This window comes from Pinus tabuliformis, chromosome J, assembly GCF_031772625.1.
Source record: "Pinus tabuliformis cultivar Carrire ecotype Pingquan chromosome J, CPIR1, whole genome shotgun sequence".
NCBI classification, from domain to species: domain Eukaryota; kingdom Viridiplantae; phylum Streptophyta; class Pinopsida; order Pinales; family Pinaceae; genus Pinus; species Pinus tabuliformis.
In genome coordinates this window covers 1,439,212,341-1,439,284,429 of record NC_142295.1, presented here as the reverse complement: position 1 = coordinate 1,439,284,429, position 72,089 = coordinate 1,439,212,341, and the positions used below count along the sequence as shown (strand labels likewise).

At 36.9% G+C, this 72,089-nt stretch overlaps 2 protein-coding genes across 3 annotated transcripts; both read left to right on the top strand.

Annotated features, from left to right (window-relative positions):
- Positions 1-34,499: 34,499 nt before the first annotated feature.
- LOC149232770 (aluminum-activated malate transporter 14-like) lies at positions 34,500-38,561 on the top strand. 2 transcript variants are annotated; one of them, XM_089379506.1, is made up of 6 exons: positions 34,503-34,925; positions 35,281-35,421; positions 35,973-36,245; positions 36,719-36,858; positions 37,250-37,393; positions 37,719-38,559. In XM_089379506.1, exons 1-6 carry the CDS (start codon positions 34,631-34,633, stop codon positions 38,499-38,501), a joined length of 1,776 nt encoding a protein of 591 aa, XP_089235632.1. In that variant the 5' UTR covers positions 34,503-34,630; the 3' UTR covers positions 38,502-38,559. The 2 variants fall into 2 exon arrangements, with proteins under 2 accessions (XP_089235633.1, XP_089235632.1); XM_089379507.1 differs by lacking the exon at positions 35,973-36,245 and having other exon boundaries at positions 34,500-34,925; positions 37,719-38,561.
- An 8,582-nt stretch (positions 38,562-47,143) lies between these two features.
- LOC149232769 (aluminum-activated malate transporter 14-like) lies at positions 47,144-51,159 on the top strand. The gene is made up of 6 exons (XM_089376563.1): positions 47,144-47,632; positions 47,989-48,129; positions 48,681-48,953; positions 49,307-49,446; positions 49,839-49,982; positions 50,308-51,159. The coding sequence occupies exons 1-6, from the start codon at positions 47,338-47,340 to the stop codon at positions 51,088-51,090; spliced, it is 1,776 nt and encodes a 591-aa protein (XP_089232689.1). The 5' UTR covers positions 47,144-47,337; the 3' UTR covers positions 51,091-51,159.
- The last annotated feature ends 20,930 nt before the right edge of the window (positions 51,160-72,089 follow it).

The following is a 72,089-nucleotide window of genomic DNA, read 5'->3' as shown; positions in this document are numbered from 1 at the left end:
ACGTTGGCCACTAGTCTTCCAGGTGAAATATACTAGAAAATATGATCAAAAATAATATTTAGACCAGGTCTCTACATTATTTGTGAAATACTAGATCAAGCCTATGCGAATTTACAAAGTTCCAAATGTAAAATCCATATATATATATATATATATATATATATATATATATATATATATATATATAGATATCCTAATGCACATGTCCTAAAAGATGTTAGTGTCATCCTTGGGACTTGTCCTCAAAGATGTTGCAAGGAAATTTTCAACCAGAATTATATTTCCCAATGTCTCTTATTTGAAAACAAATTCAACTTTGACTAACAAATCTCTTCTGCAAGTCCACATTCATTTTTTGTGGAACATCTAATTCAAAACCATATATAAATACATTAAGATAGAGCAATATGAGAACATCATACTGGCTAGTAAAAGGTATTCTCAAACCTACTAAATACCTCTAGTATTAAAAACAATTGGGCTTACATAACTTAATACAGTATCGTAGTTATTCAAGCATTGATGTTGAACTAAAACTAAATTGGGCCTTCTATTCTTGACTTAGCAGGACACAACTTAACCATTCGAAAATGATTTCTTAATGCATGACTATTAACAATTTAACCATATTATTGAAACTACACACAACAACCTTATGATTTAGCCTTAATATTTTCCAACTGCATAAAAAATAAAATCCTAAATTTCCAATGCAAAATAAACATCCCGTGAACCTAATTTACCTAAATTTTGAATGCGGATGGAAGGAGGCACAAAATTCCAATGACAATTACCATCCTTGAAAATTTTCGTGACAAATACACAACTATAAATAAACAGAGTTTCGTAGAAAGGCAAGGAAATAATTTCATGACATCAAAAATTCAAAACAATTCCAAAAAGTAATAAAAATAAATATATACATCTTTTGGTATCTTCAGTGGCGTGTTTGCTCAAACTAGTTCCAATGAAATACAACATAGATTTATTCACAATATGGCTCAATAGTCTTTTCGTGAGTGGCGTGTTTACTCAAACTAGTTCCAATGAAATACAACATAGGTTTATTCATAATATGACTTAATAGTCTTTTCGTGTTCAACTTCGGTTCATCTGTCAAACTAGACATTTAGCAATAACATCAACAAACAAAGCCGCATAGCTAGCATTCCTTGCCGTTTAGTTTAATAAAATATTTTAATGTCATGATGTGTAGTTAATAATTATTTCTATAATATTGAATGATGGCAATTTTTTATATAATGCTCATGTCATTAGAATACAGATTGATATAGTGAGAGTTGTACAAATTGTACACATGTTATTTTTACATATTTTTTTCAAATTATTTTTTTTGTAAATTAAAAAATAAAACCCATAAAAATTGTCTATTCAATATTTTACACTAATGAGAAAATGGATTTTTTGAATTTAATTATAAATCAATTGTGTTTATGGTACATAGTAATTAATATATAATGTTATTTTTCAAATTATTTATGTTTATTGTACATAGTAATTAGTGATATTGTACATAGTAATTGTTAACAAGTACACAAACGTCAATTATTGCCATCATTACACAATAAGAGGGGAGACATTTCAACCAATCATATTTGAGATAAATAGAAATAAATTTTATTTAAAAATAATAAAGTTAAATTTATAATGTTAAACTTAGTTTTTAAATTTTTTTAGTAAAAAAAAAACTAATAACAAGTCAATGGAAAATTCAATAGGTTATATTATGGTATAATAAATAGCCAATTAGATAAAGATAAATGTGAATAAAATTATTTAAAAAACAAAAATTAAAATTACACTTTGTAAAAAAAAATAAAAAATAAAATTGATATGTTTGATTGAATAATAGTTAGTCAATCTAAAACCCAATGCATGGTATCTGCCTAGCTATAGGGATAATAAAAAAACATCAAGATACAACTTCAAATCACTAAAATTTGTTTTTGTTTAATTATTTTCCAGAAAGAGCAATTTTGAAATAATTGCATTAATAAATTTAACTCTATTTTTGTATAACCAGTGTTTTTGTTTTTCTGGTTTTGTTAGCTTTATTAAGTTTACCATGGGATTTTGGATAGAGGGTATATTGTTAAGATTTTAAGTCATCCATTCAATTCCCCGACCCTATTTAAGCGTTATTCTTGAACATGACCATGTTATAACCTCAACAATGCTAACTTTAAAAAATAAAATAAAATTCTAATTTTGATGCATTTATGTTTGGATTCATACTTTTTGTCTGTCTTATCAATTGCATCAAAGAATCACTGTGATGGTCATTAAAAAAAACCATTTATAATAATGAATAGACATGACCATGATGTAACCTCATCAATACCAACTTTAAAACATATAAAATCCTTCTGATTTTGCTACATTTATGTTTTGATTCCTGCTTTTGCTTCACTGTCATGAGCATTAAAAAAAGAGACAACAATCATGATGTTCATTGTATGAGGTGCATGAATGCTGTGCAAGATAGTAATTTATAATTATTAATGTTTCGATCCGGACTATGATACACAGATGGTAACAAATGCCACGACAGATGACAATGGAGCCTTTTGACCATGAAATGTTATAGTTTGGTGTTTTTTTTATTCCTTCTTCATCGTGAATTTTAATTATGCAAAATGTTTTTTTTATAAACATACTTCATATTTCGAAAAAAAAAAAAAAAAAAAAAAATTAATATTTTAACCTAGGTAAATTATATAATTTTAATAAATTTTGATCCGAAAATATACGGAAAGCCAATTCTGTAAATTATATAACTTTGATAAATCCTTATCCGAAAATATACAGAAAGGCAAGGTAGAGACCAGCGACTTGTCTTTTCGATAGTTGAGTTGAGCCTATGCGATTGAAGATTTTGGATTATTATAAATATTAAATAAGTTAGTAAAGGATTTAGTTTATAAAGGAGAGGAATTGTCTGGATGGTTAAAAGTGGTTTGAATTTGGGTAATATTTCAAGAAATCTTGCAGTGGTTGTATTTAAATCATGTTTTTGATGGTGGAAATGGATTGAACAATATCAAAAACCTTTGGGGCACCTAAAATCTTGAAATTTAACAGCTATGGACACCCAAAATTTGTAACCTAAGTCTAAGGCACTCAAAATCTTAAAATTTAACAGTTATAACTTGGATTTACAAAAATCCCTACCAAATTTTCTCAAAATATTGCCTGAATTTCCATGATTAACTTTACCTATAAAACAATAAATAACAAGTAAATGATTATAGATTTTTTGCCCAAGTGAATTTACGATGAATCTACATAAATTATTTCACTGATGTAAATGAATTAATTAAACTTTTGAATATTGACAATGTATAATCAATAGTCTTATATATTGCTTTTCAATTAAAAATAAAACTCTTTTTTCATTAAAAATAAAATGTATTTATTTATTCACTTAACCTATTTTATAGACTTATAATGGTTCAATATTTCTTCTTTTGTTTTATTATTTGAATAAAGTGTAGTTTAATTAATACATATTTTGGTTAAATATTTTTTAATTAATTTTATTTGAAATTTAGTAAATATTTGTTTTAATTGAAAGTTTGAGTTGTATAATCTATTTCAATATTTATATAGATTTTTTGGAATGTTAATTTATTTATATAGTCAAAAATATATAATAAATAAATGATTTTGCGTTGATTCCCCCGCATCGTTGCTACCTTTGCAAGTGCCCCCCTGCGAACCCTCCTCACAGCCATGGCTCCAGAGGGAGGCTCTAAGCCTCCTTCCTCCCTCCCTCCTGAGCTCTTGGCCTTCAAGAAGCTGGTGGGCGACTGTAGTAAGTGCCCAATTTCAACCTCTCAACAAAAGTTCGTCAAGAAGATGGAAGCAATCCCGATCGTCGCTCTTCTAGCTGAAGAACCCTGTCGTGCTGCCCTGAATATCGCAGAAAGAGGAATCATCGGCGAGTTCACTGGGTTATGGCCATCACCAAGAGAAATCGAATTGTGGTGCAACGCAACTGGAGACCATTGGTTTCAAAAGGAATAAAATGCCACTTCGTCGGTAAGGGTTATTTCGTTTTCATTTTTGACTGCATTGAAGATAGGAACCTCATCTTTAGAAATGAGCCATACTCCATGTATCTCCGGGGTTTGTACCTGAACAAATGGACAGCAAACTTTGATCCAACCCAAGATGTGCCCTCAGTTGTTCCTGTCTGGGTGCGTCTCCCTCATTTACCCTTGCATTGTTAGAGTCCGAAGACATTAGAAACCGTCAGAAACACTTGTTGATCTTGGCCAACCATCTAGCCTGCCTGGTGTTCAAATTTAGCTGGTCAAACAAATACCTCTACCTAATGTGATCACTCATAAGTACAAATCTCCTACCAGGAAGATAGTGTCTCCACATATTCAATGTATGTATGATCACTGTTAACATAAAATCATTTTTCGGGTAGTTCTGCTCATGCTCGTTTAGTTTCAAGGACTCATAACATACCACTTGTCCATCCTACATAAGCACTCTACTAAGCCCTCTCTTCCAAGCATCTGTGCATACCACAAACTCTTTGTCTGGATCTACAATCTGTAGTATCGGTGCATGTGTCAACAACTGCTTGGTTTGCTCAAAGCTAGCCTCACACTCCTAAGTCCATTCGAACTTCTTACCTTTCATCTGCAATGATGTGATAGGACAAGAAATTTGTGAGAAATTCTTGATGAACCTCCTATAGTAGCATGCCCACGAAAGATCTCACCTCATCTACATTCTTAGGAGCTACCCACTCCATGATGGCTCTTATCTTTTCTTGATCTACTGCAATCCCTTCCTTGGAGACAACATGTCCCAAGTAGTGTACCTCAATCTGAAAGAAACTACACTTGTTGAGCTTAACATACAACTGATTCTCCCTCAACAACCTCAGCATTGTTGCTACATGCTCAACATTCTCTTCCTCATTTTTAGAATATATTAGTATATCATCAATGAACACAATGACAAACTTATCCAAATATGGACACAACATACTATTCATCAAACACATAAATGTAGTTGGAGCATTAGTTAAGCCAAATGCAACAACAAAAAACTCATAATGCTTGTACCTGGTCTAAAAAGCGGTCTTGTAAATGTCTTCCTCTTTGATGTGTACTTGATGATATCAAGATCTCAAGTCGATCTTAGAGAACTTTGCTACTCCCTTTAGCTAATCGAACAAGTCATCAATCCTCGGCAATGGGTACCTATTCTTGGTGGTCACTTTGTTCAACTTCGTGTAGTCAATGCATAATCTAAGTGTTCTATCTTTCTTATTTACGAACAATATTGGTGCGCCCCATGGTGAAACACTTGGCCTAATGTATCCCTTGTCCAACATTTCCTTCAACTACAACTTTAACTCAAACAACTCAAGTGTGCTCATCCTGTAAGATTTTTTTGATGTTGGAGCTGCCCCTGGCACTCACTCAATAGAAAAGTCTACCTCCCTGTGAGGTGGCAACTCTGTAATTTCCTCAGAAAATACATCCCTGAACTGTTGTAAAACTGGGTATCTTCTCAACACATATATATCCTCAAATTCCTTATCCTTATCACTAGATATGTGCACTAGAAATAGCATACATTGTTTCCTGCGACTACACTTTGCTCGCATAGCTATAACCATCCTAACTAATGTAGCTTTCTTCTTACCCTGTAAGATTCTTGGTTCTCCATTTTCATCAACACACTCAATGGCTTTGTCATAACAGACTACCTTGCTTTTATGAAGATACAACTAGTCCATGCCCAACAACATACTGTATGAACCCAACGGTAATACATTTAAATGTGTTGTGATAGGTATACCATTCAAATCAAATGCACAATCTCTTACCCAATGATGAACTCGTTTCTTTGTACCTGTAGCCAACTACACTAACCAAGACTTTGCATGCAATTCCTTACTCAAACCACACTTATCCACCAATTCAAGACTAACATAGTTATAATTAGATCCAGGGTTAATCAAAATAGAAATAACTTCATCACAAAGCTTACCGTCCATTTCAATGATAGATGCTTGATGCTCTGCATGTTTTTGTTATCCAATGCTGCATAGATACGTGGAATACTCTAACCAACATCTCCAATAGTTTGTGCCTCCTACGCATGATATATCTTAGGCCTCCTCTCTAGTATTGTGGACAATCCTTCCTGTGATGATCTCCTCCACAAGTTCAACACCACATGGGCTCCTTATTCTGCTCCTCTGATCTATGTCCCTATCCTCTATCTGATGCATTAAACCTCTTAGGTGGTGAAACATTCTCCTTATTACATGTGTCATGTGGTCGTACTCGTTTATTGTCCCATTTTCCTTTGTTCTTTGCATTACCTCTCTAGTCAGGGTTAGTCTCATTATGCACTTTGATTATTCATAGTAATGCTTCAGTTTTCGGATGGCCTCCTCTAATGATCTAGGATTGTCAAACTCAATCCTATCTTTCAATGCAAACAGTAATCCATGAACAAATCTCTAAATATTAGTCTTCTCCTCCTTGAGGTAAGGCACATACCTCAACAACTCCAAGATTCTGCTAGTGTACTCATCATCTATCATGGATCCCATCTTTAGCTCATAGAATTCTTTCGCCTTGTCATCAAAGTATCTTTCCGATAAATACTTCTTCTTGAATAGCTGCTCAAACTCACTCTAAGTCAAATATTCCTCATTTATACCTCTAACATTCTTCATGTCATCCTACCAAATGTTTGATTTTCCTTTGAGACTAAATGTAGCCACTCTAGCTTTAATGTTCTCTAAATAGTCATGCAATCTAAAGAACTACTTCATGCCTAGCAACCCTGCCTCTGCATCTTGTGATTTCTTTACCTCTCCATCAAAAGTAGGTGGCTTTGCTTTCTTAAAATCATCTGGGAAATACCCTTTATCACTCCTCCTATAAGGATGATACCGGTGATGATCATAGTGCTTATCTGAATCAGAACTAGAATCATAGATGTGTTTATCCCTTCTCCTATTTGGAGTGTCCAATGATCTTACATCTCTAATTGTGTCATCTCTATCTGATCAGTGACCACCATGTGATCTACTACCATATGCCCCATTAGTTTTATCCTCTTGTTCATGGTTGATTTGAAGCAGTCCTTGTCGCTGCAAATATGACAAGCTCTTAAGTATGACTGTATTTACCTCTGCTAACTTTTCCTGTGCATGTATGATTCTATCATTATCTTCCTTACAACTCCTTATTTCTTCCTTTAAACTTCTTAGAGTCACTGATAAGTCGGATGAGTTCCCCATACCATACTGCTCTTCTGATTCATAGGGAGAGTCTTTGTACTCAACCATCTTGCTAGCCATTTGATATCTTTTCCTGTAAGGTGTATCATGTCAGCTAAACCAATTCACAATAACCAACATACCTTAGCATAGCTCGGGGAGGATACCTTGTCTGCAAGATCAACAAATCAACGTGATACATGTATAACATAATCATGACAACATATAGAAATATAAAACATAAGCGTATGGCCATGCAACCATCATTCTAGCTAGGGTACAATCATCAATGCATGACCTAAACAACAACACACCACAACCTCATGCATGAAAACCACCATCATTACATCACTATACATTTGACTACATGCAAACATGAACATGCATAAGTGATGCATAACCATCCACACATTTACATAAACACGTATGATTAAGCATGAATGAACACTACTTGAAATCAAACCTGCAAGAATGATACATGCAACCAAACATACAAGAATCTAACCAAACGTGCAATAATGTAACCAAGCATACTACAATGATACATGCATACGACATAAATCAACGTGTAACCAGTCATACACTCACAACGATGCATTCCACAATAACACCTCAAATTTCACATGATGACATCACTACAACCATGAACAACATCATGCAAATGCAACAAGCACATGGAATGCAAGGGTGAGAGACACACATGCAACTGGCATGCATGCATGACCGACACATAGCCCATTCAGTCTGAGGGGTGAACCATGATCTGATACCACTTTGTAACACCCTCCTCCTACATCTACCCAAGCAACCGGCCAGCCAGGGTAAACATGTGATGAGAGGCCACTATGGTATGATTCGACCTCCTAAGACATGTTAAGGAAGTGGAGCCGAAGGAAACACGCCATACAAACATTAATTATCAGCTACAGGACCCTCAGGAACCAATCCAATACTTTAGACATCTTGCCTTGGGGTCCCACTGATATTTTAGACAATTTAAGGCTTAGTCGCTCCCATGTTATAAGCATGAGTGTGACCAACAACCCAAAGTCGCTCTCACAGGCTTGCCTCACAGCAACCAGAGACCAAAACTGTCAGTGTTATGCCAACGACTCCGGGATTTGAGCCACTTTTTCAGGTCCAGAGCCGAGGTCACTGCTTGAGAATTGAACCATATCTTCAGATCAGTAAAATAACATGGAAATGACATGTGTAAAGTAAATATTTTTTCAAGACCTTGACTGGACCCCTACTAGCCATGACAGGAATTTCGTCAAACATATTGCAAATGTGTAATCTACATGTGTAATTAATAGTTCTGAGCATAGAAGTCTCATACTTAGCTGAGAATCGTAAAGAAACATTGTTGCCTCAACACATCAACAAACATTCCATCCATTAGTTCATAGATACATTGATTATTCAATTACTAGTAAAAACATGCTGAGAGCCACACATGGCTACTGTCACAAAATACATACATAACCAGCATAATAGCAACAGAAATACTCACGAAAGTATAGCCATGTAGACCACATATATTCCATCAAAATTATCATAGAAATACAAGGAGAAATACCCTTGCATTAATGATGCAAAATCCAAACCCGGTGATCTAATATTCACCCTATGAGTGACATCAGTTAAAGATTTATTAAACAAAAGGTATTACAAACTCATGTGTTGGTGTGTGTTTTGTGTTATTGAAGCAACGGATTGATCAGATTGCCAATACACAGACAATAAAATGGAAAGACAGCAGAGAAATACAGTAAGCAAACACAAAGACATAAGTAATTTTAATAAGGAGTTCACCCTATTCTCTAGGGCTACGTCTTCGGTCTAGCTTTCAGTGGTGGCCTTGTTTTATTGTGCCTTTAAGCAGAGAAATTACAATACAGGGACTCAATGTGAGTTCTCTTGAAGTAGGTTTTGCTTGGCAGGGTGGTTCTTGGATTCCCAAGCCACTGGAGTACACAGACTCTTCTTTTCCTACCAGCTCTATGACATTCTAGTCTACAGTGGAAAGAGCCAAATGTGATGCTCAGTCCGGAAAGATTCCTCTATGGGATGGCTTGAATCTTCAAGCTCTTTGGTGCTCAACTCTGCCTTTGGTTAGCTCGGTCCTCTGTCTCCTTCTGCTCTGCTTTATTGTTCTCTGTGTTCAGTCCTCCTCTCTGGGTTCACTGTTCCACTTCTTCCGTCTCTCGACTTTTGTCTAACTCTCGACTACTCAACTGACTTCTTCTTCCTTTGTTCATGGCTTTAGCCATTCGTCCCCTATTCCTATTCAGTTCCTCTTCCGCCTCTGCCTATTCACCTTCTGCAGCTGCGCTTGGAGTTCCCTGTTCGACATCATCATGAATGCTTAGGGAGTTGCCACTTCTCCTCCTCTAAATGGCGCTAGCATGCTTCGTCGGTTTGTTTCTTCAGTTACGTCGTGGATGCGTTCTTCCTCCACCGTGGTGGTCAAATGGATTCCAAATCCCTTTAAAATGGCGTTTAATTCCTCGTCAATTCCGCTTCCTCCAGGCGCGATCTCAGCCATCCGATCTGAATCCCCCAGATCCAACACCATATGCACGTTTCACGCAGTTGACTTGCTCGACCGTTAGCATGCGATCAACGACAGTTTTCTCTCACCTCCGCCTGCCATGCGCCGATCGATGTATGGAATCGCTCCGCTCTCGTCCAAAACCTCTTACCGTTTAAGGGTGCCCCAATTAATACCGCTGGTTTCCCAGAGCGCGGGTCCCACCTTGTATGATTAGCGCTTTTTCCTTTTCCGCCTGTGGTCCTCCAGTTTCCCTACACGACCGAGTGCTCGGGCTTTTCCTTCACGGCCCTGTTCGCCCAACGATGCACTAATCGCACATCAAAAATCAACTCTTTTTCCCATTCCAGGGCTCCCAAGGGCTACTTTGGCCTCCTGCGCGGTCTCCATGGGCCTCGGTCAGTGCGTTTTGACCGAGGTCCTCGTCATTCCATGTTGGCTGCCATTGCCACTGGTTCAGGGTGTCTTTGATCACCGTTTTGGAATTCTTTAAGGATTTGTTCGACCTGATACAATCATGGTACTTTGACAGTCTTCTATGGATCTAATTCAGATCACGATCGTCCCACTGAAAAAGCTTTTGGACCACCAAAAGTTGGTTTTCAAGCATCGACTAAGTGAGGATACTGTTTCTTCACTTGTCCAATCTCAATCCACTTTGCACTGCTTGGCTTTGAACCTTTGAGCCCAATCCTAAGGTACTCAACATCTCCCCTACGCATCGTCCTCACCTTCCTGTCCAGCACTGTGTCTTCCTGTAACTCATTGAGGTATTCAGGTAGCAGGTCATCAATAGAAGGCAATTGGCTTTGCTCTTCAGGGTCCTCAATCATTGAAGGTTCAAACAATCTCAAGCAATCTGCATTTATGACTGAGTAGATGTGCATATAAGCTGGTAAATCAAGGCGAAAATCATTTTCCCCAATCTTCTCAAGTATCCTAAAAGGTCCATACCTGATAGGATTTAGCTTTTTACCTTCACCTTGCATCCTGTCCTTGCTGATATACAGCCAGACTTGGTCTCCAACTTGAAAACTATGCTCCATCCGATGCTTATCATGCCTAGCCTTGTACTTGGCCTGGCTCTTTTCCAGCTATTCCTGTACTGCCTGATGGATCTCCTGGATCTGTTCAATGAACCTAGTTGCCTTGTCCACATCACTGTGTCCATCAACCATGGTATCTTTACCAAAGACAAAATCCAAAGGAGACCTTGGTGTGAAACCAAAACAGGTCTCAAAAGGAGATCTCTTTGTAGAAGAGTGTTTGGCTTTGTTGTAAGCATGTTGCACATAACATAACAATAACCTCTCAGTAACTGGATCACTGTACTGTTTACTACTTCTGTCTGGTCGTTTGTTTGTGGATGAAAAGTTGTGCTTTTCTTCAACTTGGTGTCCATCAGTTCCCAAATACTCCACCAAAACTTCCCCACAAATCGGGTGTCTCGATCAGATACAATGGAAGTGGGTAATCCAAAATGAACCCATACATGTTCAAAGAACAATTTTGCAGTTTGTTCAGCTGTAATCTGTTTATTACAAGGTATCAAAATACACATCTTGCTGAACCTATCCACAACAACATATAGATAGTCATGACCTTTCCTAGATTTAGGTAGTCCTCGAACAAAATCCATGGAAACACTTTCCCAAGGGTGAGAAGGAACTGGCAATGGAGTGTACAAGCCTAGTTTTCTATTGTTGGGCTTGCTTTTAGCACACATGGCACATCCTCTTACATATCTAGAAATTGTCTCATTCATTTTCAGCCAATAGCAGAATCTTTACAGTTGTGCAACTGTTTAACTTACCCCAAAGTGACCTGATATTAGAGAAGTATGTGCTTCCCTAATTATCTTTATCCTCTCAGTTTGTGGAATGCAGAGTTTCCCACAATGATATAAGTGTCGGTCTTTTATATGATAGTCCAATTCTTCTACTCTTTTGCCTTGACTCAAAGTTGCATATACATATTTAAAATCCATATCCTAAGCATATTGTTCTATGTAGCTCTCATGTAGCACAGAATTATGCATAAGTATGGTAGATGCATTTATAATGGGTCTAGATAACATGTCTGCAACCTTGTTATGTATGCCCTTTTTATATCTGATGACTAAGTGAAACTGTTGTAGAAACCCCATCCATTTGTAATGTCTTGATTGTTGCAACTTAGTTTGGGAGTGTAGATATTGAAGTGGTTGATGATCAGTATGTATTACTGTCTCTTTACCCATTAAATAATGTTTCCACTTTTTCACACTCTGAACTAATGCATACAATTCTTTATCATATGTAGGATAGTTAACTACTGCAGGATTAAAAGTCTCAGAATGATAACATATGGGTTTATTGTGTTGTGTCAACACTGCTCCCATGGCATAGTCACTGGCATCAGTTTGGATCTCAAATGGTCTTTGTAGATCTGGCAGTGCTAGTACAGGTGTTGTACTAATTTTCTCTTCCAAGGTGTCGAAGGTTTTCCGATGTTTGCCTCCCCACTGAAACACCTTATTCAATCTTGTTAAAGCATGTAAAGGAGCTACCATCGAGGAGAAGTTAGAAATGAACTTCCTCCAATATTGTGCTGCTCCTAAGAAGCTTCTCACTTCTGTAGCAGACCTGGGTTTAGGCCAGTTCAAAATGACTGCCACTTTAGAGGGATATATTTTCAATTCACCTCCCCCTACTATATGACCCAAGTAGTTTAGAGATGTTTTGCCAAATTCACATTTTCAGAGTTTAACATAAAGTTTTTCTCTTTTCAAAACATATAATGTCTGCTTAACATGCTTTAAATTTTCTTCCCATGTTTTACTAAAGATCAGAATGTCATCCAGATACATAATAACAAAATCATCAAGAAAAGTTCTGAGTACATCATTCATTAATCTCATGAAAGTAGCAGGAGCATTAGTTAAGCCAAAAGGCATAACCAACCATTCATACAATCCCTGCTTTGTTTTGAAAGCAGTCTTCAATGTATCTTGCTCTGCAACTCTGACCTGATGGTATCCACTGTGCAAATCCAGCTTGGTGAAATAAACAAATTCTTTCAATTGATCTATAAGATCATCTATGCGAGGAAGGGGATAACAATTTTTTATTGTTATCTTATTCAGTGCTCAGTAGTCAATGCACATTCTCCACGAGCCATCTTTCTTTCTCACCAAATCGATTGGTGACCCACATGGTGATGTGCTAGGCCTGATGAAGCCCTTCTCGAGCAAATCCTGCACCCGCTTCTTGATTTCAACATTCTCTAAAGCAGACAACCTATACATCCCAATGTTAGGCAAAGGAACATCTTGCTGCAAAATAATATCATGTACTATTCCCTTTTTGGGTGGCAGACCTTTAGGTTCTTGAAACAAGACATCATACTCTGAAACAACCTTTTCTATATCAGCTTGTTGTTCAGCATTACAACCCTCAAATACATTGGTTTTATCAGGTTTCTTTTCCTTTACAACCATCAGTAAGAATTGTTTGCATGAATTTATCATTCTTTTCATTTGTCCTGAGTTTATGAGAGTATAATTATTCTTGAGCTTATGAGCTCTTACAAAGTATTCGATTCCATCTTTAACAAGTAGATACTTGTTCTCAGCTCTATAGAAAATAGCTTTTCTATCATACAAGTAAGGACTTCCTAAAACAATCCCACATATATCTAAAGGAATTATGTCTAACTCAACCTCATCTACAAATGCAGACCCAAAAGAAAACTTGAGTTTGCACTGTCTAGTCACTTGTACTTGTGCTTTATCATTCAACCATCCTAATGGGTATGATTTCTTGTGAGGTGAAGTTGTTAATCCCAATTTCTTTACAATTGCTTCAGAAATCAAATTTACTTGTGAGCCACTATCAAACAAAGTATCAATCTTTTGATTTTTGGAAATAACTCGAATATGGAAAAGCTCATGTCTTCTTCTCTCATTTTCTTCATCAATAACAAATTGAGCAGAATTACTAGTAGATGCTTCAGAATTTTTACCTTTTATACCTGTGGTTGCTATATTTGTTTCATCTCCTGAGTCTGGCCCCAAATCTCTCTGAATAGCTGCAGTTGTCTTCTTCTTCTTTCCCTCAGACTTCTTAGGTCTCAGCTCTGGATGCAGAATCCAACAATGCTCATCATCATGCCCCTCCTTTTTACAGTGAGTGCATGAAGCTTTGGCTTTCTGTGCAGTGTTAGCCTTCCTTTATTTCCACTTCTGTTTCTTTTCTCCTTGCTCTTGCTTACAGTGGGTTGGGATGGTCCCCCAACTTCTGGATTTCCATTCTTTCCTCTAGCTTCTAGATGAGTAGCTTGTACAGATATCTCATCTATACTAGTGGGATTAAACATGAGGATGGTATGCCTCATGTAGCTGTGTAGACCACCAATGTACTTCAAAAGAGTCTCTAGTGAATCTAACGAGATACCCAACATCAATGCTCTCTTTCTGAATTCTTGAGTATACCCTTGCACACTTTGCCCTTTCAATTGTCAAAGAGCTTGCCAACTCATCATGGCTTGTTGCATGTAGGCCAATGGATAGAACTGCTTTTTGATTACAACAACAAATTCACTCCAGACAGAGATGGTCTTGCCATGTCTTTTCATATCAGCTTGGTTCCTACCTTCCCACCAAACTAAGGCAGTGCCTCCTAGGCGTAGACTTGCCAGCTGAATCTTACTCTTGTCTGAGCCTATGTGTTGTACCCTGCAATACACATCAATTTGTCTAATCCAATTGTCTAACTTTTTAGCATTTAGCTCTCCATCATATATAGGCAAATCAAATTTAACATCTAGCTTAATCAAAGATGCTTTCTTATTATGCACAGGGCTATTAGGAGGTGTGAGAAAGCTTTCCTCTTTCCCCTTTCCTTTGGAGTGGTCATGGAAGTGAGACTCATCTTCTTCTTTATCTTGCTTAGAGCCTAATGAATCCTCCACCTTATGCTTTCTAAAGTCTCTGTACATTTCTTCTACCACAGACTTTATAGCTAACAAACTCTCTATGAATTGAGGGTCTAACCCTACAGAACCTTCCTCTGACATGGTCTTTCGAGGATAGACTCTCCCAATTTCAGGATTAGTTTCCACAAACTCTCCTTCTCCTAATTTGAGCTTTGATCTTGTGAGCATTCACAGCTAAACCAACACAAGCTTGTCTAACCTTACAACCTAGAGCTCTAATACCACTTGATCTGATATTCACCCTATGAGTGACATCAGTTAAAGTTTTATTAAACAAAAGGTATTACAGACTCATGTGCTGGTGTGTGTTCTGTGTTATTGAAGCAACAGATCGATTAGATTGCCAATACATAGATAATAAAATGGAAAGACAGCAGAGAAATACAGTAAGAAAACACAAAAACACAAGCAATTTTAATAAGGAGTTCACCCTATTCTCCAGGGCTACGTCTTCGGTCCAACTTTCAGTGTTGGCCTTGTTTTATTATGCCTTTAAGCAGAGAAATTACAATACAGGGACTCAATGTGAGTTCTCCTGAAGCAGGGTTTGCTTGGCAGGGTGGTTCTTGGATTCCCCAAGCCACTGGAGTACACAGAATCTTCTTCTTCCTACTAGCTCTGTGACCTTCTGGTCTACAGTGGAAAGAGCCAAATGTGATGCTCAGTCCAGACAGATTCCTCTATGGGATGGCTTGAATCTTCAAGCTCTCTAGTGCTTGACGTTGCCTTTGGTTAGCTCGGCCCTCTGTCTCCTTCTGCTCTGCTTTACTGTTCTCTGTGTTCAGTCCTCCTCTCTGGGTTCACTGTTCCACTTCTTCCATCTCTCGACTTCTGTCTAACTCTCAACTACTCAACTGACTGTCTTCTTCCTCTGTTCATGGCTTTAGCCATTCGTCCCCTATGCCTGTTCGGTTCCTCTTCCGCCTCTGTCTCTTCACCTTCTGCAGCTGCGCTTGGAGTTCCCTGTTCGGCATCATCATGAACACTCAGGGAGTGGCCACTTGTCCTCCTCTAAATGGCACTGCATGCTTCATCGATTCGTTTCTTCAGTTACGTCATGGATGTGTTCTTCCTCCACCGTGGCGGTCAAACAAATTCCAAATCCCTTTAAAACGCGGTTTAATTCCCTGTCAATTTTGCTTCCTCCATCGAGCGCCATCTCAACCGTCCGATCTGAGTCCCCTAGATCCAATTCCATACACACGTTTCGCATGGTTGACTTGCTCGACCGTTAACATGCGATCAACGACAGTTTTCTCTCACCTCCGCCTATCACGCGTCGATCGATGTATGGAATCGCTCCGCTCTCTTCCAAAACCTCTTATCATTTAAGGGCACCCCGATCAATACTGACGGTTTCCCAGAGCGCGGGTCCCACCTTGTACGATTTGCACTTTTTCCTTTTCCGTCTGAGGTCCTCCAATTTCACCACGCAACTGAGTGCTCGGGCTTTTCCTTCACAGCCCTGTTCGCCCAGCGAAAGCGCTAATCACGCATTAAAAATCACTTCTTTTTCCCATTTTGGGGCTCCCGCTTTGGCCTCCTGCGTGGTCTCCATGGGCCTCGATCAACGTGCTTTGACCGAGGTCCTCGTCATTCCACATTAGCTGCCATTGCCACTAGTTCAGGGTGTCTTTGATCGTTGTTTTGGAATTCTTTAGGGATTTGTTCGACCTGATACAGTCATGGTACTTTGACAGTCTTCTATGGATCCAAAATGGATCATCCGGGATGGGACTTCCACGTTCCACCCGACCGTAGAATGGCTGAGCCAAATCTCTCTTTAGTCATTCACCCTCGTGCCATATTCCAAGCATGAATGTGGGATCTCATAGAACACATCAATAAAAAACCATCCAGGGATTCCAGAGCCCATCCACCTCAACCCATCAAATAGTGATTCCACCTCACGGTCAGACATCACAAAACCAGCGTTAGATCGATCTCTATCCAAGCCTTCTAGGGCTCCAGAGTGTTTGTCCAACTAAGGCTCCATGACTAGTAACTCAACCCACATCTTTTATTAGGCTCTAGAGCGTTTGTCCAACCAAGGCTCCAGTACTAGTGAGTCAACCCAAGTTGTTCGATGGCTCTAGAGCATTTGTCCAACCAAGGCTCCACGACTAGTAACTCAACCCAAGCTAAGGAAATATGAGAACCAACTAAAAACAAAACAATGAAAATAAACCCACAATCACCATGGCTATCTAGGAAATGGAAAGGCTAGGAAATCCATTGTCAATCCCAACCATCCTCCATGCCAATGATAGATCACAACAAAAAATCCACATGCATGCCAAAACTAGTGAAGGAAAAAAACATGCAACTCGATACCTGCAAGCAAATCGGATGTAGTTGTTGATCCTGATGCCTTATTGTGCTTTCCTGCTCTTCCTTTGCCTTCTTTCTCCAAGAATCCAAGTATGCCACACCCCCCAAGAGTTCTCCAAGAAAACTCTAATTCTCCAAGAGTATGAGGGAGAGAGAGAGAGAGAGTAACGAGAGATCTCCAAAACTGAACCGACAAAAGGTTACCAACTGATCCTCTGAAGCCTTTTATGAATGAGGCCTCTATTTCCTTCATTTTCCATTATTTTGCTTCATTTTCCTCCTCACATGCAACCTGTGACCTTTCATGTCCCTTTTCTCCTAATTTCCATTATTTTCATAAATAAATGTGCCAAAATTTCATTTTTCCTTTCCAAAGCCTTTGCCAATTCCTTTGCCAATTTCCTTAGCCATAAACATTTACAAGTGATCCACATCACTAGGATTCTTCCCAACATTCAATTTGGAATAAGTGTCCCCTCATCCGTGGTTATTTTTTTTAACTTTTATTACATGGAATTTTCACCAGCTTTGTTATAGTATCTTTGTTCTTCATGCAGCTTCAATCGTTGATGTCTTGACCCTCCAAAGGGTATTATGATCTAATGGAGTCTTTAGGGTGCTTGGATCATCAAGATTCAAGTGTGTTCTTCATTCTTTTGAAAATTCCTTTGTTTGTTCTCTTTACCCGATCTTTCTCATGTGTGATTACCATGATGTTTCTGGAACACCTGTATATGCAATCACTTATGACAAGCAACTATCAACCTGAAAATATCTTATTCTACCATGTTTTATACATATTTTATGTTCATGCCTTTTCAGTGCGCTAAAAAAGGGGTAAAAGACGCTTCTGGGCACATGGACACACTTTGAATGGCTGAAGGGTTGAAGAGGGAAGGATTCGGGGCTTCAACATGTGATCATGCACTCAAGAGAGGGAGACAGTCAAGGTAGGACACATGGCGCAAGTCCTAAGGACAAAGGAGAAGGCTTCAGGCTTCCCTTGTGCATTATGCACTCAAGGGAGAGATGGGTGCCCTCCTGAAGGCTGAAGGGAAGACCTTTGTGCCTTTGGAGTGCTTTTATGCACTCAAGGAGGGCGCACTTCTTCGAGTCAAAGGTGTGCGCTCAAAGGAAGACTTAGTCTGTTGAAGGGTGCAGTTCGGGATAAGGAAGGGGAAAGAGGCTTAAGGAGTGCACCTTGTGCTCTTGGAGAGTGCATGGTTCACTTTCGAACAATGAAGGATTACCCATCAAGGCTTCAGAGTGCGCTCATTTGCTCTTGGCCTCAATGGGTTTGTTTTGAAGCCAAAGATTTGTCTAAATCTGAGATATAGGGCGAGGAGCGAACATGATGAGTTTATACATAAAACCATGTGCAACACATACCAAGTCATCGAGAAAACTTAGAAAAACTTTAACAATGATAAATATACATCAAAATACCACTTTGTACACATTCCCCAAGTACAACGAGTGAAGTGTGTGTGACTGCGACCCAAAAGTGTTGTTTTACAACAATAAAGATGATATGATCATGAAATGCACTTAAAGGTGCTCTAATCAATACGACGACACTTGGGACCATTCAAGGGCACTTGAAACACATAGAATAACATGAGGCGATGTTTGATGATCAAAGCAACAGTAGATACGACAATCATAGTAGGCTCCAAAATTTGAATGTAGTGAAATTTTGGAGGGTGTTGTAGCAGCGTCAACAAATATTTAAAAGATTCATCGATAAATAATCATATTGTGACACTTATTGTGTTTAGACTAACATAAAGGAATAGATATTAGTATTCATAGTACTTAGACATGAATCGTGAGCCCTATTCATGTGTGTGTTATCTTTTTGTGTGCATCAGTAAAGAACGAAAAAAACAACCCTACCTATGGAAAAGGGTAACCCCTAGGTTCATATATGATATGTGAAGAAAAAGGTGCTCCATTCCAACAAATTTAATTGTTTCATTTCTCTTGTGTGATTGTTACACATGTGCTCTAAGGCTCTATAGTGCATCTCCTACGCAGGCTCTCGCAAACCTACAACGCTAAAAACAACCTCCAAGCCACCAGTAACATTGGTCATAGAGATCGCAGATATCTTCTTCAAGTCGACGCAGAGCACCCGTTCATCCTCCCATTTGCACACAGGTATGAAGATCACAGTGATCAGAGTTGGAAATGTGGGCATGGCGATCACACATACGATCTTGACATAGGAGCTCACAACAAAGCTTGCCCTGGTGGACATCGTGCTGACAAGTTGCGGGTTGAACCACTCCTGTTATTTAGTTCATGAACCAAGTAAACAATGACAAGATTCAAATTTCAAATCTGGATAATTCAACTTTCAAGCCTGCCAGTATTTCAAATTTCAACTTCACATTGGATTCGATGGATACATGGATGCGGATGGGTGTCACACAACAGACGCTAGAAAATGGTGGGAGACAATAATGGAGCCAGGGAGCAGACGTTGTGATGGAACAGATAGCCAACATCATGGAAAAAAATGAGGTGGTCGAAGGATAGTCGTTGGGAAGAGGAGGATGCAAAAAACTAAGGGGAAATCATCTACTAGTTAGATTACTCCATAGTTTTGTTTGGCCTTTTTTTACATATTTTTGGTTTTGCTGGTTTTATTTAGTTGGACTGACTTTGTTGCATTTATGTTTTGATTCATTCTTTTTCCCTCTGTCGTACTAGTTGCATCGAAACATCATTGTCATGATCATTAAAAAAGAGACACGATTTTCAATAATGAACGATGTCTCCACCGTGATTCGTGAACATAAGGTGCATGAATGTTGTCACATATTAGACAAGTGCTACATAGTAGTTAGTCCCTGCCACTTAGTTTAAACATAGATAAATTAAAGTTAAAAGACTAAATTCAAGTTAGTGTTAAGGTTGAGAATCTGGTCAATTTAAATTTCAGTGATTGGTAAATTGAGGTATTTTGCAAGGATGTTAAAATGCGGTTTCATACTTTACAAATGTTGTGATTTACACTATTATGTGTTGCCAAAGGCATTTTTTTCGTAAATTATTTTCATGCATCTAGCAAAATAAAAATCCCTTGACCTTTAATGTGGATGAAACGTGCACAAATTCCAAATATGTGCAAAGGAAAAGACAAAAAGATGCATCAAAGATGACTTGATCCATTGAACAAGTCCATGGACTGCTACTAGGAAGAAGATTTGTGTTACAGATATCAGGGATGCTCTCAATCATCCACCACGCGATTAACAAATATGTCACCACAACCACAATTGTCCTTGCGATCTGTGCAATGTCTCACTATGTTAAAATCAAATATAATTTGACAGAAACTTGTATCACCTCCAAGTACTAGTAATGAACTGAATCAACCCCAAAAACAAAAGGAGTTTACTTAGAGTCATAAATATGATTCTTGGAGGAATCTTAGTGTAATGGTCAAGTTTGAAATCTTGAAGAAAGGTGAGAGCTTAGCTCATTGTAGCGTCACTATAAACCTTGAAGCAGACATTGGCCACTAGTCTTCCATGTGAAATATACCAGAAAATATAATCAGAAATAATGTTTAGACCAGGTCTCTACATTATTTGTGAAATACTAGATCAAGCCTATGCGAATTTACAAAGTTCCAAATGTAAAATCCATATATATATATATATATATATATATATATATATATATATATATATATATCTCTATATATATATATATATATATATATCCTAATGCACATGTCCTAAAAGATGTTAGTTTCATCCTTGGGACTTGCCCTCAAAGATGTTGCAAGGAAATTTTCAACCAGAATTATATTTCCCGATGTCTCTTATGTGAAAACAAATTCAAATTTGATTAACGAGTCTCTTCTGCAAGTCTACATTCATTTTTTGCGGAATATCTAATTCAAAACCATATATAAATACATTAAGATAGAGCAATATGAAAACATCATACCGGCTAGGAAAAGGTATTCTCAAACCTACTAAATACCTCTAGTATTAAAAACAATTGGGCTTGCATAACTTAATACAATATCGTATTTATTCAAACATTGATGTCGAACTAAAACTAAATTGGGCCTTTTATTCTTGACTTAGCAAGACACAACTTAATCATTCAAAAATGATTTCTTAATGCATGACTATTAACAATTTAACCATATTATTGAACTTACACAAACAACCTTATGATTTAGCCTTAATATTTTCCAACTGCATAAAAAATAAAATCCTAAATTTCCAATGCAAAATAAACATCCCATGAACCTACTTTACCTAAATTTTGAATGTGGATTGGATGAGTTATTTTAAAAATTCCAATGACAGTTACCATCCTTGAAAATTTTCGTGACAAATACACAACTACAAATAAACAGAGTTTTGTAGAGAGGCAAGGAAAGAATTTCATGACATCAAAAATTCAAAACAATTCCAAAATTAATAAAAATAAATATATAGATCTTTTGGTATCTTTAGTGGCGTGTTTCCTCAAACCAATTTCAATGAAATACAACATATATTTATTCACAATATGGCTCAATAGTCTTCTCGTGTTTAACTTCTACTCATTTGTCAAACTAGACATTTAGCAATAACATCAACAAACAAGGCCGCATAGCTAACATTCCCTCCCCGTTTAGTTTAATAAAATATTTTAATGTCATGATGTGTTGTATGTACTCCAAACAATAATAAAATTGTAAAATGAATTATATGAATATTTGTTTAACCTTTTTTTTATTAATTTTTTTAATATAATTAAACATTTTTTGGTAGATAAAGGTTATATATATAATTGACATTGAAGAGAATGATAACAAGTTAATAATTATTTATTTAATATTGGATGATGGCAATTTTTTATATAATGCTTATATCATTATATAATTTTTTATATAATGCTCATGTCATTAGAGTACAGATTGATATAATGAGAGTTGTACAAATTGTACACATTATTTTTACATATTTTTTTCAAATTATTTTTTTGTAAATTTAAAAATAAAACCAGTAAAAATTGTCTATTCAATATTTTACACTAATGAGAAAATTGATTTTTTGAATTTAATTATAAACCAATTGTGTTTATGGTACATAGTAATTAATATATAATGTTACTTTTCAAATTATTTATATTTATTGTACATAGTAATTAGTGATATAGTACATAGTAATTAATAAGAGAGTACACAAAAGTTAATTATTGCCATCATTACACAATAAGAGGGGAGACATTTCAACCAATCATATTTGAGATAAATAGAAATAAATTTTATTTAAAAATAATAAATTTAAATTTATAATGTTAAACTTTGGATAGATTTTAAATTTTTTAGTAAAAAAAAAACTAATAACAAGTCAATGAAAAATTCAATACGTTATATCATGGTACAATAAATAGGCAATTAGATAACGATAAATGTGAATAAAATTATTTAAAAATTAAAAATTAAAGTTACACATAAAAAAAAAAAAAAATAAAAATTGATATGTTTGATTGAATAATAGTTAGTCAACCTAAAACCCAATGCATAGTATCTGCATTGGATAATAAAAAACATCAAGATACAACTTCAAATCACTAAAATTTGTTTTTGTTTAATTATTTTCGAGAAAGAGCAATTTTGAAATAATTGCATTAATAAATTTAACTCTATTTTTGTATAACCAGTATTTTTGTTTTTCTGGTTTTGTTAGCTTTATTAAGTTTACCATAGGATTTTGGATAGAGGGTATATTGTTAACATTTTAAGTCATCCGTTCAATTTCCCGATCCTATTTAAGCATTATTCTTGGACATGACCATGATATAACGTCATCAATGCTGACTTTAAAAAATAAAAATAAAATTCTGATTTTGATGTACTTATGTTTGGATTTGTGCTTTTTGTCTTTATCTTATGAATTGCATCAAAGAATCACTGTCATGATCATTAAAAAATAGACCATTTATAATAATGAATAGAAATAACCATGATGTAACCTAGCCAATACTGACTTTAGAAAAATATAAAATTCTTCTGATTTTGCGACATTTATGTTTTGATTCCTGCTTTTGCCTTTGTCGTACCAGCTGCATCGAAGCTTAAAAAATATAAAATCCTTCTGATTTTGCTACATTTATGTTTTGATTCCTGCTTTTGCTTCACTGTCATGAGCATTAGAAAAAGAGGCAACAATTATGATAATGAACGATGTTCATTGTCTCCACCGTGATATGAGGTGCATGAATGCTGTGCAAGATAGTAATTTATAATTATTAATGCTTCGATCCGGACTATGATACACAGATGGTAACAAATGCCACGACAGAGGGGAGTGTAAAGTGACAATGGAGCCTTTTGACTATGAAATGTTATGGTTTGGTGTTTTTTTTGGTTCCTTCTTCATCGTGAGTTTTAATTATGCAAAATGTTTTTTCTATAAACATACTTAATATTTCGAAATATATATATATATATATATATATATTTTTAAATATGTATATTATATAACTTTAATAAATTTTGATCTGAAAATATACGGAAAGGCAATTCTGTAAATTATATAACTTCAATAAATCCTTATCCGAAAATATACAGAAAGGCAAGGTAGAGACAAGCGACTTGTCTTTTGGATAGTTGAGTTGAGCCTCTGCTATTGAAGATTTTGGATTATTATAAATATTAAATAAGTTAGTAAAGAGTTTAGTTTATAAAGGTGATGATTCTGATGGTTAAAAGTGGTTTGAATTTGGGTAATATTTCAAAAAAATTTGTAGTAGTTGTATTTGGATCATGTGTTTGATGGTGGAAATGGATTCAGCAACATCAAAAACATCTAGGACACCTAAAATCTTGAAATTTAACAACTATAACCTACCTCTAGGCACCCAAAATTTGTAACCTAAATCTGAGACACTCAAAATCTTGAAATTTAACAGCTATAACTTGGATTTACAAAAATCCCTGCCAAATTTTATCAAAATATTACCCAAATTTCCATGATTTTCAAGCGAAATAAATATTTACTATAATTAGCTTTCTTATTGACTTTCTTTACCTATAAAATAATAAGTAAATGATTATAGATACTTGGCCAAAATGAATTTATGATGAATCTACATAAATTATTTAACTGATGTAAATGATTTAATTAAACTTTAGAATATTGATAATGTATAATCAATAGTCTTATATATTGCTTTTTAATTAAAAATAAAACTTTTCTTTCATTAAAAATAAAATGTATTTTTTATTCACTTAACCTATTTTATAGACTTATAATGGTTCAATATTTTTTCTTTGTTTTATTATTTGAATAAAGTGTAGTTTAATTAGCGAATATTTTGGTTAAATATTTTTTAATTAATTTTATTTGAAATTTAGTAAATATTTGTTTTAATTGAAAGTTTGAGTTGTATAATCTATTTCAATATTTATATAGAGTTTTTAATATGTTAATTTATTTATATATTCAAAAATATATTATAAATAAATGATTTTGAGTTGATTCCCACGCATCGTTGCTACCTTTGCGAGCGCCCCCTGCGAACCCTCCTCACAGCCATGGCTCCAGAGGGAGGCTTTGAGCCTCCTTCCTCCCCCCCTCCCTCCTTCCTGGCCTTCAAGAAGCTGGTGGGTGACTGCAGCAAGCGCCCAATTTCAACCTCTTTCAAACTCTCAACAGAAATTCGTCAAGAAGATGGAAGCAATCCTGACCGTCGCTCTTCCAGCTGAAGAACCCTGTCGTGCTGCCCTGAATATTGCAGAAAGAGGACTCATCGGCTAGTTCACTGGGTTATGGCCATCACCAAGAGAAATCGAATCGTGGTGCAACGCAACTGGAGACCATTGGTTTCAGAAGGAATAAAATGGCACTTCATCAGTAAGGGTTATTTCATTTTCATTTTTGACTGCATTGAAGATAGGAACCTCATCTTTAGAAACGGGTCATACTCCATGGGTCTCCAGGGTCTGTACCTGAACAAATGGACACCAAACTTTGATCCAACCCAAGATGTGCCCTCAGTTGTTCCTGTCTAGGTGCGCCTCCCTCATTTGCCCTTGCACTGTTGGAGTCCGAAGACATTAGAAACTGTCGGAAACACCCTTGGAAAATACATTGACAGAGCAAACAAGAAGGGACAATACTCCTGTGCCAGAATTTGTGTCGAGGTTGATCTAGAGGTTGGGCTTCCAGAAGCCATAAAACTAACAGTGGTAGAATGGTCTCACGTGCAAGAACTGGATTACGAGGAACTGCCTTTCAAGTGCAAGCATTGCCATGGATACGAGCATTTTGCAAGAAATTGTAAAAAGAAAATTGAGGAAGAAGCAAAGAAAATGAAAGGAGATCAATGGACAACAGTGCAGAAGACGACCACATCAAAGCAGCACAACAAACCGAGAGGGAAAGGGGCTCAAGCGGGACCCATTGTGCCATCCACAGAGCTACATCCGGAAGGGGTAGAACCCCCTAGAACAGACCTTCCCTCAAATTCTTTCGCAGCTCTCAGCACAAAGGAAGAAACCCTTGTTATAGAAAGTGACGTAGAACAGCAGGCCAACCCCCCATTAATCGAGGAAGGAAACACAGGGGTTTCCCCTGCCCAAACCGACTCCCTAGAAAGAGGCTCTTCCCCATCCTCTTACGCAAACATGATAAGAAAGAAGCCCTCGAAATTGACAAACTCATCGGAAGAGGAGACATTTGAAAGGCCCTCGAAGCGGGCAGGGAGGAAATCCCTTAAGGAAGCAAGAGAGGAAGAAGCAGAGAGGCAAAAAATGCAAGGAAGTTAGTCCACTTTAGAAATGTCCATAAGTCGAAATACCAGAGCACGACCACCAAAGGGAGGCCTCTCCTCCACTACCCCAAATAAATAATGTGTATAGTCTCTTGGAATTGTAGAGGCTTAGGGAACCCCATGAAGGTTGTAGCTGTTAAAGATCTCATGAAAATAGAAACCCCAAAGATCCTCATGCTCCAAGAGACAAAAATTGAAGGGGAAGCCCTTCTAGAGTTAAGCAGAACGAATTGGAAGACCAAAGCTGGGATGGCCATAAGTGCAAGGGAAACCTTAGGAGGACTTGCCACGGTCTGGATGGAGGAATTGTTCTAGCTGCAGAATTCCTTCGAGACTCAACATTGGATTTACACCAAGCTTCGACATAAAGCAAGTAAGCTCACTCTCGCCCTGTTTAATCTTTATGTTCCTATTCTTTACCTTGAGAAAAAAGAGTGTTGGCAAACACTTATCGATTCTGTAGACAACTATTCTCCCATGAACATTGTAATAGCAGGAGATCTAAACATCATTCTTGACCCAAAAGAAAAAGAGGGGGTAACAATAGTAGAGATCCATTGCTACCCCTTGTGGAGGACATAATTCAACAGTGGCATCTTCTTGATCTTAAACCCAAGAAGGGGAGATACACTTGGACCAACAACATAACAGGGGTAGCACACATCTCAACCAAGCTCGACAGATTCCTAGTGCATAGCACTCTTTTGATGGATAAGAGAATAGTATCATCGAGAATCCTACCAAAGCTCACCTCGGACCATAAACCCATCCTCTTACAACTGGATGAGAAAGAAAACCTGGGGCCTATACCGTTCTGCTTCAGCCCTTTGTGTATAGAGCAAGAAGGGTTTATGGAAGTTGTTGCCAAGGCTTGGTCTATCACGATCACTGGGTCACCCAATTACGTATGAGAGAAAAAATTAAAATCAACCAAAGCAGCTCTGAAAGAGTGGCTCAAAACGCCTCTCAACACCTTCACCTCATATAGAAAAGAAATTGTCCAACAGTTAGCATATTTACAGTTGGAGATGGAAGGCAAAGACATAACCATGCATGAATTGGAGAAAGAACAAGTTGCCCAACTTGCTTCTTTCAGCTCTTTCAGAAAAGAAGAAGAATTTTGGCGGCTTAAGTCCCGAAGCCTATGGTTGAAAGCAAGTGACCGAAACACAACCTTCTTCCACAGGCAGTTCAGAGCACGCCTCTCCCGGAATCACATCTCAGAAATCACCTCAGCAGATGGGACAGTCACCAAAGGTTTTGCCCAAGTTAAAGAAGTTGTTGAAACTCACTTTCAGCGGTTATATACAGAGGATGGAACAGGAGACGAGGCGATCTCCAATGACTTCCTCTCCCAGATCCCTTCCTTGGTTAATGAGGAGAATAACTCAAATCTTATGAATCCCTATGCTGAGGAAGAAATCAATAATGTAATTTTGGACATGGAGCCTGACAAAGCCCCAGGCCCAGATGTTTTCTCAGCACACTTCTACAGAGATTGTTGGACAATCATCAAATCTGACCTACTAAGAATGGCAAAGGCTTTTCAGAAAAAGGCAAAAGTGGGAGGCAGCACCAAATCCACCTTTCTTGCCTCAATACCCAAAGAAGTGAACTCAACTACCTTTGACAGATTTAGACCCATTTCGTTATGTAATGTCTCTTACAAAATTCTTGCTAAATTGCTCGCAAACAGAATTAAACCTCTGCTAAGTAAGCTCATTTCTCCCAGTCAAGGAGGGTTCGTAGCAGGAAGACATATTTTGGATAATGTGATACTTGTTCAGGAATCCATGCATTCCAATCATCAGAGGAAGGAGCAAGGGATGTTGATCAAGTTGGATATGACCAATGCCTTTGATCAGGTAAAACTTTCATTTCTTTACAAAGTTCTACTCTCCTTTGGATTCAACCCAGCTTTTTTGAACCTGATTAAGGCCTGCACTGACAAACCTTGGATCGCCCCGCTGGTAAATGACTGACCTGCTTCTTATTTCCAAGCTTCAAGGGGGGTAAGGCAAGGATGCCCGCTATCTCCCTTTCTGTACATAATAATGGCAGACACCTTGAGCAGGAAATTGATAGCAGAAAGAAATAAAGGTACTCTCTCGGGCATCTGACCAACGATTGGATTAGAACCAATCAACCATCCTTGTTCGCAGATGATTCTCTACTGTTGGGAGGAGCTTCCACACGAATAGCAAAGGAATTCAATGGGACCCTACAAAGCTTCTGTATCATACTACAGGAGCGCTTATTAATAAAAGAAAAAGTGAAGTGTACAGTTAGAATACAGAGGAGCAAACCAAACTCCAAATTGCTAGAATCCTAGACTTTCCGGGCTATGCCTCTTGGGACAAAATACAATACCTGGGACTGCCTTTAACTGTAGGGGCCAACCGAGCATCACTCTGGACTGAAGCCATCAACAAGATCAAAACCAAGATCTTTGATTGGGGTGGGCAGTGGCTCAACTACGCTAACAAGCTAATCCTCATAAAGTCTGTCCTTTCCTCTCTCCCTATCTATTAGGCCTCCTTCCTCCTGGCACCAAAGACAATCACGGATCAGATTTCACAGCTGCTCAGAAACTTCCTATGGCAGGGAGGCAAAGGAAACGAGAGAAAATTTCATTTAGTTAGTTGGGACACAGTTAAAAGGCCAAACCTGGAATGAGGTCTCCAAATTAGAGACCCTGGCCTGGCCAACATTGCCTTAGGTGGAAAAATCCTTTGACAGTGCTACTCCAATAAACATCATCCAGTCAGCCTAGTACTCTGGAATAAATACTTCAAAGGAGCCTCATTGAGAAACCTCCAAGCGGACAGTGTTCCCAAAGGCATGCCGCTTTGGAACCGATGCAGAAAAGGGCTTGCCACCTTCCAAAATCAACTTTACACGGTGCTTGGAAATGGAGAAAATATTATGATATGGCAAGATAAAATCATGGGAAATTCCCCCCTTGAACACACAGTGGAGTTAGCTGATCTCCGTGACTGGCTCTCCCAGCACGGCTTGCACAGTCTAGCCGACATTTCTGCTTGGGACAACCAGGGGAACTGGGAAGACTGGGTCTTCCCCAACCTGCCAGCACATTTACTTCACCAAAAGCACCTTCTCTTGGATAAGCTGAAGGGCTTAGCACCAGTTAACTTACATACATCGGATCTCTGGAGATGGGGGAAGACATGAGTCTACACCCCTGCGCTTGGCTTTGCAGCCTTGCAATCCACACAAAATCAAGTTCTCAACCCTTCCATCTGGCAGCGCACATGGGACGCATACGGTATCCCCAAGGTGAATTTTTTCACTTGGTTACTTATTCACAGGAAAGTGTTGACATGTGAAAATCCTGCCCACGAAGGCATTATAGGGTCGCATTGGTGCATTTTGTGTAGATCGGCATCTGAAAACGTGGACCACCTCTTTGTAAGTTGTGCCTTTGCCCAATCGGTATGGGCTCTCGTCCTCCACGGTCTTGATGCTCCCGCCCCTGTCCAGTGTAAGTCGCGGAACTCTTCTCCACCTGGACTACAAGGTACCCTAGGACTCTCAGCGCACAATCTCTGTGGAATTGGATCTGGCACTCCATTCCCAAGTTCATTTGCTGGAAGCTCTGGCTCGCCCGAAATAACTGGATATTTAATAATGTAACGTCCTCTCCCTTGTCAGTGGTAGCCAAAGCTAAGGCGTCCTTGATGGAAGCTCCAGGGAACTACTCCATCAAGTTAGACGATACCCTCATAACTGAAGAACGAAGCTGGCTGGGAACCCTTCTCGTTCGAGTCAGCAAGAAAGTACCTGCTCGCCCCACATTCAATCCTGCTTAGCGCATCAGAACATTGGATGCAGAGTTCCAAACCTAGTGGAGGAAGCAGGGAAAGGTAACCGTTTTCTTTGATGGCACCTCTAAAGGCAATCCAAGGATCTCTGGTGCAGGTGAAGTGGTCTACTCTCAGGACAACTCCCGAATAGATAGCTACAGCTGGGGACTAGGACAGAGCACAAACAATCAGGCCGAAATTCTCGGGCTTCTTAAAGGATGCCATATCGCATAGGAGCATGGACACAAAGCTCTTCAGGTCTTCGAGGACTCAGAACTCTTGATAAATACATTAAACTCAGAGGAGCACTTTAGCAATCCGACTCTCAACAATACTCTCCAAAGGTTGCAGGACTTGCTGGCTTTTTTACCTCTTCCTCCTTCTTTCACATTCTCTGTAGCTCAAACAAGGAGGCAAATATCAAAGCCAATGAGGGATGCTGCCTAACTCAAGGGTTTTTAAAAAAAAACTCAGAAGAGCCCGTGTGGATCACCATACCATAACTCATTAGTGCTGCACCAATCAAAATTTTCCCCAAGCCACTGTTGGATCTCAGGGATCAACGATCCAGATTCAACAACAGAGGAACCTAAAGGAACTATCGGAACCGACCGATGGAGCAGATTAAGGGTCATCACATGTGAAAGAGCGCAGAAGTTAACGCAGCGAAAAGGCGGTTTTTTAACCTCGAGTGGTATTTCGAGCGGCAAAACAATGGTATGTGGTATCAAGGGCTTGGCTTCGATTCCACTAATCGGAGGACATGTAGCAGCGAAGGAGTGAGGGGAAACCGCTTTATCGAGCGGTTAACCCCCGTGTGTGTTATCAACCCGAAACAAATGAGAACTGTCAAATATAACAAGAGTAGATCAACAACAGAAGTTCAATATGCAAGTTGGTCGATCGGGGTTCGGGGTATGGTAGCGTCACGCGATTTTGCGAAAGGTCGATGGGTGCCGACTCGATGTTGTTATGTGCGCGAGTTTATAAAGTTTGAAGTCCGACAACTCAATCGCTTATCGGATGTGGAGGAGTAGTGTTGTAAAGTGAGTCGCGGAGGAGCCGATACTCGATTGCGATAAAGGTGGAACCTCGGAAAGCGTGTCAAGACCGCACTAAAGCGGAAAGGATTGTTTTGTGGATATTTCCTTTATAATGGTTTATAAGGAATTAGCGTCGATGGAAGGTTTTACGTGTTATTTATATATAACCAATGGTAAGAAAGGAAAGGTTAAATATTCATGGCTAAGGGGTAACGAAGTTTAATAATAGGGTTTTAAAAGTCCCGATAAGTATTTAGGGGCCTTAACCATTGGAGGTCGATTGCATCACTAAAAGAATTGGTCTTTGTTCCGACATCGCGGACAGCTCTTCTCCGATGCGATTATTCAGGGATCGCAAATCACACCCTTTTATGTCTAAAGGCCGCCACTTTGTAAACAATCGTCGGTGCGAACTTCCTTCAAATCTCAAAACTAAGAAGGAAAGATTGTTAGGCGTAGAAAGGATTAGTGAACTCAAGCCTCCATGTAATGTCGGTTGATTAGGCTACGACCCAACCGTTGATCTATAAATATATTAACCGTTTTAGTTATATATATATATATATATATATACAATCTTACTTCAAATTCTATCAACACAACTTTATAAATTAAATGGATGGTAAACATTGATAAACTTAAAAACATTTACCTTATGATCTATTTCACAATATCAAGATTTAAAAAACTCATAAAAATTGACCATATTATAACTTTTTCTTTTTGTGGAGTAAACACTCACAAAGGTTTTGAAATCTTGAATCTCAAACTTTACATAATATTTTATAACATGGCAATGAGCTACCGATAGACTAACTTTATTTTAAATTATCTATGTGTGCCTGTGTTAGACTATTTCAGACATCAAAATACTTATGCATTTTACATTACCAAGATTTTAAAAAATCATTAAAATTAATTTAACTATAACTTTATTTTAGCATTCACGCCCACTTTAACTTGAAGATTTTTACTATGGACCAAATACTATGACTTACTAATACAGCATGCCCAAAAAACTCTTCTTTTAATTAATCAATTTAATTAAAAGTTGATGTAACTATTAGTAATTATTAGGTGGATAGAAGAGATTTAACATCCATGGAATATTCAAGAATATTCATAGTAGTAGTCACTAATCAAAGACATAGTTATGTTGGTTTTAATTAAATTGATTAATTAAAAAATTTGTCATATGAAGATGCTTTATGGTTTTTTGTACATATAGTGTTAGAAAGCCATGGTACTATAATAAAGGCTATTTATAAGTTAAGAATCTCTATGGTAAAATGGGGTCAATCTCCATGATTAAGAATGAGCGTTGTGGGCTTCTTAACAAATCTTACAGAAGGAGTGCTTAAATCCTGTTTTGATGGTGGAAATGGATTCAACACCATCAAAAACACCTAGAGCACCCAAAATATTGAAATTTGACCATTGTAACACGGATTTCCCAAAATTTATGCCAAATTTTGTCAAAATCTTGTCATAAGTTCCACTCTTTTTTGGGCAAATTTGAACCCTCGTTATGTAGGCTAAGAATCTTACTACACATTTTTTAAATATATATATATATATATATATATATATATATATATATATATGTTTAATTTATATATTAATGATAGGAATTTAAAATAAAGTTACAATTTAATTGATTTTATGATTTTTTAAAATTTTGGCCATGTAAAATACCTTGTAAAATAACTATTTTGATGCCTGTCAATATTAGAGGAGTTTAACCATCAAAAGTTTCTCTCTGAAAAAACCATCAAAAGTTTCTAAATTTTCTGTTGGAATTTGATGATAAAAAAATTAGACAAATAATATATTTTTGTTATTTAAAATGTATTATTATTGAATGCATAAATAGATTCAATTTTCTCTAAACTCTTAAAACACTTAAAATATACAATTACAAAGCTCAAACTTACCATTTCAAAAAATCCCCAACCAAATTTTATAGAAAATATTACCGGGAAAAAAAAACCATATAATTGATATATCTACACTAATATATTTTACGAAATAATTAAACACTTTTATAATTGCCAAACATTTCTCCTTAGAGTAGCTTCACATTGACCTGCACAAGCATCGGTACTGTACCTGCTCCTTTCTGACAGACCACTAGCTCACATGCTTTTGTACCCATTACTACTATATATGCATCTGGGTAGGCCACCCACTGTCATATTGTTTACCTACCACGTAGATAGTTTCCCCATTTCGAGTAAATATTTACGTGCAGACTTTTACCTGCCACGTAGATAGTTTCCCCATTTCGGGTAAATATTTACGTGCAGACTTTTACCTGCCACGTAGATAGCTCCCCCATTTTGAGTAAATATTTACGTGCACACTTTAATGATTCTCTTTCTTTTTTCTTCTCTGCGAAAAAAATCTTCGAAAGTCTGCACCTAAATACTGTCTGCAGAAACCGACAGTGGTTTGAACAAATTACCCATTGTATGGAGGTGTAAACAATCCATAAATTGTGGAGAATTTCCTCTGGGATGGAATCGCAGTGTCGAAATGTAGGTTGCATGGATTTTCAAAATTAAATATCGAAATAAAATTCAAATCATTTATTTCGAAAATTTAAATATTGAAAAATTTATTTAATTGGAAAAATATATATGTTTTAAATTTGATTTATTTATTGCCGACGAAGTTTTAGATTGGTGGTGAATTGGTGCACTGTTAAGGTACTTTTTGCAATGGGTTACTGATTGATGATGAATGGGTGCACTGTTGAAGCACTCTTTGCAATAGATTATTGGTTCAAATCCTCTGTAAATGTTTACCTAAAAAAAATTGATTTATTTATTATTTTTTGAATAATTATTAAAAACTAAATTATTAATATGAAAACTAAATATATATTAAATTTTTATTTTACATTTTAGTCATTTTTATTAAAAAATAATTTAACAAATTTCTAGAACATTATCAAATTAGTGGATACAGTTGTAACTTATATGGAAATTGTTATTTAAAAAAATCATACTATTTTGAATAAAAATAGCCTGCTTTAGTGGATACAGTTATAACCTATATAAAAATTGTTATTTAAAAAAAATTATACCATTTTGAATAAAAGTAACCATGGGCTATTATTCTAAATTTTGGACTATTATTTATTTATTTTTATAACCAAAAAAATTCTTAATCCAGCAAACACAATTTCAAATCATAAACCAGCTTTATCATTCTATTAAATATTTATTAATAATAATAATTTATTGGTAAGATGGAAGCCAAACTGAACATCAAAGATACAAGGCTTCATTTCCATGCAAGGATTTGATTATTAAAATCTACCAAAGTACGCATACTTTCAGTCTTAATAAATGTTACTTTTAGTCTTAATAACTGTTTTTCTAATCACAAATAGAGCTATAAGTTTGGAATTTTAAAACAAACTTACTAGTCAAATTAGACCGTTTTCACAACTCTCGGGCTCATCTTCCAACCAGACCCACTCTTTAAATTAAACAATTTTCACACCTCCCAGACCCGTCTTCACACTTTAATTTGCCAGTCAAATTCCATGCTCGGCTGGAACCAAAGTTTTGAGGGTATTTTATGTAAGACATGACCACTTTCCTAGAAACCAATTCCATGCCCGGCTGGAATCAAAGTTTTGAGGGTATTTTATGTAAGAGATGACCACTTTCCTAGAAACCTCAAAAATTACTTTTCGTATACCACTGCTTTACTCAGTTGACTCTCTCAAGGGAACAGAGCCGAACCATACCTATTGCCAGAACAAGTGTACATGTTGGAGATGATGTCTGGTTGTTTGAGTCTCTGATCAGTAATGGCGTCGTCTGAAGATTTGAAGGCCGTCAAGGTGGATATTGATAATGATAATATTCCTCCACCTCCCAAGAAGTTCAAAAAATGGAGGACCAGATCGCCCATGTCTTTTTTCAGAAAAGCTTGGAAAATGGGTAAAAATGACCCACGTAAATTTATACATGCTCTGAAGGTTGGATTTGCATTGTGTCTTGTTTCTCCTTTCTATCTCACAGATCCTTTATTCAATGGAGTTGCTGGGCAAAGTGCTATTTGGGCAGTCATTACCGTGGTAGTGGTATTCGAATTTTCTGTAGGTACACTCTAATCTATGGCTACTAACCTCGAAGATTCCATCTGGATTCAGTAAATTTTAACCCAAATCCCTTAAGAAATCGCTTGAGCTATTTGACAGTTTAGGAGTGGGTTTATGCTAGTTTTTTACTTTACTGTCTTATGTAATATTACACAACATTACAGACCAACATACAAAGTAACAAGAATCTACATAATCAAATCCCTAGATCCCTTTGCCTCTCCACAGAGGAATGAATGAGTGCTTCATTAGTTGAGCTTTTAGGCAATGAATGACTGCTACAGTAATTGAGGTTTTAGATACAGCAATGATTCATTTTATAGCAGCCATTTGATCAAATCGTATCACTGAAGCAGGTGCTACCTTGTGCAAGGGCTTAAACAGAGGACTGGGAACACTGTTGGCAGGTCTCCTGGCTCTAATTGTGGATTTACTAGCAAAGAACGCAGGAAGCACAGGGCAGGCTGTCCTCATTGGCATCGCCATCTTTATATTCGGTAACTTGACAGTTACTGTTAATTTTTTCCATTCCATTCTTTCTGGTACGAAGATAAATATATTTTGATTGGAGGATTTTTATGTTTCGGTTTTGGAACAGCCATAAAGCTCAGAGTGTTTCTTACCAATACATTGGTTGATTATGGATTAATATACTTGTTTATATGATAGTTTAACTAGTCAATGTTTTAAATCTTTTATACTTGAACTTTTCTGGGTGATTTTGTGTGAAATTTAGTAAGATTTCTTGTACTAGTAAATATGAGTTTATATTTGAGTTTTATAATCTATCCAATTTTGAGTATTTCAGGGGGGTTTCATACAGCTGAATGCATCAATTAATGTGCTCTATTGTTTATTCAGCTCTTCGCTCTTCCTCTTTAAAAAAGGGTTAGATGTTCTCTCTAAAAAGGGTTAGATAATGAATAAATGTGTGAAAATCAAGGAAATAAACCTTAGTAGGCCTAGGAATAAAATCTGATCTCCTCAGTGCGATTAAAAGCTACAGATTACCATCGTCTTTTAACTTGTTAAAAATGACATGTGGCAGGGGCTGCTGTTACTTACTTTCGATTCGTCCCCTCTGTAAAGAGCAAATTTGACTATGGCATGGTGATATTCCTTCTTACTTTCAATATGATCGCTATCTCGGCTTATCGCAGTGATAACATAGTCAGTGTGGCTTACAAACGGTTGATAACCATATTAATTGGCGGTGGAATATGCCTACTCGTCAGTCTGGTTCTTTTCCCAGTTTGGGCAGGAGAGGACCTTCACCAGATGCTTATAGCTAACCTGGAAAATCTCATTGTATCATTTGAAGGTGAGGGCATATCTGTCAGGGAAAGTGCAGTAACCACCAGTAATAAGTGCCCAGAGGCAGTTTAAATAAGATTACGAACTTTTTTTTTAAACATGCAATTTTTATAGCATATACCAGGTCAAGATGGACTTATACAAATTGTTCTACACATTTCAATTTGATTATTAAGAGACTTTAAACTTTTTGAAAATCTGGGTAAATACGTGGTTTTCATGTCATTTTGGTTATTAAGAGGCTTCAAATTTTTGAATATCTTGATAAATACCTGGTTTCTATTTTGATTATTAAGAGATTTAAACTTTTTTAAAATCTTGGTAAGCACCTGGCTAAACAAATATTTGTTCAATAACCCCTAGCCCTGTATGAATCAGTGTAGCTCTGCAACTATTTTAAAATCCTGGTAAATACCTGGCTTTTCTCCACATTATAAACAAAGATTTGTTCAATAACCCCTGTATGATTCAATGTTGAAGGATGCGTACAAAAATACTTTGAGGATGAAGTGATCATTAGCTCATCAGATGACGAGGCTGAATCTGAAGAAACATTGGAGGATCCTATCTATGAAGGATACAGGGCCATTTTAGATTCTAAAGTTGCGGAAGAATCTTTGGTGGGTAAATACAATCTTTTAGATCTCTCCAAATTCAGAGTATTGAAAAAAAAATTACGTTTTAAATTATTTTTTTATCAGTTTGTTTAATTCACGAAGAAATTTTCAGGTTTTTTCAAGTATACCTCCATAGTTACCTGGTTTGTCCAATAATTTCTTAAGTTTCCAAATTTGACTTACAAGTTCACAGCACGAAGGGCAAAACAATATCCATAAACTTTGGGTTTAAATGCATTTCTGTGTCGAACTGATATGTGAACATTAATCCTACTACAGAGCATCTCAGTGCAATCAATCCCTTCAAATTAAATCACACTGGCAGTTAATATGATTGTTTAGGTGTAACATGTAGGCTATCTGGTTAACTCAATAGAGCATTGGTGAATTGTAGGCCAACTGTGCCAGATGGGAGCCTCGTCATGGGCGGTTTCGCTTCAGATACCCTTGGACTCAGTACCTTAAAATTGGCGGCATGCTCAGACATTGTGCTTACTCAGTAGTTGCATTACATGGCTGTCTACGCTCTGAGATACAGGTAAATTAAGCTACATAATTTCACCAGATCTTTATCAATGGTGTTTTACTTGTGGAATTCGGAGAATCTTTCATGGGGTTTCAGTGCTCCATTCTTTTTTTCAGTTCAGTAAGAATTTAAAAAAGAATTATAATTTGAAACGTCATTCATAAAACTTTGCTTCTAGAAATTTTAGATTCTTTTTAGAACTATTCATATAAACAAAATTTTGAAAAAGGGGGAAAAATTCGAAATAGAACTTTGCCCCCAAAAATGGACTCCAATTTATCAACTCACCCCTGTTTTAACGACGCTGAGCATTCAAAGCAAATTTTCGCCACTCCAGACCCCGCCTTCTGTCCGAAATGTATTGAGGAGGCAATGCACAAAAATCAGCACTGAAGCTGTGAAGGTTCTGGAAGAACTGGCCGAGAGCGTCAAGGAAATGAGGAGATGTGGACCTCTGGAGCCGATGATGAAACGATTTGATACAGCGGTAAAGGAGCTTCACTCGGTTCTTCGCGCCGAGCCCGAGCTCTTCATCGACTCTAAAAAATGGTCCATAGTCGAAGAAATCCCAGAAAAAGATGAAGCTCCTGAAGAAGAATTAACCTTAGAAGATGAGACGACCTCCAATATTGAACCCGAAGCACAGGAATCTCAGGCTGGAGTAGAATTAATGGAGCATAGGAAAACTAGAGCAGTTGCAGGAAGCTCAGACTTGAGGATCTCTTGCTCCATGGGTTCTTCGGGACAATATAAATCGAGCCAGGGTAAGCCCTCCCCAGAAAGATGTTCGAGACTTTTATCCTGGCACGGTCCAGAAACCATACCGACAACACCAAGACGAGAAAATACATTTCCAGCCTTAGGCCGCCATTATTCCTCTAGGAAGTTTAACAGAACAAATCAGCTTCAATTCGCAGAGGCGTTTCCTCTTGCTACGTTTGCATCGCTGATGGTAGAATTTACAGCGAGATTAAAGCACCTTGCAGTGGGAGTTGATGAGCTAGGGAAGCTTGCTAGGTTCAAACCTGCAACAGAAGGAGGGATCAATCGGCGTGGGCTGATTTATACAAGATCCAAGGACTTTGTGTCCACTCATGCTTATACTCACGCAGCTGAGTAGTGTCTCTGTATATTTTCAAGAAGTGTAATGGTTAAGAGATGTTGTGCATTTGAATTCCGACAGTTATATATTTACACCTGAAATTAAAGAGCGAGATCTCTCAATATGATAGATTGTTTATGGGCCAGATCAGAAAATTTCAGACATCGATTTTATTTTCAGTTAAATTATAATTTCAGGTTATTATTATTAATAATATTATTATTAATAATATTACAGATGAGATGAAAAAGTGAAGATTTTCCGGACAAGAAAATTTGTATTTAAAAAAAAAATTATATATTCATTTTACCTTCAATTAAATTATAATGCTTTAAATTAAATTATTATTATTAATCAACTTTTTACATCATCACATCTTTTATTCATATTTCATAACATAAACAACATATTTCCTTATATTTGTTAAACAATTTTCATCATTAAAATATATTTATTTATAATTTGGAATATAAATTAAAAATATTTTATTTTTTTAAATAATCTCTTTATAAATTTTCTTTACTTTAAAAAGAATAATGATTGTAAAACAAATTATTTATCCTTTTTATTACTGAATTTTTATATTAAAATATACTTTTTATTATTAGATTTTTATGATAAAATATGTTTAAAACAAAAAACTCTTAAAATATTTTAATAATTTTTTTTTAAAGAATGAGGATTAACATTTATTAAAAATGAAACATAATTCAAAATAGAAGAAATTTTTTGGACTTTTTATAAATTTTATTTTAGTATTAAAAATAATAAAAGGTACATTCTAAAATTACTATAATTTTGTTAAATTAAAAGGTTAAAATTATTGGTGACGTAACAAATATTTTGTATTGTCCTATATGATATGTACACAAATACAATAGCATAGAGGTAAAGGTTGAACTTATAATACTAAAAGCTTGTCATGTGCATGTACATGTTATTAACTTCTAGAGGGAGAAATTAATCTTATAAGATGCTAGGTCATGATCTATAATCACATATTATGGCCATAGAAGAAAGGGTTGAATTGGGTGGTCATGATCCATAATGGCACTACATCTATTAAGAGTAGTGGTTGAAATTATAAGACTAGAAAGATATTACCTATATCTACATATTACAATAACACAAAAATAGGGGTTTAACTAGGAGGAGGTTATGACTAGCATGCACATATTACATCCACTTAGAAGTACGTGTTGAACTTATGGGATAGGGAGATCGTGACCCTCATGTGTGCACATATTAGTGGTTGAACTTATGGCACTAAGAGGTCATAATTGACACTCACGTATTATGACCACTTAGAGGAAGGATTGCATATATCATGTATAGGGAGATCATGATTTTGGTACATATATTAAGATCAGTTATGGGAAGGACTTGAATTTATAGCATAAAGAGAAGATGACCTAGATATAAATATTTTGACTTCATGAGTTGCATGCAAATGTTATGACCTCTTAGAAAGGAGTGTTGAGTTTATAACACTAAGAGGTCACGACCTAATTGTACTTATTATGATCTCCCTAAAGGTTGAACTTATGATATTGAGAGGTCGAATTCTATGCATATTACAACTATGTAAATGTGGTGATTTAGTTTATCATGATACAAAGGTGTTGTAACTTAAAACTATATTACCTCAAAAATAAGGGTTAAACATATAACATTTAGAACTCAAGATTTTCCCAAATCTATGACATACTTAATTATAAATTTTATTTACACTATTTTTAAAATAAATAAATTAAAAGACAACATTGAAAAATGTATATGAATTTGATGAAAATGTTAGAAGATGATCGCTTTCCGATATATATATATATATATATATATATAAACCTGTCAAGAAAATGGACACAACACATGTAACGACCAAGTAATTAACAAGAGTGATAGTTGCATAGTAGCATAGTCCTTGTATCTTTGTGTGAGATCCATGTTTTGTTGTTATTTGAGAACACTCTATTTCGACAATCATTTTTGCAAGCCGCACCTTCGCACTGCTCACAATGAAAGCTTCCTTCGCCCTTTGCACTCTGCAAAATGAAAGCTAAAACCAATATGTTGGTTGGTGTTGATTAGAATGAGGCCTTGCAAACTATGAGACATGAAAAACCTTTGTAATTACCATTAGCTTCATTTTGTTTACAATTATTGTTTACAAGATTGTAACATAAAGTTATTTTCTAATTTTTTTTCAATAAATAACGTTGATACATTGTGCGAAGTGTGGAGGAAACTTTCTCCTTCGCACCTCCGCACTGCACAATGTATCAACATTATGGAGATTAATAATAAAACTTAACATGTGGCTACTTATGATATAGGGATTAATTGTGCTCTCATTTTCCCTGATACCTTGGCACTTGCTATCTCAAAATATAAGTAAATTGTTGTGCATAGTTGGTGTGATGAGGCAGCTGAAGGCTTATTACCTACTGGACGACTTCTAGGGCTTCTCCTTTCTTATTTCTTGGGATAGAATGCAATGACTACTTGTGCAGCAATAGCTTGAATGTCACGTGGAGACAAAGAAATCAATCGTGGGAGGCAATCTATGAGCTCTGGGAAATTAAGGAACACACGCTTATTTCCCTTCAAGTATAAAGCAGTGACATCATGAGCTCGAGCAGCCATTTCTAGAGCATCGAAGGAGTCGAGCAAGATTTGTGTTTGTTTTTTGGGTTTACAGATTTCAAACGCTCATTTCCCCCAACTACGATGACACGCACCTTTATATGTTGGATATTGCGCTTTCAACATTCTCTCATGTGTCGAGGAAGTGGCAGCCCTTTTTTTTTAAACCTCTTCATCCCATCCTTAGTTTTTTATGCATATTTGTTTCGTTCTTGCATGTCATGAACTTGCTTATCCGTATAGAATTTTAGGAAAAATGCAGAAGTGCGAAGGTGCGAGAGTGTGAGGAAATCTACAAGCAGCAAACAATCAAGAAATCAAATTTCTTCAAAATTTGTATTAATGTGCATACCATGGAAGCCTAGGATAGCTACAACTCACCCTCCCTCTGGCCTAACTTCCACTTAAAAATAGTTTTTACATGAGACACAAGGAAGAATCAATGCAACCATGAATAAAATGATGTCATGGCCTTCTCGAATCAATGGCTTGTCCACATATTATGTTCTTTTTCCCACGTATTTACATGCATTAATTAATCATCTAAAGTTTAATGGTTATAGTTCTTTTAATTAATTATTAAGTGCGGAGGTGAAAAGGAAGCATATTGTGCTTCCTCTACACCTCTACACTTTGCACCTCCACACTCCGCACATAAAACTAAATTATTATAATTATTACATTACAACAATAGAATATTCAAGAAATAAGATTAAAATCTAAATATGTTGGTTGACGTTGAAAAGCACAACAACTGGGATACTTAATCAGAGTCCACACTCCTTGCCTGTGAACCCCTGTTGCTACTCATGATACCACATTTGTGTGCGATTGCAAAATCCAAAATAATTAGTAGAAGGAGTGGTTCAGAATACTACATAAGGAAGAGAATGACCCGATCAGAACATTGTGAGGACTAGCAAAGCCCTGGATATTGGTTTTCATTCCATTCCATAGAATTTTCCATGTCAGGGGTTCTACTCTCATGGTGAGCTTGAAAGCACAAAAAGAAGACGACCTTTTTATGCTATGTGTTCCAAAATTTTCTTGCAGTGATTGTGACCACAAAGAGTGTTGTATTTGCAGATGAAGAAGACAACATGCAAGCCATTTGGAAGAAGCAAAGATAAATTTTAGTAATAACACCAATGGTAACAGAAAGAAGAAGAAGACTTAAGAAGCCAAGGACCTTAAGCGGATGACCACATGGCAGTGAGAAGCAGGTGACCACATGGTAGCAAACGACCAATCCAAAGGTGAAGGCTATTTCAGATTGGCCAAAACCTCAATCTACTTTTGAGGTGAGGAGATTCCATGGATTGGCAAGATTAAACCAGAAATGCATTAGGAATTTCAGCCATGTTTGTGTGCCTCTTATTGAGTGCACTAAAAAGGGGAATTTTAAATGGACAACAACAACAAGGAAAGCATTTGCAGATCTGAAAAAGGTGAGAGAAATTTATTTTGGCACTTCCAAACTTTGATAAAGTATTCCAAGTTGATTGCAATGCAAGTGGGATAATGATTAGGGCAATTTTAAGTCAAGAAGGTAGACAAATAACATTCTCTAGTGAGAAGTTGAACAATGCTAAGAAAAAGTATTATGTATATGATCAGGAAATTTATGCTATTGTGTAGCCTCTGAAGAAGTGGAGACATCATTTGTTGCCTAAGGAATTTGTCGTGTTTACTGATCACGAGACCTTACAATATATCAACTATCAAGGTAAGTTAAATCAAAGACATTCTAAATGGGTTGAATTCTTACAAAGTTATACATATGTTCTGAAGCATAGATTTGGAAAGTCAAACAAAGTTTGAGACGCCTTGAGTAGGAGAGTGTTGCTACTCAACATTTTGTCAATAGAAGTGGTGGGTCTAAAAAGCATGAAGGAGTAGAATGCAGAAAATTTCGATTTTGGAGAAGCTTGGACAGCTTGTAAAGCACCTTAGAGGTGTAAAGATACATGTTCTTGGATTACCCTATCCAAGAAGGGTTTTTATTTAAAAATCAGCTATTGTGCATTCCTCAAGGGTCAATGAGGTTGAATTATATTAAGGAGCTACACGATGAAGGTTTAGGTGGATATTTTGGCATGGATAAGACTGCAACGTTGGTAAAGGAGATGTGTTTTTGGCATAACATCAACAAGGATGTCATAAAGTTTGTTGAGTGTTGTAGATTTTTCCAACTACCAAAGGATAGAAGTCAAAACACGAGGTTGTATACTCCATTGTCGGTACCAGAAAGGCCTTGGAAGATGTGAGCATGGAATTTTCTTGGGGTTTCCAATTACACAAAGGAAGCAAGATTCGGTGATGGTTGTTGTAGATCGGTTTTTGAAGATGGCACATTTCATAACATGCAAAAGGATAATTGATGTTAACGAAGTGGTTGTTTTATTCTTCAAAGAAGTAGTGAGACTTCATGGTTTACCAAGAACCATTACCATTGATAGAGATACAAGGTTCTTGGGTCACTTTTGGAGGATGTTATGGAAGAAAATGGGATCTAAACTATTATATAGTTCAACATATCATCTACAGATAGATGAGCAGACTAAAGTAGTGAACAAGAGTCTTGGAAATTTGTTAATAAGCTTGAATGTGAAAATCCCAATCAATGGGATATGGTTTTGGCACAGATGAAGTTTTCCTACAATGACTCAGTGAATAGATCAGTTGGGAAGAGTCTATTTCAGATTGTTTATATCCGGTCACCAAAAGGTGTTGTGGACCTGATACAACTACCCTACTTGGAGGAAAGGAAGAGCATTCATGCAATTGATTTTGCACAAAGCATGCATGAAATGCATGAACATGTGAAGAAAATATTATAGGAAAGTAATGATAGGTATAAAGAGAAGGCATATTTGAAAAGGAGAGAAAAGATTTTTGCAAAAGGAGAAATGGTAATGGTACATCTATGGAAAGAAATATTTCCTAGAGGTACCTACAACAAGTTGAAATATAGGAAAATAGGCCCATGCAAAATTCTTTGAAAAAAATATGAAAACGCATATGAACTAGAGTTGCTAAGAGACTTGGATATCTCTTTCATATTCAATGTGGTTGATCTATACGAGGTCCATGAAGGAGAGAATAGTAAAGAGATAGGTACGCCCAATGAGTGGAAGGAACAATTATGCATGTTGAAAAAGTGGAAGAAATTATGGCCATAAGGATTGGAAAGAAGACCCGTTGAAGGGGAGTATTTAGAGTATTTGGGAAAATGGAAAAACATGGGATCTAAAGATGCGTCATGGGTGACTAAACAAGAGCTAACACACCTACGAGGTGCTTCAATTTTTTAAGGAACTACCACATGAGTTGGTAGCTCATATTTTCCTACCAAGGGTGTCTAATGTAGGAGCATCCTTTGCCTCAAGAAATCCTCATCAACCAAAACATTTTTTTGTTTGAGTTTGTAATGTAGGAAAATAAGTGTTGTTACTCCCATGTATTTTGAGTTGTTGACACTCTTATTATGTTATTTGTTGATACACCCAGTCAATAGTTGTTGTCACTCCTGTAGTTATGTTTCACCAAATCGATGACTTCTTTTGAGATGCCAACACTCTGAGGATCTTGTTTTGATACTCTTGTTGCGTGAGTTGTTGGCACACCAAAATTGATAATTGTTTAGTTGCGCTGCTACAGGACAACCACTACTAGACGCGCTACGAGAGTGGGATGTAGGTTATAAATTTTGATTTGTCTGCTTACTATGAGAATCAAATCAATTCATTTATGAAATGTGAATAGTTGACAACATGGGAAACAACTTGTTTCAGTTGGAATGTGAAGAGATTAGCAGTGTGAGAAATAAATTGTGGGAACAAGGAAGAAATGGGACTTTTGGATTTTGGCTTCTAGCTTCTGGCTCTTGGACTCTTGGATTTGGTTTTAGCTGTTGCACAATTTGGAGAGAGATGACTAGTTGTTGCATGAGTTAGCAAGAGTGTTTTGGTTGTTGTGTGGTATCACTATGTGACAACATATGAATTCAAGTATTCTGAGGACTCCACTCCCATATCTAAATTTTGCGTATGTAACAACACATTGTGAATGAATAAAACACATTTGAATTCTACCTTGAGTTCTCGTGGGCGGGTTTAAAATTACTCTCTATTTATGCTCTGTGATTTAGTCATTGAATTAGTATAATACAATAGTCAAAACCAAATGGTTGTGGTTGTGTGTTATGTAGCAACAATTCGGGTTTTGTAGTTTGTTGTGAAAGCTACAGAATCTTATTGTCTCTATCATTAGTTCCTTCATCTTGAGCTTCCATCTTAGTTATATATTTTTTGGTTGGATTATAATTTTCTATTAGTCAAATTATATTTTTGAATGCATAAATAGATTCAAAACCCCTATTGCACCAACCTGAACGCGCTCAATCTCAAGGGTTGAACAACCATGGACCACTCTGGAACGTCCTCCAAATTTAGCTTCGACAGGACAAAGTTCTCTGGAGACGAAATATCTTCTAGATGGTCGTCCGTTTTCATTTCTGGCGGTAGGGGACGCATGAGGAGGTCTCCAAATACGGGGAGAATTTTGGCGCCGGAGCTGCGTCTCGCTGCAGCTTTCATGGCGGAATTGGCTTTGAATGCGATTGAGGCCATGTCTGTTGCACAGAATGAAGATTGGTCATTGACAGAAGAAAATAGAGATGCCCCAAATCCAATTCTTCGTCTGCCGTCAGAGGATTGATCCGACGCTGCCGCTGGACAATCCTCAGCATTTCGTCCATTATGCCAACGACCTGCAGATTAGGCGTCCAGTTCCATGGATAGCTCCACTCGCTTTGGTCAAGGCATTACCAGCAAAATTCAAATGGGCGCCGAGAAATAGCAAATTCAAACCACCCGCTGCAGATTTTAAATTTTGAGCGGTAAACTGCAGGTTGAAATTTTTTAAATTTACAACTTACAAGCGCATTGGCCTCAAACCGGAGGCGGGCAGGGACACCGGCGCCGGACGCGGGCAGGAACGGGCATTGCCGCAGCTGAGTGATGAGATGTGCATCCATGCATGCGATGGGCTCTCCGGGTGACGGCAATCTGGTGCATTAATGATGCTATAGTCCATGAAATAGCACTTGCCGACTTTTACCTGCCACGTAGATAGTTCCCCATTCGAGTAAATATTTACGTGCAGACTTTAATGATTCTCTTTCTTTTTTCTTCTCTGCGGAAAAAATCATCGAAAGTCTGCATCTAAATATTGTGTGGACAGTGGTTTGAACAAATTACCCATTGTATGGAGGTGTAAACGATCCATAAATTGTGGAGAATTTCCTCTGGGATGGAATTGCAGTGTCGAAATGTTTGTTTCAAGAGATTTTGAAAATTAAATATTGAAATAAAATTCAAATCATTTATTTCGAAAATTTATTTAATTGGAAAAATATATGTTTTAAATTTGATTTATTTATTGTCAATCGGGTTTTGGATTGACGGCGAATGGGTGCATTGTTAAGGCACTCCTTGTAATAGGTCATTGATTGATGGTGAATGGGTGCACTGTTAAGGCACTCCTTGGGATAGATTAATGGTTCAAATCCTCTGTAGGTGCTTACCTAAAAAAAAATTGATTTATTTATTATTTTTTAAATAATTATTAAAAACTAAATTATTAATATGAAAACTAAATATATAATAAAATTTATTTTACATTTTAGTCATTTTTATTAAAAGAGAATTTCTAAAGCATTATCAAATTAGTGGATACAGTTATAAGAGTTGTCTATAATGCGACTTTTTGGAGATTCCGGTGACGGAATCCGGTGGAAGAAATTGAGGTTAAATCTTGATTTGTTGCAGTTAAAATGGTTTTTTAACTGAATATTTGGATTCAGCACCCTGGAAAACCCTGGGACGCTTTCATTGTGCAGAAACTAGCTATCAAACTTGCGATTCCAATAAATTCCTGCCGGATTTCGACCGGAAAAACCCGCCGAAAAAGCTTTCAAAAAGTCGCGTTATAGACAACTGCGTTACAGGTTCTTAATAGCGGCTGAATAATAAATTTGATCGTCTTCTTATAATGTAGTTTCTCGAGCCATTCACAGCTTGGAGTCTTTTCGTATACCACTGCTTTACTCAGTTGACTCTCTCATGGGAACAGAGCCGAGCCATACCTATTGCCAGAACAAGTGTACATGTTGGAGATGATGTCTGGTTGTTTGAGTCTCTGATCAGTAATGGCGTCGTCTGAAGATTTGAAGGCCGTCAAGGTGGATATTGATAATGATAATATTCCTCCACCTCCCAAGAAGTTCAAAAAATGGAGGACCAGATCGCCCATGTCTTTTTTCAGAAAAGCTTGGAAAATGGGTAAAAATGACCCACGTAAATTTATACATGCTCTGAAGGTTGGGTTTGCATTGTGTGTTGTTTCTCCTTTCTATCTCACAGATCCTTTATTCAATGGAGTTGCTGGGCAAAGTGCTATTTGGGCAGTCATTACCGTGGTAGTGGTATTCGAATTTTCTGTAGGTACACTCTAATCTATGGCTACTAACCTTGAAGATTCCATCTGCATTCAGTAAATTTTTAACCCAAATCCCTTAAGAAATCGCTTAAGCTATTTGACAGGTTAGGAGTGGGTTTATGCTAGTTTTTTACTTTACTGTCTTATGTAATATTACACAACATTACAGACCAACATACAAAGTAACAAGAATCTACATAATTAAATCCCTAGATCCCTTTGCCTCTCCACAGAGGAATGAATGAGTGCTTCATTAGTTGAGCTTTTAGGCAATGAATGACTGCTACAGTAGTTGAGGTTTTAGATACAGCAATGATTCATTTTATAGCAGCCATTTGATCAAATCGTATCACTGAAGCAGGTGCTACCTTGTGCAAGGGCTTAAACAGAGGACTGGGAACACTTATGGCAGGTCTCCTGGGTCTAATTGTGGATTTAGTAGCAAAGCACGCAGGAAGCACAGGGCAGGCTGTCCTCATTGGCATCGCCATCTTTATATTCGGTAACTTGACAGTTACTGTTAATTTTTTCCATTCCATTCTTTCTGGTACGAAGATAAATATATTTTGATTGGAGGATTTTTATGTTTCGGTTTTGGAACAGCCACAAAGCTCAGAGTGTTTCTTACCAATACATTGGTTGATTGTGGATTAATATACTTGTTTATATGATAGTTTATCTAGTCAATGTTTTAAATCTTTTATACTTGAACTTTTCTGGGTGATTTTGTGTGAAATTTAGTAAGATTTCTTGTACTAGTAAATATGAGTTTATATTTGAGTTTTATAATCTATGCAATTTTGAGTATTTCAGGGGGATTTCATACAGCTGAATGCATCAATTAAAGTGCTCTATTGTTTATTCAGCTCTTCGCTCTTCCTCCTTTAAAAGGGGTTAGATATTCTCTCTAAAAAGGGTTAGATAATGAATAAATGTGTGAAAATCAAGGAAATAAACCTTAGTAGGCTTAGGAATAAAATCTGATCTCCTCAGTGCGATTAAAAGCTACAGATTACCATCGTCTTTTAACTTGTTAAAAATGACATGTGGCAGGGGCTGCTGTTACTTACTTTCGATTCGTCCCCTCTGTAAAGAGCAAATTTGACTATGGCATGGTGATATTCCTTCTTACATTCAATATGATCGCCATCTCGGCTTATCGCAGTGATAACATAGTCAGTGTGGCTTACGAACGGTTGATAACCATATTAATTGGCGGTGGAATATGCCTACTTGTCAGTCTGGTTCTTTTCCCAGTTTGGGCGGGAGAGGAACTTCACCAGATGCTTATAGCTAACCTGGAAAATCTCATTGTATCATTTGAAGGTGAGGGTATATATGTCAGGGAAAGATTGTAACCACCAGTAATAAGTGCCCAGAGGCAGTTTAAATAAGATTATGAACTTTTTTTTTAAACATGCAATTTTTATAGCATATACCAGGTCAAGATGGACTTATACAAATTGTTCTACACATTTCATTTTGATTATTAAGAGATTTTAAACTTTTTTGAAATCTTGGTAAGCACCTGGCTAAACAAAGATTTGTTCAATAACCCCTAGCCCTGTATGAATCAGTGTAGCTCTGCAACTCTTTTAAAATCCTGGTAAATACCTGGCTTTTCTCCACATTATAAAGAAAAATTTGTTCAATAACCTCTGTATGATTCAATGTTGAAGGATGCGTACAAAAATACTTTGAGAATGAAGTGATCATTAGCTCATCAGATGAGGAGGCTGAATCTGAAGAAACATTGGAGGATCCTATCTATGAAGGATACAGGGCCATTTTAGATTCTAAAGTTGCCGAAGAATCTTTGGTGGGTAAATACAATCTTTTAGATCTCTCCAAATTCAAAGTATTGAAAAAAAAATTACGTTTTAAATTATTTTTTTATCAGTTTGTTTAATTTACGAAGAATTTTTCAGGTTTTTTCAAGTATACCTCCATAGTTACCTGGTTTGTCCAATAATTTTTCAAGTTTCCAAATTTGACTTACAAGTTCACAGCACAGAAGGTCAAAACAATATCCATAAACTCTGGGTTTACATGCATTTCTGTGTCGAACTGATATGTGAACATTAAGCCCGCTACAGAGCATCTCAGTGCAATCAGTCCCTTCAAATTAAATCACACTGGCAGTTAATATGATTGTTTAGGTGTAACATGTAGGCTATCTTGTTAACTCAATAGAGCATTGGTGAATTGTAGGCCAACTGTGCCAGATGGGAGCCTCGTCATGGGCGGTTTCGCTTCAGATACCCTTGGACTCAGTACCTTAAAATTGGCGGCATGCTCAGACATTGTGCTTACTCAGTAGTTGCATTACATGGCTGTCTACGCTCTGAGATACAGGTAAATTAAGCTACATAATTCCACCAGATCTTTATCAATGGTGTTTTACTTGTGGAATTCGGAGAATCTTTCATGGGGTTTCAGTGCTCCATTCTTTTTTTCAGTTCAGTAAGAATTTAAAAAAGAATTATAATTTGAAACGTCATTCATAAAACTTTGCTTCTAGAAATTTTAGATTCTTTTTAGAACTATTCATATAAACAAAATTTTGAAAAAGGGGGAAAAATTCGAAATACAACTTTGCCCCCAAAAATGGACTCCAATTTATCAACTCACCCCTGTTTTAACGGCGCTGAGCATTCAAAGCAAATTTTCGCCACTGCAGACCCCGCCTTCTGTCCGAGATGTATTGAGGAGGCAATGCACAAAAATCAGCACTGAAGCAGTGAAGGTTCTGGAAGAACTGGCCGAGAGCGTCAAGGAAATGAGGAGATGTGGACCTCTGGAGCCGATGATGAAACGAATTGATACAGCGGTAAAGGAGCTTCACTCGGTTCTTCGCGCCGAGCCCGAGCTCTTCATCGACTCTAAAAAATGGTCCATAGTCGAAGAAATCCCGGAAAAAGATGAAGTTCCTGAAGAAGAATCAACCTTAGAAGATGAGACGACCTCCAATATTGAACCCGAAGCACAGGAATCTCAGGCTGGAGTAGAATTGATGGAGCATAGGAAAACTAGAGCAGTTGCAGGAAGCTCAGACTTGAGGATCTCTTGCTCCATGGGTTCTTCGGGACAATATAAATCGAGCCAGGGTAAGCCCTCCCCAGAAAGATGTTCGAGACTTGTATCCTGGCACGGTCCAGAAACCATACCGACAACACCAAGACGAGAAAATACATTTCCAGCCTTAGGCCGCCATTATTCCTCTAGGAAGTTTAACAGAACAAATCAGCTTCAATTCGCAGAGGCGTTTCCTCTTGCTACGTTTGCATCGCTGATGGTAGAATTTACAGCGAGATTAAAGCACCTTGCAGTGGGAGTTGATGAGCTAGGGAAGCTTGCTAGGTTCAAACCTGCAACAGAAGGAGGGATCAATCGGCGTGGGCTGATTTATACAAGATCCAAGGACTTTGTGTCCACTCATGCTTATACTCACGCAGCTGAGTAGTGTCTCTGTATATTTTCAAGAAGTGTAATGGTTAAGAGATGTGATGTTAAGAAGTGTAATTGGTTAAGAGAAGAGTAATATATTAACACCTGAAATTAAAGAGCGAGAAAATTTCAGACATCGATTTTATTTTCTGTTAAATTATAATTTCAAGTTATTATATTAATAATATTACAGATGAGATGAAAGAGTGAAGATTTTCCAGACTGTAAATTTTGTATTTAAAAAAACAAGTTATATATTCATTTTACCTTCAATTAAATTATAATGCTTTAAATTAAATTATTATTATTAATCAATCTTTTACATCATAACATATTTTATCCATATTTCATAAATTCAAACATAAACCACATATTTCTTTATTTTTGTTAAACAATTTTTATCATTAAAATATATTTATTTATAATTTGGAATATAAATTAAAAATATTTTATTTTTTCAAATAATCTCTTTATAAATTTTCTTTACTTTAAAAAGAATAATCATTGTAAAACAAATTATTTATCTTTATTTTTATTACTGAATTTTTATATTAAAATATGCTTTTTATTATTGGATTTTTATGATAAAATATGTTTATTTGAAATTTTGAAAAGGGAAAAAAAATTCTTGTAAACTTTTAATAATTTTTTCTTAAGGATGATGATTAACATTTATTAAAAATGAAACATGATTCAAAATAGAAGAAATTATTTGGATTTTTTTATAAATTTTATTTTCGTACCAAAAATAATAAAAAGTACATTCTAAAATTACTATAACTTTGTTAAATTAAAAGGTTAAAATTGTTGGTGATGTAACAAATATTTTGTAATGTCTTATATGATATGTACACAAATACAATAGCATAGAGGTAAAGGTTAAACTTATAATACTATAAGCTTGTCATGTGCATGTACATGTTATTAACTTTTAGAGGGAGAAATTAACCTTATAAGATGCTAGATCATGACCTATAATCACATATTATGGCCATAGAGGAAAGGGTGAATTGGGTGGTCATGATCCATATGGGCATACTACATCTATTAAGAGTAGTGGTTGAAATTATAAGACTAGAAAGATATTACCTATATCTACATATTACAATAACACAAAAATAAGGGTTTAACTAGGAGGAGGTTATGACTAGCATGTACATATTACGTCCACTTAGAAGTATGTGTTGAACTTATGGCATAGGGAGATCGTGACCTCATGTGTGCACATATTAGTGGTTGAACTTATGGCACTAAGAGGTCATAATTGACACTCACGTATTATGACCACTTAGAGGAAGGGTTGCACATATCATGTATAGGGAGGTCATGATTTTGGTACATATATTAAGATCACTTATGGGAAGGACTTGAATTTATAGCATAAAGAGAAGATGACCTAGATATAAATATTTTGACTTCATGAGTTGCATGCAAATGTTATGACCTCTTAGAAAGGAGTGTTGAGTTTATAACACTAAGAGGTCACGACCTAATTGTACTTGTTATGATCTCCCTAAAGGGTGAACTTATGATATTGAGAAGTCAAATTCTATGCATATTACAACTATGTAAATGTGGTGATTTAGTTTATCATGACACAAAGGTGTTGTAACTTAAAACTATATTACCTCAGAAATAAGGGTTAAACATATAACATTTATAACTCAAGATTTTCCCAAATCTATGACATACTTAATTATAAATTTTATTTACACTAATTTTTAAAATAAATAAATTAAAAGACAAAGCTGAAAAATGCATATGAATTTGATGAAAATGTTAGAAGATGATCACCTTCCAATATATATATAAACTTGTCAAGAAAATGGACACAACACATGCAACGACCAAGTAATTAACAAGAGTGATAGTTGCATAGTAGCATAGTCCTTGTATCTTTGTGTGAGATCCATGTTTTATTGTTATTTGAGAACACTCTATTTCCACAATCATTTTTGCAAGCCGCACCTTCGCACTGCTCACAATAAAAGCTTCCTTCGCCCTTTGCACTCTGCACAATGAAAACTAAAACCAATATGTTGGTTGGCGTTGATTAGAATGAGGCCTTGCAAACTATGAGACATGAAAAACCTTTGTAATTACCATTAGCTTCATTTTGTTTACAATTATTGTTTACAAGATTGTAACATAAAGTTATTTTCTAATTTTTTTCAATAAATAACGTTGATACATTGTGCGAAGTGCGGAGGAAGCTTTCTCCTCCGCACTGCACAATGTATCAACATTATGGAGATTAATAATAAAACTTAACATGTGGCTACTTATGATATAAGGATTAATTGTGCTCTCATTTTCCCTGATACCTTGGCACTTGCTATTTCAAAATATAAGTTAATTGTTGTGCATATTTGGTGTGATGAGGTCGCTGAAGGCTTATTACTTACTGGACGACTTCTAGGGCTTCTCCTTTCTTATTTCTTGGGATAGAATGAAACGACTACTTGTGCAACAATAGCTTGAATGTCACGTGGAGACAAAGAAATCGATCGTGGGAGGCAATCTATGAGCTCTGGGTAATTAAGGAACACGCGCTTCTTGCCCTTCAAGTGGAAAGCAGTGACATCATGAGCTCGAGCAGCCATTTCTAGTGCATTGAAGGAGTCGAGCAAGATTTTTGTTTGTCTTTTGGGTTTGCGGATTTCAAACACTCATTTCCCCCAACTACGATGATACGCACCTTTATATGTTGGATATTGCGCTTTCAACATTCTCTCATGTGTCAGGGAAGTGGCAACCCTTTTTTTTTTTAAACCTCTTCATCCCATCCTTAGTTTTTATACATATTTGTTTCTTGCTTGCATGTCATGAACTTGCTTATCCGTATAGAATTTTAGGAAAAATGCGGAAGTGCGAAGGTGCGAGAGTGTGAGGAAATCTACAAGCAGCAAACAATTGAGAAATTAAATTTCTTCAAAATTTGTATTAATGTGCATACCATCGAAGCCTAGGATAGCTACAGCTCACCCTCCCTCTGGCCTAACTTCCACTTAAAAATAGTTTTTACATGAGACACAAGGAAGAATCAATGCAATCATGAATAAAATGATGTCATGGCCTTCTCAAATCAATGGCTTGTCCACATATTATGTTCTTTTTCCCACGTATTTACTTGCATTAATTAATCATCTAAAGTTTAATGGTTATAGTTCTTTTAATTAATTATTAAGTGCGGAGGTGCAAAGGAAGCATATTGTGCTTCCTCTGCACCTCTACACTTTGCACCTCCACACTCCGCACATAAAACTAGATTATTATAATTATTACATTACAACAATAGAATATTCAAGAAATAAGGTTAAAATCTAAATATGTTGGTTGACGTTGAAAAGCACAACAACTGGGATACTTAATTAGAGTCCACACTCCTCGCCTGCGAACCCCTGTTCCTACTCATGATACCACATTCGTGTGTGACTGCAAAATCCAAAATAATTAGCAGAAGGAGTGGTTCAGAATACTACATAAGGAAGAGAATGACCCGATCAGAACATTATGAGGACTAGCAGAGCACTGGATATTAGTTTTCATTCCATTCCATAGCATTTTCCATGTCAGGGGTTCTACTCTCGTGCTGAGCTTGAAAGCACAAAAAGAAGACGACCTTTTTATGCTATGTGTTCCAAAAGTTTCTTGCAGTGATTGTGACCACAAAGAGTGTTGTATTTGCAGATGAAGAAGAAAACAAGCCATTTGGAAGAAGAAAAGATAAATATTAGTAATAACACCAACAGTAACAGAGAGAAGAAGAAGACTTAAGAAGCTAAGGACCTTAAGCGGATGACCACATGGCAGTGAGAAGTAGGTGACCACATGGTAGCAGACGACCAATCCAAAGGTGAAGGCTATTTCAGATTGGCCAACACCTCAATCTACTTTTGAGGTGAGGAGCTTCCATGGATTGGCAAGATTAAACCAGAAATGCAGTAGGAATTTTAGCCATGTTTGTGTGCCTCTTATTGAGTGCACTAAAGAGGGGAATTTTAAATGGACAACAACAACAAGGAAAGCATTTGCAGATCTAAAAAAGGTGATAGAGAAATTTGTTTTGGCACTTCCAAACTTTGATAAAGTATTCCAAGTTGATTGCAATGCAAGTGGGATAATGATTAGGGCAATTTTAAGTCAAGAAGGTAGACAAATAACATTCTCTAGTGAGAAGTTGAACAATGCTAAGAAAAAGTATTTTGTATATGATCAGAAAATTTATGCTATTGTGTAGCCTTTGAAGAAGTGGAGACAACATTTGTTGCCTAAGGAATTTATCTTGTTTACTGATCACGAGACCTTACAATATATCAACTATCAAGGTAAGTTAAATCAAAGACATTCTAAATGGGTTGAATTCTTACAAAGTTATACATGTGTTCTGAAGCATAGATTTGGAAAGTCAAACAAAGTTGGAGACGCCTTGAGTAGGAGAGTGTTGCTACTCAACATTTTGTCAATAGAAGTGGTGGGTCTAAAAAGCATGAAGGAGTAGAATGCAGAAAATTTCGATTTTGGAGAAGCTTGGACAGCTTGTAAAGCACCTTAGAGGTGTACAGATACATGTTCTTGGATTACCCTATCCAAGAAGGGTTTTTATCTAAAAACCAACTATTGTGCATTCCTCAAGGTTCAATGAGGTTGAATCATATTAAGGAGCTACACGATGAAGGTTTAGGTGGATATTTTGGCATGGATAAGACTGCAATTTTAATAAAGGAGATGTGTTTTTGGCATAACATCAACAAGGATGTCATAAAGTTTGTTGAGTGTTGTAGATTTTTCCAACTACCAAAGGGTAGAAGTCAAAACACGAGGTTGTATACTCCATTGTCGGTACTAGAAAGGCCTTGGGAAGATGTAAGCATGGAATTTTTCTTGGGGTTTCCAATTACACAAAGGAAGCAAGATTCAGTGATGGTTGTTGTAGATCTGTTTTTGAAGATGGCAAATTTCATAACATGCAAAAGGACAATTGATGTTATTGAAGTGGTTGTTTTATTCTTCAAAGAAGTAGTGAGACTTCATGGTTTACCAAGAACCATTACTCCTGATAGAGATACAAGGTTCTTGGGTCACTTTTGGAGGATGTTATGGAAAAACATGGGACCTAAACTATTATATAGTTCAACATATCATCTACAGATAGATGGGTAGACTGAAGTAGTGAACAAGAGTCTTGGAAATTTGTTAATAAGCTTGAATTTGAAAATCCCAATCAATGGGATATGGTTTTGGCACAGATGAAGTTTTCCTACAATGACTCAGTGAATAGATCAATTGGTAAGAGTCTATTTCAGATTGTTTATATCTGATCACCAAAAGGTGTTGTGGACCTGATACAACTACCCTATTTGGAGGAAAGGAAGAGCGTTCATGCAATTGATTTTGCACAAAGCATGCATGAAATGCATGAACATGTGAAGAAAAGATTATAGTAAAGTAATGATAGGTGTAAAGAGAAGGCATATTTGAAAAGGAGAGCAAAGGTTTTTGCCGAAGGAGAACTGGTAATGGTACATCTATGGAAAGAAATATTTCCTAGAGGTACCTACAACAAGTTGAAATATAGGAAAATAGGCCCATGCAAAATTCTTTGAAAAAAATATGAAAATGCATATGAACTAGAGTTGCTAAGAGACTTGGATATCTCTTTCATATTCAATGTGGTTGATCTATACAAGTTCCATGAAGGAGAGAATAGTAAAGAGATAGGTACGTCCGTTGAGTGGAAGGAACAGTTATGCATGTTGAAGAAGTGGAAGAAATTATGGCCATAAGGATTGGAAAGAAGACCCGTTGAAGGGAGTATCTAGAGTATTTGGGAAAATGGAAAAACATGGGATCTAAAGATGCATCATCGGTGACTAATCAAGAGCTAACACACCTACGAGGTGCTTCAGTTTTTTAAGGAACTACCACATGAGTTGGTAGCTCATATTTTCCTACCAAGGGTGTCTAATGCAGGAGCATCCTTTGCCTCGGGAAATCCTCATCAACCAAAACATGTTTTTGTTTGAGTTTGTAATGTAGGAAAATAAGTGTTGTTACTCCCGTGTATTTTGAGTTGTTGACACTCCTATTATGTTAGTTGTTGATACACCCAGTCGATAGTTGTTGTCACTCTTGTAGTTATGTTTCACCAAATCGACGACTTCTTTTGAGATGCCGACACTCTGAGGATCTTGTGTTGATACTCTTGTTGCGTGAGTTGTTGGCACACCAAAATCGACAATTATTTAGTTGCGTTGCTACAGGACAACCACTACTAGACGCGCTACGAGAATGGGATGTAGGTTATAAATTTTGATTTGTCTGCTTACTATGAGAATCAAATCAATTCATTTCTAAAATGTGAATAGTCGACAACATGGGAAACAACTTGTTTCAGTTGGAATGCGAAGAGATAAGCAGTGTGAGAAATAAATTGTGGGAACAAGGAAGAAATGGTACTTTTAGATTTTGGCTTCCAGCTTCTAGCTCTTGGACTCTTGGATTTGGTTTTAGTTGTTGCACGATTTGGAGAGAGATGACTAGTTGTTGCATGAGTTAGCGAGAGTGTTTTGGTTGTTGTGTGGTATCACTATGTGACAACATATGAATTCAAGTATTCTTAGGACTCCACTCCCATATCTGAATTTCGCGTATGTAACAACACATTGTGAATGAATAAAACATATTTGAATTCTACCTTGAGTTCTCGTGGGCGGGTTTAAAATTACTCTCTATTTATGCTCTGTGATTTAGTCATTCAATTAGTATAATATAGTAGTCAAAACCAAATGGTTGTGGTTGTGTGTTATGTAGCAACAATCTGGGTTTTGTAGTTTGTTATGAAAGCTACAGAATCTGACTGTCTCTATCATTAGTTCCTTCATCTTGAGCTTCCATCTTAGTTATATATTTTTTGGTCAGATTACAATTTTCTATTAGTCAAATTATATTTTTGAATGCATAAATAGATTCAAAACCCCTATTGCACCAATATTGTGTGATAACAACAAATGTTTAGACTACACTATAATATAATATAGGATTTGAATTAAGATAAGTTATAAGAAAATTTCTAGGTTAAAGTTATGAGATTGTTTTTCAATTTTTATGACATAAGAGTTTTCATGTGTTTTTGGCTTAGATTTTGCAAATATTATTAATGATACCCAAGAGTTTTGATATTATTTTTAGTTAATATCTTGCAAATATGATTAGTGATACCATGGATACAAGGGAATGATATTAATGTTGGAGGAGGGGCATTGAAAAGGAGTTGATGACATGTACAATTTTTATTTTATTAATAAATGATAATATTAATTTTATTTTTGGAAGAACGTTGAGAAGATTATTGGTAGATCAAATGTAAGGGAACCTTGGAACTATTGAATAGTGTTTTAGGAATGGGTTAGCAAAGAGCATTAAAAAAGGTTATAGACCATTACCCTATCTAGCTCTATGGAACATTAGTTGTCTTGTAATGACAACCTATTTAATAATAGTTAAAAGTTAACATTTTGAGTTTATTCATAGGTATATGGCATATTAGTCAATTGGGGTTATCTAGGGTGGTTGGGAGGAATGGTTGTTATCTTCCCCACCCGGTTCAAATCAACACCAGTGACGTGATAAGTTATAATGCCTTAATAATTATTATTGTAATGGATTCGTGGATATGAATATTGTTATATTGACTTCGAGCCTTGTGAACTCTTAAATGAGTATACATGTGGGCTAGTCTGGTACCAACAACCTCACTCTAGCCCTTGGGATGAGAGGGAGGTTGATTTGTTTTCTCAGAAATACAAAATAAAAGGCGGTATATGGTATATTCCAAGGATTGAAATAAGTGTTGAAGGATAGAGTTTCAAGACATACAAGGGATCTAATGATTAACAATTGATACCCATTGGGGCGTTTTGATGGAATTAAATAGGGGCCACAAGCTTTCCAAGTGTTGGAGGGGTTCTTTACTTATCATAAATACATTTCATTAATTACAAAGTAAGTCTAAGCACAAGTACAATAATTTTGTTGAATTGTTAACATTAAGATGTCTCTTAAAATTGGTAAATGAAAAGGGACTGAAACATTGCAAGTATTTGGAGATTCTTTTCTAGTCATGAAGTGGATGAGGGGTGAGTGTTAGATTCAAAATATTACCCTTATACCACTTATAGATCACATGAAAGAAAACACACGCCTTTTCTAAAGCATCTCATACACATACATAATTGAACATGGAAGTAGATGCATCAAAGGAGGCTTAACAAATGGAGGAAGGGTTCTTAAAGATGAAGATTAATTGGATGGTGTCATTTCTTTATCTAATCATCCTTTAATTTGATGAATTTAAGCATTGCAACTTTATAAAGCAATTATTTCTAAAAAAATGGACATGTTGTTTAAAGGTGGATAATAATTGGTTGAACCATTGCATGAGTTAGAATATTCTTTAGATGATCTTTGGAATAACACAAACATGGGATTAATATATCCCTATAGTACATATATTTTTAGATAATCCTATTTTTGTTGTGACTTTTTGTGAGGCTATACATTAGATTATTATGAGATTGGCATTTTATATATTGTTATGTCATTTCTAACCTCCAAATGACATGATCATGATGTGCCTTAATATATGAAGAATGTAATTTTATAATTTTAATTAAACAAACGTTATGAATTTTTTATATGAAAAAAATTATTATAAGAAAATATTTAATAATTGATAATATTAAATTTATAAAAGTATATCTGAAAGATTTGTATGGATAAAGTGGAGTGTTATTCTAATGACCTCTTTAGCCATTGCTTTTAATAAAAATAAAAAATAAAATGTGGTGTTTTTCAAGTTAGTTTCATTTATAGTTGTGTTTGTGACACACTTACATATAATGAGTCTATTACTTGTGACACATACATTTCATAAAACAATTTGCAGAAAATTGTTTCTTTAAGATTTAAATTGTCTATGTCCTAATGCGGTGTTGGGGATGGAATGTTACCTACTTGTAATACCACCAATTGGAAACCATGAACATTGCCTGGTGACAAAGAGTGGCATGCACCATAGGCAAATGGCTATCACAAAGGATGACACTCACCCCTTGATTTGGAAGGACATTGATCAACACACATCACTTACATAAGACATTCTTTGCATGACCTTAGTTTACAAAGGCTTTGCATGCAAAGGTGATGGGAGAAAACTAGAGAAAGGAAGGTGAAGCCTGAGATAAGACACAAAGACAAGGTCTTGCATGGCTATGATGACACTATCATTGCAGAATTATAGATTTCAAAGGTGTGTTATTGAGGGGTTTTATAGCCATTAGGCTATGGACCAATTTTCTTCTATCGATTGACCGCACCCTACATGAAATGGCTTCCTCAATTGATTTTGTTTACACAATATGCATCAGACCCTAGCTTGCTTGAAAAAAAAAGTAAAAGAGAATCAAACAAATAATAAGGGTGCAAATGGATTACCAACTCCATATTCTAGTTTATGATGTTGAGCACTTCAAGTAGAGGAAACACTCAAGAAGGACCACCAATCATAAGAGAAAGAGAAGGACATCAACTCACCCTAACACATGCCCAAACACAAGGGTGCATTGCTGATCTGAATGGGAAAATTAGTTTTATTGTGCTAAATTCCTCTTCAGAATATGTAAAAGTGCTTGAGGATTCATGAGGTTAATTGCAAGTTTTATCATGAGTTTTTGAGTGTTTTTATGTAAATTTCATGTACAAATTAACATAAACAAATGACTGAACAACATCATACAACAAAAAGAACATCCCCAAAACAGTGTCACAACAACACATGATGAAGGATTTCTCCCCGCCTGGGCTACGTCTCCTTGGTCCATTTTCAAATGGCTTGGCCCTCCCTATTATGCTCAAAAGTGTGAATACATTACTTTACAATGCTCAAACAGCTCTGAAACCTGCTCCAATGGCTCCAGAATGCCCAAAAATGCATGTCTAGCCTCTTCCTCCTCTCAAATTGGTAAAAAACTACAGAAGTTATGGCTTCCCCTAGCTCTTTCACTATTCGCTCTACAATTTCCCCAAAATCCAGCACCATCCTAAAAAGTTGCCCCAATTTCCGCTAATTGGGCACCGATTCCGCCAAATTCCGCGCAAATTTTTCAGAGCAATTAAATGCCCAATACGGCCTTATTTCTGAAAAATCACGCCACATGGGGGGCCACGTGCTCGGGGCTAAGGCCAACGGCCCGCCCCTATCGACTGGGCCCCCACTCCACTTCGCTCGTAGTTTTGTTGGGTTGCACGTGCCCAGGGGCTGGCCCCTTTTCTAAATGGCGCAAGACTTCAAGTTTAAATATATGAAGCATGTCAATATATAATAAGCAACATAGTGCCGTGACCGTAGTTGGCTAGGTTTGTTGGATAGAGGTCTGGTGTTCGACCCCCGCTCGGTCCATTCGTCCCTTAACAAGTTTTTGGTGGCCCCCATGCTGCAACATGTTGGCCTCTGGTTGGGCCACATGGTAGTCTATGGTTGGCCACCAACCCACCAATGAAAATCGCCCAAATCAACACCAATGAAATCATGCCACTTGGCACCACCTAATTCACCGAAAGAAAATAGTCAATGCACAGTTATCCTGCCATGTAGGCATGCCTAGTCAACGCCACGTTAGCAGTACGGATTTCTCACTGGACTATCATATTTTTTTTTTGCAAAAATTTGTTTATTTAGGAAAACGAATAGAACATGTTTCTAGGAGCATACAGTGTCTGTTTCACGTGAAACGAGTTGTGTTGGATTCAAGATGACAAGCACTACCTGGTTCAAGTTCCACACCGATCCGAAAACTTTGAATTTTGAGCAAATTTTTTAGCACCTAATGACTCCTCCCTACTGGAAGTTTCTGGACCCCAAAAGATCACTTTGAGTTGTTCAATAGGTGAGGGTATAGTTCCCTCACCTTTCCAATCTCGATCCATTTGGCCTTGGAAGGATTTGTTCCTTTGAGCCCCACTTGAAGGTAGTCCACACTCCCTCATTTTGAAGACCTTGTTCTTCTGTCAAGAATGGTGTCTTGTTGTAGTTCATCAAGGTATTCAGGAGAGAAATCTTCAATGGAAGGAATTTGAACATTCTCTCCTTGATCTTGAATCAAACGAGGCTCATAGAACCTTAAATTTTCCACATTAACAACAACATAAATTTGCATATATGAAGGCAAATCCAACCTGAAGGGATTGTCACCAATCTTTTCCATAATTATGAATGGACCATATCGAATTGGTTTCATCTTTTTACCTTCTCCTTGGAGCCTCTCTTTGCTAATGTGAAGCCAAACTTCATCACCGACTTGGAACTTGTGATCTACCCGATGCTTGTCGTGCCTTGACTTGTACTTGCCTTGGCTCTTTTCTAGCTGTTCTTGAACTCTTCGGTGTGCCAATTGGATTTGTTCAATGAACCTTCTTGCTTTGTCTTAGTGTCACTGCTAAGTCAGATGAGTTCCCCATACCATACTGCTCTTCTGATTCATAGGGAGATTCTTTGTACTCAACCATCTTGCTAGCCATTTGATATCTCTTCCTGCAAGGTGTATCATGTCAACTAAACCAATTCACAATAAACCAACATACCTTAGTATAGATCAGGGAGGATACCTTGTCTGCAAGATCAACAAACCAACGTGATACATGTATAAGATAATCATGACAACATATAGAAATATAAAACATAAGTGTATGGCCATGCAACCATCATTCTATCTAGGGTCCAATCATCAATGCATGACCTCAACAACAACACACCACGGCCCCATGCATGAAAACCACCATCATTACATCACTATACACTTGACTACATGCAAACATGAACATGCATAAGTGATGCATAACCATCCACACATTTACATAAACACGTATGATCAAGCATGAATGATCAATACTTGAAATCAAACATGCAAGAATGATACATGCAACCAAACATACAAGAATCTAACAAAACATGCAATAATGTAACCAAGCATACTACAACGATACATGTAGACGACATAAATCGACATGTAACCAGTCATACACTCACAACGATGCATTCTATAATAACACCTCAAATTTCACATGACAACATCATTACAACCATGAACAACATCATGCAAATGCAACAAGCACATGGAATGCAAGGGTGAGAGACACACATGAAATTGGCATGCATGCATGACCGACACATAGCCCATTCAATTTGAGGGGTGAACCACGATCTGATACCACTTTGTAACACCCTCCTCCCACATCTACCCAAGCAACTGACCAGCCAGGGTAAACATGTGATGAGAGGCCACTATGATATGATTCAACCTCCTAAGTCATGTTAAGGAAGTGGAACCGACGGAAACACACCATACAGACATTAATTATCAGCTACAGGACCCTCAGGAACCAATCCAATACTTTAGACAACTTGCCTTGGGGTCCCACTGAGCTTTTGGACAATTTAAGGCTTAGTCGCTCCCATGTTATAGGCATGAGTGCGACCAACAACCCAAAGTCGCTCTCACAGGCTTGCCTGCCAGCGACCAGAGACCAAAACTGTCAGTGCTATGCTAGCGACTCCGGGATTTGAGCCACTTTTTCAGGCCCAAAGCCTAGGTCACTGCCTAGAATTGAACCATCTCTTCAGATCAGTAAAATAACATGGAAATGACAGGTGTAAAGTAAATATTTGTTCAAGACCTTGATTGAACCCCTACTAGCCATGACAAGCATTTCGTCAAACATATTGCAAATGTGTAATCTACATGTGTAATTAATAGTTCTGAGCATAGGAGTCTCATACTTAGCTGAGAATCGTAAAGAACCATTGATTCCTCAACACATCAACAGACATTCCATCCATTAGTTCATAGATACATTGATTATTCAATTACTAGTAAAAACATGATGAGAGCCACACATGGCTACTATCACAAAATACATACATAACCAGCATAATAGCAACAGAAATACTCACGAAAGTACAGCCATGTAAACCACATATATTCCATCAAAATTCTCATAGAAATACAAGGAGAAATACCCTTTCATTAATGATGCAAAATCCAAACCCGGGATGGGACTTCCATGTTCCACCCAACCGTAGAATGGCTGAGCCAAATCTCTCTTCAGCCATTCACCCTCATGCCATATTCCAAGCATGAATGTGGGATCTCATATAACACATCAATAAAAAACCATCCAGGGATTCCGGAGGCCATCCACCTCAACCCATCAAATAGTGATTTCACCTCATGGTCAGACATCACAAAACCATCATTAGATCGGTCTCTATCCAAGCCTTCCAGGGCTCCAGAGTGTTTTTCCAACCAAGGCTCCATGACTAGTGACTCAACCCACAGCTTTTATTGGGCTCTAGAGCGTTTTTCCGACCAAGGCTCCAGTACTAGTAACTCAACCCAAGTTGTTCCAGGGCTCTAGAGCGTTTGTCCAACCAAGGCTCCAGGACTAGTAACTCAACCCAAGCTAAGGAAATATGAGAACCAACCAAAAACAAAACAATGAAAATAAATCCACAATCACCATGGCTATCTAGGAAATGGCAAGGCTAGGAAATCCATTGTCAATCCCGACCATCCTCCATGCCAATGATAGATCACAACAAAAAATCCACATGCATGCTAAAACTAGTGAAGGAAACGTACATGCAACTCGGTACCTGCAAGTAAATCAGATGTAGTTGTTGATCTTGATGCTTTCTTGTGCTTTCCTGCTCTTCCTTTACCTTATTGCTCCAAGAATCCAAGTTTGCCACACCCTCCAAGAGTGCTCCAAGAAAAGTCTAAGTCTCCAAGAGTATGAGTGAGAAAGAGAGAGAGAGTAACGAGAGATCTCCAAAACTGAACCGACAAAAGGTTACCAACTGATCCTCTGAAGCCTTTTATGAATGAGGCCTCTATTTTCTTCATTTCCATTATTTTGCTTCATTTTTCTCCTCACATGCAACCTGTGACCTTTCACGTCCCTTTTCTCCTAATTTCCATTATTTTCATAAATAAATGTGCCAAAATGTCATTTTTCCTTTCCAAAGCTTGAGCCAATTCCTTTTCCAATTTCCTTAGCCATAAACAATTACAAGTGATCCACATCACTAGGATTCTGCCCAACATTCAATTTGGAATAAGTGTCCCATCATCCGTGGTTATTGTTTTTAACTTTTATTCAATGGATTTTTCACCACCCTTGTTACAGTATCGTTTTTCTTCATGCAGCTTCAATCGTTGATGTCTTGACCCTCCAAAGGGTATTATGATCTAATGGAATCTTTAGGGTGCTTTGATCATCAAGATTCAAGTGTGTTCTTCGTTTTTTTGACACTTCCTTTGTTTGTTCTCTTTGCCCGATCTTTCTCATGTGCGATTGCCATGATGTTTCTGGAACACCTGTATATGCAATCACTCATGACAAGCAACTATCAGCTTGAAAATATCTTTTTCTACCATGTTTTATACATATTTTATGTTCATGCCTTTTTAGTGCGCTCAAAAAGGGGTAAAAGGCGCTTCTGGGCACATGGACACACTTTGAATGGCTGAAGGGTTGAAGAGGGAAGGATTCGGGGCTTTAGCATGTGATCATACACTCAAGAGAGGGAGACAGTCAAGGTAGGACACATGGCGCAAGTCCTAAGGACAAAGGAGTAGGCTTCATGCTTCCCTTGTGCATTGTGCACTCAATGGAGAGATGGGTGCCCTCTTGAAGGCTGAAGGATGAAGTCTTCAGGCCTTTGGGGTGTGCTCATGCACTAAAGAGGCCCAATAGGGTGCATGGTGCAAGTCTGAAGGCTGAAGGGAAGACCTTTGTGCATTTGGAGTGCGCCTATGCGCTCAAGGAGCACGCACTTCTTCGAGTCGAAGGTGTGCGCTCAAAGGAAGACTTAGTCTCTTGAAGGGTGCAGTTCAGGATAAGGAAGGGGAAAGAGGCTTAAGGAGTGCACCTTGTGCTCTTGGAGGGCGCATGGTGCACTTCTGAACAATGAAGGATTACCCATCAAGGCTTCAGAGTGCGCTCATTCGCTCTTGGCCTCAATGGGCTTGTTTTGAAGCCAAAGATTTGTCTAAAGTCTGAGATATAGGGCGAGGGGCAAACATGATGAGTTTATACATACATGTGCGACACATACCAACTCATCGAGAAAACTTAGACAAACTTGAACAATGATAAATATACATCAAAACACCACTTTGTACACATTCCCCAAGTACAATGAGTGAAGTGTGTGTGACTGTGACCCAAAAGTGTTGTTTTACAACAACAAAGATGATATGATCATGAAATGCACTTAAAGGTGGTCTAATCAATACGACGACGCTTGGGACCATTCAAGGGTGTTGAAAAGTGTGCAACAAGAAATGCTAAATTTAGAAAGTGCTAAAAATAGAATTGCTAAAAATAGCACTTTTAAAAATAGCAATTTGGCCAATGACCATTTTGGCCACCTTGGGTGAGAGGTGAAACTGCTAAAAATAGCATTTCTGGGTCCCTTCCTATTTATAGCAGTCCCCGGTCTATTTATAGGAAGTAAATTCGAATTTGGTCTTACCAGCAGTTTGGAATATTAATTAATTAATTAATTCATCTTGAGTTAATTAGTTAAGGAAAATCAAACTTGAAGTCTATGTGAGGGCATGCAACAATTTATTTATTAATTAAGGAATTTATCCATCAGTTAAAGGATGAGGATGAGTTGTAATTAATTGGCTCAGTTAACTAAGTCAAGTCCAGTTAGATTAATTTAACAAGTTGTTAAATTAATGAGATTCAGTTTGTTAATGCTTGCATGCATGTAACAACTAGTATTTTTAGATAACTGAATATTATAGCTTATAATACTCATGCATGTCAGTTCTGTCAGAGACCCAGTTGAGATCAGAGAAGGGACAGTGTACTATCAGTTGGATGAATATTTTTCCTTTAAAGGAAGTTCATCCATGATGATGATTTATCTCCTTTAGGTTTGTGCAGTTATTTCAGAGGTCAGTGTTGTGTGTGAGGTGAGAATCACACAGGTTGCAGCTGGAGGACCCAGGAAAAAGTGTGCATAGAAATCGGAGGCTTGGAGGGCAGAGGAGAAGGTTTGTGAGAAGCCTTTGACTGTCTATGAGCAGCAGAGGGATTGTACAGAGAGTTGGATAGCTTCCGAGCTAAGGCTTTGTGTAATCCAGATATATTTCCACTTGTATGATAATACAAAGATGGGGTTTTAGGCAGGTGCTTTCCCCGGGAAAATTCTTCTGTGTTATGTGTGATTGATTCCTTCTTATCAGTTATATGTGTTCTTATTGATGATGCTCATATGTGATTAAGCTTCCGCTAAATTGTTTGTAGAAGTAGATCAAGTTTTTTTCTTTAGTACATTGCATTACTAGGTGATCTACAGGTGGGAAATTTCTACATGGTATCAGAGCTAGCTGATTTATAGAAAAAGTTCTAGATGGTATCAGAGCTAGCTAATTTGTAGAAAATTTTTACAAAATTCTACATGGTATCAGAGCACAGGTGATCAAGGAGAGAACAGTATACTGAGAGGAGATTTCAAAGTTTTGAGTTTTGGGTCGAGAGTTTGCAGAGTAGATCTGAAAATTTATGTATAAAATTTTCAGGAAAAAAATAGCAGATTTGGATTCCTTGCGGAAAAATACCCAAAATAAAAATAAAAAATAAAAAAAATCGGCTAAATCAGAGTTCAGATGAGGAAGATATCGCTGATTTAAAATCGACTCTTTTTCTAGAAAATTTCGTGACGACAAGAAAGTGGAAATAGATTGGTGTGCTAGTGAAGAACCTGTATGCACTTGAGGTACAAGATGCATGCAAAGCCTTGAGGAGCAAGGCAAAGGTTAGACACTTGGTGGTTGAGAGGGAGAGTAAATTACCTCTCAAAATGCAGAGCCAGAAGAAGTCTCAGACAATTGTGGAGGAGCCACGATTGGTGCAACAGCTTCAGGAGGTTGTGGAGCAGCCACAACAAGGGAAGCTAAGAGAAGATCGAGTAGAGACATCTACTCATGCAGAGACCTCCAGTAGGAGGAAACTTCGAGCCAGGTGGGCAGAGGGATCGCATGCAGCCATACCTCCAGGTAGGAGCTTGGGCGATGTAGAGTGATTGCCCTAAGGAGGAGGGGCAGGATCCTTGAGGTACCCAACCTCTTGGATGAGACCTTGCTACAGGAGCCCCGATGTGGAGTAGCAGGAACTGACTGATTGGGTAGAGACAGATGCAGATGGAGTGGCAGAGAGAGCTACAGTGCAGGGAATCCCAGGACAGCGTAGAGCATGCAAGCTGCAGCAATGCGAGAGGCACAAGTGTGTTGCACAGTGCAGGGTAGCACAGAGAAGGGTGCAACGGTGCGAGATGCATGGAGATGTTGCAGTAGCGCAAAGGTCAGAGAGGGAGCACTTGTCAGCAGTAGGTAGAGCTTCAACATCAGAGTATGTTTCTAGCCCAACAGAGTGGTCAGTTGGGAGTTTTTTTGTTCTGAGTGTTGTTGGAGCAACCGCACTTGGTAGATGTGTTGCATGCAGAACATTCCAGAGTTACAGGATCGGGTTTGAGAGGAAGCCTTTCTTGTTGAGAGGGAGTGTTGAAAAGTGTGCAACAAGAAATGCTAAATTTAGAAAGTGCTAAAAATAGAACTGCTAAAAATAACACTTCTAAAAATAGCAATTTGGCCAATGAGCATTTTGGCCACCTTGGGTGAGAGGTGAAACTGCTAAAAATAGCATCTTCTAAAAATAGCATTTATTGGTCCCTTCCTATTTATATCAGTGCCCGATCTATTTATAGGAAGTAAATTCGAATTTGGTCTTACTAGCAGTTTGGAATATTAATTAATTAATTAATTCACCTTGAGTTAATTAGTTAAGGAAAATCAAACTTGAAGTCTATGTGAGGACATGTAACAATTTATCTCTTAATTGAGGAATTTATCCATCAGTTAAAGGATGACGATGAGTTGTAATTATGAGATGTAATTAGTTGGCTCATTTAACCGAGTCAAGTCCAATTAGATTAATTTAACAAGTTGTTAAATTAATGAGATTCAGTTTGATAATGCTTGCATGCCTGTAACAACCGGTATTTTCAAATAACTGAATATTATAGCTTAAATAACTCATGCATGTCAGTTTTGTCAGAGACCCAGTTGAGATCAGAGAAGGGACAGTGTACTATCAGTTGGATGAATATTTTTCCTATAAAGGAAGTTCATCCATGATGAGGATTTATCTCCTTCAGGTTTGTGCAGTTATTTCAGAGGTCAGTGTTGTGTGTGAGGTGAGAATCACACAGGTTGTAGCTGGAGGACCCGGGAATAATTTTGCATAGAAATAGGAGGCTTGAAAGGTAGAGGAGAAGGTTTGTGAGAAGCCTTTGACTGTTTATGAGCAGCAGAGGGATTGCACTGAGAGCTGGATAGCTTCCGAGCTAAGGCTTTGTGTAATCCGGATATATTTCCACTTGTATGATAATACAGAGATGGGGTTTTAGGCAGGTGCTTTCCCCGAGTAAATTCTTCTGTGTTATGTGTGATAGATTCCTTCTTATCAGTTATATGTGTTCTTATTGATGATGCTCATATGTGATTAAGCTTCCGCTAAATTGTTTGTAGAAGTAGATCAAGTGTTTTGATTTAGTACATTGCATTACTAGGTAATCTACAGGTGGAAAATTTCTACACAGTATCAGAGCTAGTTGATTTGTAGAAAAAGTTCTACATGGTATCAGAGCTAGCTGATTTGTAGAAAAATTCTACAAAGGGCACTTGAAACACATAGAATAACATGAGGCGATGTTTAATGATCAAAGCAACAATAGATACGACAATCATAATAGGCTCCAAAATTCGAATGTAGTGAAATTTTGGAGGGTGTTGTAGCAACGTCAACTAATATTTAAAAGATTCATCGATAAATAATCATATTATGACACTTATGGTGTTTAGACTAACATGAAGGAATAGATATTAGTATCCATAGTACTTAGACATGAGTTGTGATCCCTATTCATGTGTGTGTTATCTTTTTGTGTGCATCAGTAAAGAACGAAAGAAACAACCCTGCCTATGGAAATGGGTAACCCATAGGTTCAGATATGATATGTGAAGAAAAAAGTGCTCCATTCCAACAAATTTAATTGTTTCATTTCTCTTGTGCGATAGTTACGCATGTGCTCTAAGGCTCTATAGTGCATCTCCTACGCGGGCTCTGGCAAACCTACAATGCCAAAAACAACCTCCAAGCCACCAGTAACATTAGTCATAGAGATTGCAGATATCTTCTTCAAGTCAACGCAGAGCACCCGTTCATCCTCCCATTTGCACACATGTATGAAGATCCCAGTGATCAAAGTCGAAAATGTGGGCATGGCAATCACACATACGATCTTGACATAGGAGCTCACAACAAAGCTTGCCTTGGTGGACATCGTGCTGACAAGTTGCGGGACGAACCCCTCCTGCTATTAGTTCATGGACCAGGTAAATAATGACGAGATTCAATTTTCAAATCTGGGTAATTCAACTTTCAAGCCTGCCAGTATTTCAAATTTCAACTTCACATTGGATTCAATGGATACATGGATGCGGATGGGTGTCACACAACAGACGCTGGAAAATGGTAGGAGACAATAATGGAGCCGGGGAGCAGACGTTTTGATGGAATAGATAGCTAACATCATGGAAAAAAAATGAGGTTGTCGAAGGACAGTCGTTGGGAAGAGGAGGATGAAAAATACTAAGGGGAAACCATCTACTAGTTAGACTACTCCATAGTTTTGTTTGGCCTTTTTTTTTCATATTTTTGGTTTTGCTGGTTTTATTTAGTTGGTCTGACTTTGCTTCATTTATGTTTTGATTCATTCTTTCTCCCTCTGTCTTACTAGTTGCATCGAAACATCATTTTCATGATCATTAAAAAAGAGACACGATTTTCAATAATGAACGATGTCTCCACCGTGATTCGTGAACATGAGGTGCATGAATGTTGACACATATTAGACAAGTGCTACATAGTAGCTAGTCCCTGCCACTTAGTTTAAACATAGATAAATTAAAGTTAAAATACTAAATTCAAGTTAGTGTTAAGGTTGAGAATCTAGTCAATTTAAATTTCACTGATTGGTAAATTGAGGTATTATGCAAGGATGTTAAAATGTGGTTTCATACTTTACGAATGTTGTGATTTACACTAATGTGTTGCCAAAGGAATTTTTTCTTAAATTATTTTCATGCATCTAGCAAATATACTAGAAAATATAATCAAAAATAATATTTAGACCAGGTCTCTACATTATTTGTGAAATACTAGATCAAGCCTATGCGAATTTACAAAGTTCCAAATGTAAAATCCATATATATATATATATATATATATATATATATATATATAAATTTCCTAATGCACATGTCCTAAAAGATGTTAGTGTCATCCTTGGGACTTGTCCTCAAAGATGTTGCAAGGAAATTTTCAACCAGAATTATATTTCCCAATGTCTCTTATTTGAAAACAAATTCAACTTTGACTAACAAGTCTCTTCTGCAAGTCCACATTAATTTTTTTTGGAACATCTAATTCAAAATCATATATAAATACATTAAGATAGAGCAATATGAGAACATCATACCGGCTAGTAAAAGGTATTCTCAAACCTACTAAATACCTCTAGTATTAAAAACAATCGGGCTTACATAACTTAATACAGTATCGTAGTTATTCAAGCATTGATGTTGAACTAAAACTAAATTGGGCCTTCTATTCTTGACTTAACAGGACACAACTTAACCATTCGAAAATGATTTCTTAATGCATGACTATTAACAATTTAACCATATTATTGAAACTACACACAACAACCTTATGATTTAGCCTTAATATTTTCCAATTGCATAAAAAATGAAATCCTAAATTTCCAATGCAAAATAAACATCCCATGAACCTAATTTACCTAAATTTTGAATGTGGATT

What these genes read in the sequence shown, in the direction of transcription:
- LOC149232770 (XM_089379506.1), top strand. Translation starts at nt 34,631, where the DNA reads ATGGCGTCGTCTGAAGATTTGAAGGCCGTCAAGGTGGATATTGATAAT. An exon ending in CATCGCCATCTTTATATTCG is followed by an intron (nt 35,422 to 35,972) that starts GTAACTTGACAG and finishes GACATGTGGCAG; the next exon opens with GGGCTGCTGTTACTTACTTT. An exon ending in GTCTACGCTCTGAGATACAG is followed by an intron (nt 37,394 to 37,718) that starts GTAAATTAAGCT and finishes TCGCCACTCCAG; the next exon opens with ACCCCGCCTTCTGTCCGAAA.
- LOC149232769 (XM_089376563.1), top strand. Translation starts at nt 47,338, where the DNA reads ATGGCGTCGTCTGAAGATTTGAAGGCCGTCAAGGTGGATATTGATAAT. An exon ending in CATCGCCATCTTTATATTCG is followed by an intron (nt 48,130 to 48,680) that starts GTAACTTGACAG and finishes GACATGTGGCAG; the next exon opens with GGGCTGCTGTTACTTACTTT. An exon ending in AAGTTGCCGAAGAATCTTTG is followed by an intron (nt 49,447 to 49,838) that starts GTGGGTAAATAC and finishes GGTGAATTGTAG; the next exon opens with GCCAACTGTGCCAGATGGGA.